Source organism: Mastigoproctus giganteus, chromosome 4, assembly GCF_048544385.1.
Source record: "Mastigoproctus giganteus isolate SK-2022 chromosome 4, ASM4854438v1, whole genome shotgun sequence".
NCBI classification, from domain to species: domain Eukaryota; kingdom Metazoa; phylum Arthropoda; class Arachnida; order Uropygi; family Thelyphonidae; genus Mastigoproctus; species Mastigoproctus giganteus.
In genome coordinates, this window is record NC_143578.1 from 4043321 (window position 1) to 4097364 (window position 54044).

Consider the following 54044-nt stretch of genomic DNA (forward strand, 5'->3'; position numbering starts at 1 on the left):
GCAGCCTCACTCAACTGGAAAACTATCTCAAACTTTTTGGTCTGAAGATCAATCCAGACAAGTCCGCGTGCATGGTCTTCTCATTAAAGCCAAAACCAACAATGATTCAGCCTATGCATGAAGGAAAAATCGTCAAAACCGTCAATAGCAAAGCATCGTGACCTCGGGGTGATCTTCGACTCAAAGTTACGGGTCAACCACCATCTTGAACATCCACGCCAGCAATTGAGTAGAAATTGCTGTATGGCGAAACAGCACCTTCTCTAAGTCAAGGACCAAGCACTACCAAGAGCTAAATCCAGACTGCCATTTTCTAACGCATCATGTACAGAGATTAAATTTGGGGTTCTTGCGACCAAAACCACACTAAAGCTATATGTAGCCGAGATTTGGTTACTGAAATGGGCTACTGGTTTGCTTACTGACTGGGGAAGTCTTAGTAATTTCCACAGCAGCGAACGACAGCGATGGCCACGGCTCTCGGGCTGGAACGATTGACAGTGAAGATGGAAGGGAGACGCCTAACTTTCACTGTAAAAATGCTCACGGAAAAGAAATATTTTTTTAGCATTACCATTAGTAGAGGCATATGATGCAAGAAAGCAAGCTTATACAGCATCAGACAAAAAAAAAAAAACCTTCTCATTTCACCCATCCACTCGCTCCAAATGTTTGTCTAATTCTGACTTGAATTTATTTAAGCTATCAACTTCTACAACGACAGATGGAAGTTTTTTCAGCAATCACCCACCCGCTGGCTAAAGGCAAACTTCGACATATTTACCCTACAACTGCCTTTCCTTAATTTGAATTTATGCCCTCTCAGGCGATTTATGCTCCTGCATCCCTGCTAGAAACATACCTGTATATCATTGACAAGACACTATGGGCTAGTCTTGGAAACCATCTGCACTGCTCAGAAAACCTCATATTCGGCGCAAGAGGAAAAATCCCATCAGCATTGAGCATGCTCAAACCATTCAAGGCCTTATACACCTCAATCAGATTACCTCACAGGTGCCTATCGCCGGACACTGTAATTTGCAAAATTTAAGCCTTTTTTCGTAAGAGTAACACTTTCATCCTTTCACTAATCTTGTTTCCCTTCTCTGTACTCGTTCCAGCAGCCCTACATCCTTCTTAAAATGAGGCTTCCAGACCTGTATACAGTACTCGAGGTGCCGACCGAGCTAGCCAAGTGGGTAAAGTGCCTGCCTGGCAACGCAAAGGTCGTGGGTTCGAATCCCGCTTCGGGCTTGGATCAAAGTACTGCAAAAACCTTGGGAGGTGCATTATGGCCACAGAAGCCAATACGCCAACAACTACCAAAAAAAAAAAAAAAGTACTCGAGGTGTGGCCCGACTACTGCCTTATACAAGGGGCTCACCTCTGGTGAGTATGGGCTTGGCAAACCCAGGGTCCTGAGCTGGATATCACCATTCTTTTCTTTCTTGCTTTCTTAGTGATTCCCTTTTCTCTCTCTCTCTCTCTCTCTCTCTCTCTCTCTCTCTCTCTCTCTCTCTCTCTCTCTCTCTCTCTCTCTCTCAGGGTAGGATAACTTGGGAATTTTTTTTTGCTGGTGCAGCATAAGCCTCAGGTTTCCTTGTTATCCATGGTGCTTCATAATATTAATAATAATACAATGCCATTTATTCTATCAAGAGAATTTGTTTACAATAAATGAACTTGTTAAGAAAAGTAAAATTTCTTGACAAAAAGTTGTAATTGTTCATTTACAACAAGGATAAGTTGTTCGTAACAACTTATCCTTGTCTTCCCTGTTTTTCCCAACAGTCTTGCAAGTCTCTTATAGAACATGTGCAATTTATATGACGCGTTTTAAAACCCGGAACAACGTTGATGACATTTTTATGAATTCTCTTTCTCTCTAATCATAACAATCCCTATTTCCCCCTGAGTCCAGGTTTCAATAAAATTTGACTCTAGCAAATAGGGAATGCTGGGAATGTAGGGATAACGCGAATTTTTTTTTATTTTATTTCAATCCACTCAATTCGATACTGATAGAGGTGAGGTGTACGCCATTTAAACCGGTCGTTATTCCAAGTTAAAGGAGCAAAATGAGATTTGGTGATTATCCCGCTGAATATAATCCTAAAGTTCATGGCCCGTATGATCCTGCTAGGTATTATGGGAAAGGTAAAGATTTTATTGTTCTACAAATGTTTAAATCAAATTAACGGCTTGAGACTGCGAATCCCAAATATTGATTAATGTAATTGTTTTGGCTTTATATAAAAACGAAGATGGTGATGAACCTTAAATAGCATTCGGAAAAAAAAAATCGGCATCCTGTTAGTTATTTACTCTGTTAACCACACCAAAACGGTGGCAAAAAATATAGTTTGTGATTCAAACGATCGGTCTAATAGTTAATCGCCGTGTTTTCGTGAAGATTCTCTTCACCAGTAAAGTTTAACAGTTCTTATAAAAGTAGACATGGCATCAGAAGCTTCTGATGAGGCTATATCTTCAAATCAGAATTGCGATAGTGATCTTCCAAATGACCCCGCAGCAGACAGTGAGGCTGGAGATATAGAGAAGCTTGAAGCACCATCTTCAGAAATACCCTGTCCTGAAGAAACTGATACTGGCGACAAAAGTGACATAGATTCAGGAGAAAACGTTGAAGTTCTGCCTGCAAATGAAAAACAAAATGAAGCTGTTGAAGATAGTGAGAGAGAAGCTCAAGCATCAGATGCACTTGATAGAAATTCTCTTCTTGAACAATTTTGTAAACTTTTGCAAGAACGGAAAGAATTGAAGAAGCAGAACAAGAGATTGAATATTAAGCTAGCATATTATTTCAAAAGTAGAAAGTTAGATGTTGTGCAACAAGAGAAAGGCAGCCCTGAAATAGAACAGCAGTATCTGGCCTCTTTAGATAAACTGGAATGCATAACAGAAAATTTTAAAGAAGAAGATAACAACTATAAGAAGAAGGTGGAAAAATTTAATACTATTCATGAACAAAAGGAGAAGGAAATTAGAGAAAAGACGCAAAACTTAATGAGGTTCAAACAAGCAGTAGCGTTAAAATCTGTAAATAGTCAGACTGGGGAACAAATGAATACTGAACGAGTGGATGAATATTTAAGAAAAGAATTAAATGTAGATCAACTTTTAAGAGAAGTAAGACTTGAAAGTTTAAAGCATTATAACAGTCTTTTGAAAACAGGTGCCCTATTAAAGACAATGGATGCAATGCCAGAAGGTTTAAATGTTGTCGAATTTGAGCAGTTAGGAATGGAAAATCAAACCATCTATATAAAAATTGAAAGCAGAAATGAAGATATGAGCAAACTTCACGTGAAATATGAGGAAACTCTCAATATAATGAGTCATGTAAAAGAAGCACTGAGCCATTTTGAAAATGAGAAACACGAAACAGTAAGAATCTTAAAAGGTAGTGAGGAAGATGTGAAATCAAAGCAAGATCAGTTATTTGTACTCAAGATAAAGCAGGAAGCAAATAAAGCTGAAAGGCATGAATTAAAGCAAAAATGTGCCCTTTTAAAAAATGAAGATATAATGCAAAACTATGAGAAAACAAAGATCACACACAAACATTTAAAAGAAAGACTCAAGGAAATGAAATGCAGATACTATAAAACATTTATTCCTCCTAATATTGCAGAGAAAGTGATTGATATCAAAGATCAATGACATAAATGTGTAACCAGGTGTATTCAGTTAGAATGCATACTGTGTAACTAAAATGTAATAATAAATAAATATAAAGGATTGCAAATTTATGCTTATGAATGTAGGAATAAATTTTTAAATAAGAAAATACCAAAATTATATTTTTCTCTATTCCTGAACTGTTGATAGGAATTTTAAATTGAATTTGTTCTGTTTTAAGCATGTAATATTGTATATGATTTGACTAAAATCCTAATTATCTATGGGGACCACAAAATGTAGTAACCAAAAATTTTCTTGGTATTTTGCACTTGAAATAAATAGTACATGAGCAGAATTACATTGTCATTTACGTTGTCAAAATGCGTGCCATTACAAAGATGATTGTTTCTGATATTGCATTCACCATGAGAGTATAATGGGCTTGCCACTTGTTTGGAGAGGTCTAGATTAAAATCCCATTGAAGAATGAAGCAGTTCTTAAAAATAATCATAGTTAGCCAAGCTCATAGAGAGAGAGAGAGAGAGAGAGAATGAGAATGAATGAAGTTTACTCCAAGGTATTTAGCCTGCATGACATAGAAATTATCGTGTGATCAGAGTTGTACCTATATGATATACATAGTAAATATCATGTTTTCTCTTAGTTGAGACAGACCTTTGCATGTCCAGGTACAGTAATATTTTATCCATATGCCTTTCAGGTTTTTCTTTAAGTATACTACAGCACAAATATTTGTTAATCCTGATTCTTAGCATTCACCTGATATAAGATACTCCCCCCCCCATTTATTTATTAATTTTTAGTTATTGGTATTACATTTTTGTATTTTTAGATATATCTTTTTTTATTCCTTAATGTGTCTTAAGTTAATGTTAGTTCAGGATACTTTTACTGGATGATTGGTCATGACTTGATGTATAGGCCTCTTTCTCTTAATTATAGACTGCCAGTCTATTCCAAGCTAGACACAAATGGCAAAACTACAAATTCTATCTCCCACAAAATTCAAGATTATCCCTCACCCCGAATGTTCTTTAACACCTATGCCAAACCAAGTGTTTGTCTCTCTCCCACAATGGTGAAGTGTTTGGTTTTAAGATAATGGTAGTTTCATTGCTGATAGACACTGATTCTTTCCTAGAAAAACTTCACTTTTGTTACTTTGATTTATTATGCTATGGATGATAAATAAATGGATATTCATTCATGTTTTGTAAAATATAAATTCACAATAAAGATAATATTATTGCTAGAAGATACCTGTTACAGCAATTTGCTAATTTTGTTTTTAAGTGCATGGCATAATTATTTTTTTCTGATGATAGGTCCCTGCTATGGGGGGGGGGGATTAGTCTCCATATGTCAGATAGTAGTAGTGGTAGTAATGGCAAATGATGCAAGAAAGCAAGCGTATATAGCATCAGTAAAAAAAACAAAAAAAAACCAACAACTGTTTGTACCCTCCAAGAATTTGTGTATTCAGCCCATCCATATCCACAACACCAGATGGAAGCCTGTCCCAACAATCAACTGCATGCTGACTAAAGGCAAACTTCCACACATCTATACTGCAACTCTCCTTACTCAACTTGAATTTATGTCCCCTCATGTGTTTAGTCTCAGCAAGAGGAAGAATACTATTAACATCCTTGTCTCAGACAGTTTTTAAATTCTGTACAGTGGAATTAACTGATGATGTTACCAACAGCAAATTCTAAGTGGGAAGCATTCAAGGAATTAATCATGGAAGCTACTAAAAATTTCATACTTATTAAGAAATATTGTTCAAGGTTTAGGCCTAAATGGTTGTCAAATGAACTAATGAGGGTTGTTGCAGAGAAGAAAAATGCATGGGGTGCATATAAATTACCAGGTAACACAGAAGCCTATGGCAGATATAAGCTAGTCTGTAATCAAGTCACAAAGGAGGTTAGGCAGTTTAGAGAAATCTTTGACAAAGGATGCTAAGAAAAGCAGCAAGGATTTCTTTACTTATATAAACTCTAAAAGGAAAAGGATGAATATGATTGGTCCACTTGACATCGATAGTTTGACTGTTGATGATCCTGCTCAGAAAGCACACAAACTCAATGAGTATTTTGCATCTACATTCACACATGAGTAGTTAAGGTTTGAAAATGCCAGAAGTTTATCGAATTTAGCAGGGTGTTAATGATTTTGTAATAACTGAGAGTAAAGTGGAGGTGAAATTGTTGAAGTTAAACATAAGAAAGGCACCTGTGGTGGGTGGGATTTATCCAGTTATATTAAAGGAGCAGCAAAGCAACTAAGCAAACCCTTAGCCATAATTATGAGAGCATCCTTGGACTCAGGGGAGGATTCCATGGACTGGAGATGTGCAAATGTATCCCCAATTCACAAAGGGGGATCGAAGGGTGACATGAGTAATTACAGTCCAGTTAGTTTAACTTTTGTTCCAGGTAAAATAATGGAGTAACTGGTTAAAGATGCATTGCAGAATCATCTAGACAAGACTGATAAGGGAAAGTCTTGTCGGACAAATTTGATTGGATATTATGATGTGGTTACAAAGGAACTGGATGCAAAAAATAATTTTGATATCATATACTTGGTTTTCAGGAAAGCTTTTGACACTGCCGCGCATGGAAGACTACTGTACAAATTGGAGCAGAATGGTATTAAGGGTAAGTTGCTACAAGGGATAAAAGAATGGTTGAGTGGGAGAAGACAGAGGGTGATAATCAATGAGGGCTGCTCTTCGTGGACTAATGTTATTAGTGGAGTCCCACAGGGTCCCACAGTGTTGTTTTGTATATTTATCAATGATACTGATGAAGGTATATCAGGCTTAGTGTCGAAGTTTGCAGATGATACAAAGGTTGGCAGGGTTGTTAATGACAGTAATGCCACTGTTTTCTACTGCAACAGGATCTAGAAAATTTCGGCAGATGGGCTGAGAAGTGGCAACTGAAGTTCAACATTGACAAATGCAAAGTACTGCATATGGGTAGAAATAACCCCAGAGAAACGTACCAACTGTGTGGTATACACTTAAGGTGGTAGAAAATGAAAAAGACCTGGGAGTATTTGTTCAGTCGGATATGAAGTTTTCTAAGTAATGCAGACAGGCTGCCAGGGCAAGTCATAGGGTTTTGTCAATGATGTACGGGAATTTTGCTAGGGAAAAGGAGGTGATTTTATATGTTAGGTGGGTCGGAAAACTGCTAGCTTGGGGGGGAGACAAAGACGAATAGATTAACAATAGCCACTGGCAGAGGTGAAAGAGATTCTTGCACTGCTTCTATTGGAATGAGCAGAAGCCTGAAAAACAAGATGCAGGATATTTCAGAGACTGCTGGGAGTCATTGCAGTACAAGTAAACACATGGGTTGTGTTAGGGTAGCTAAGAATAGAAATAGGTGTATGTATACTTGCGTGTACACCAATGCTAGGAGTTTAGTAAATAAATTTGATGAATTTCAGTTATTGCTCAAAACATCAAAGGCAGATATTGTTGGGGTATCAGACACGTGGTGTCACACAGATATAAGGAATGCAGAACTGGAATTTGGGGAGTACAACGTCTACAGAAAGGATAGACTGGATAGGAAGGGAGGAGGGGTTATGCTATTAGTTAAGAAATACATAAAATCCAAGGAAGTGAAGCCAGTCAACATCGCTGGACAGTGCAGTGTCGAGTCAGTTTGGTGTGACATAAGCATTGGGAGATCAAAATTGAGAGTAGGAGTGTGCTATAGGCCTAATGACTCTGATGAGTATAATAAGAAACTGTACAAGGAAATAGAGTGGGCCAGTAAATCAGAGTCTTATAATGGGAGATTTTAATTTCCCAAATATTGATTGGAATTTGGTGGCTGATCACTCACACACTAGCAAGGCTTTTGTGGATTTATTGGATGATTGTTTTCTACATCAGCATGTTCGGGAGACAACTAGAGGGAGGAATAATCTTGATGTGATTATCAGCAGTGATTCTTCATGCATTAAGAATCTGCAGATAAATGACCCACTAGGTGGCAGTGATCGCAGTGTGCTGAAGTGGGATTTACTCAAAGAGGTAACTACCATTAGGGGTAAAGGGAAGGGTTATTGCTTTCGTAAAGGCGACTACGATGGACTGAGACAGTATTTAAATTCTATACAGTGGGACCAACTGATGATGCCAACAACAGCAAATGCAAAATGGGAAGTATTCAAAGAACTTATCTTGGAAGCTACTAGGCTTTACATACCAACTAAGAAATATTGTTCAAGGTTTAGGCCTGAGTGGATGTCAGATGATCTGATGAGGCATATGGCAGAGAAGAAACATGCATGGAATGCATACAAATTAACACATGACACAGAAGCCTATGATAGATACAAGTTGATCGGTAACCAAGTTACAAAGGAGCTTAGGCAGGCAAAGGCAGATTATGAGAAATCTTTGGCAAGGGATGCAAAGAAAAACAGCAAAGAGTTCTTTACTTATGTAAACTCTAGAAGGAAGGGGTTGAATCAGATTGGACCACTTGATATCAATAGGTCAACTGTTTATGATCCTGCTCAGGTAGCTAACAAACTAAATGAATATTTTGCATCGACATTCACACATGAGGAGTTATTTACCGAGGGGAAAGCCAGAGGTGTATTCAACTCTAGTAGTAAGCTAGAGAATCTTGTTTCAAGATTCTCAAGCTTACTACTAGCCTCATTTCAAGAAGGATGTAGAGCTGTTGGAACGAGTACAGAGAAGGGCAACAAGATTAGTGAATGGAACAAAGGGGTGCTCTTACGAAGAAAGGCTTAAGTTTTGCAAATTACAGTGTCTGGAGACTAGGCACCAGCGAGGTGATCTGATAGAGGTGTATAAAGCCTTGAATGGTTTGAGCATGCTCAATGCTGATGGGATTCTTCCTCTCGCTCAGAATAAGCACTTGAGAGGGCATAAATTCAAATTGAGGAAAGACAGATGTAGGATAGACGTGTGGAAATTTGCCTTTAGCCAGCGGGTGGTTGGTTGGTGGAACAGATTTCCATCCCTTGTCGTGGAAGTTGATAGCCTAAATAAGTTTAAGGCTCAGCCGGACAGGTATTTTGAACGAACAGAGGGGTGAAGTGGAAGTGTTTTTTTTTTTTTTTTTTTTTTTGGCTGATGCTGCATAAGCTTGCTTTCTTGCATCAAATGCCTCTACTAATGCTAATGCCTCTGTATAAGGCAATGGTCAGGCCATGCCTTGAGTACTGCGCACAGGTCTGCAGGCCTCATTTTAGGAAGGATGTAGATTTACTTGAGCGTGTACAGAGAAGGGCAACAAGATTGGTGAGGGGAATGAAACGATCCTCTTACCAAGAGAGGCTTAAGTTCAAATTGCAGCGGCTGGAGACTAAGCACCTGCGAGGTGATCTGATTGAGGTGTATAAGGCCTTGGATGGGTTGAGCACACTGAATTCCGAATGGATTCTTCCACTTGTTCAGATTACAAACCTAAGGGAGCATAAATTCAAATTGAGGAAAGACGGATGTAGAATAGATGTGCGGAAATTTGCCTTTAGCCAGCGGGTGGTTAATTGCTGGAAAAAACTTCAATCTGTCGTTGTGGAAGTTGATAGGTTAAATAAATTTAAGGAGAAACTGGACAAAGATTTAGAGGGAATTTTTTTGCGGATTTTTTTTTTTTTTTTTTTTTTGCTGATGCTGCATAAGCTCATACACTTGCTTTCTGTTATATCACATGATACCATCACCTCCACTACTACTACTATCTTGATACACTTAAATAGAAAGGGTGCAAGAATATTTGATCCCACCTAACACTGCCTTGATGCTATCAAGGCAGTGTTAGGTGGATCGGAAAACTGCTAGATTGGGGGAATTCACTGACTAAAATATTAACTTTAGCCTAAACTGGAATTCACAAACTAAAAGATTAATGCAGGCAGAGGCAAAAGTGATTCTTGCACTGCTTCTGTTTTAATGAGCAGCAGCCTGGAGAGCAAGTTACTGTGGACTTCAAGAGCTGCTGGGAGGCATCACGGAACAAGTAAATACATGGGCTCTGTTAGGGTAATTAAGAGTAAGAACAAGTGCATGTATACTTGCATGTACTGTACACTAATGCTAAAAGTATAGTAAATAAATTTGAAGTACTGATCAAGACATCAAACGCAGATATTGTTGGGATATCAGAGGCATGGTGTCACACAGATATAAGCAATGCAGAATTAGAATTTGGAGAGTACAATGTGTACAGAAAGGAGAGACAGGATAGGAAGGGAGGAGGGGTTATGCTGTTAGTTAAGAAACATAAAATCAAAGAAGTGCATCTATTTGGCATGAGTGGACAGTGCAATGTTGAGTCTGTTTGGTGTAAACACTGGGAAAGGAAAAATGAGAGTAGGAATATGTTATAGGCCTAATGACTCTGATGAGTACAATGAACAGTTGTGCAGAGAAATAGAATGGGCCAGTAAATCAGAATGTCTTGTAATGGGGGATTTTAACTTTCCGGATATTGATTGCAACTTGTGTATTTGGTCACTCGCATGCTAGCAAGACTTGTGGATTTATTGGAGGATTGTTTTCTACAGCAACATGTTCGAGAGGCAACCAGAGGAAGTAATACCTTTGATGTGATTATCAGCAGTGATTATTCATGCCTTAAGGATTTGCATATAAAGGAACCACTAGGTGACAGTGATCACATTGTAGTGATGTGGGATTTACTTAAAGATGTAACTACTGTCAATGGTAAAGGGAAGGGTTTTTGTTTTCGTAAAGGTGACTACAGTTGTCTCAGACAGTTTTTATTTACACAAGTGGGATCAACTGATGATGTTACCAACAGTGAATTCTAAACGGAAAGCCTTCAGGAACTTAATTGTGGAAGCTACTAGGCTTTTCATACACTGAAGAAATATTGTTCAAGGTTCAGGCCTAAATGGATGTCGGATGAATGAATGAAGCTCGTGGAAGAAAAGAAAAATGCATGGGATGCATATAAATTATCAGGTGACACAGAAGCCTATGACAGATATAAGCTAGTCTGTAATTAAGTCACAAAGGAGGTAAGGCAGATTATGATAAATCTTTGCCAAAGGACACAAAGAAAACCAGCAAAGAGTTCTTTACTTGTGTAAACTCTGGAAGGAACGGGATGAATTAGATTGGTCCACTTAATGTAGATGGTTCAACTGTTGATGATCCTGCTCAAGTAGCTGATAAACTGAATGAGTATTTTGCATCTACATTCACACATGAAGAGTTATTCAAGGAGAGAAATGCCAGAAGCATTTCTCTTTATCAAACTAACAGGGAGATAAGTGATTTTGTAATAACTGAGAGCAAAGTTGAGGAGAAATTGTTTAAGTTAAACATAAAAAAGGCACCTGGGACAGGTGGAATCTCTTCAGTTATAATGAAGGAGGCAGCAAGGGAAGTAAGCAAACCCTTAGCCATAATTATGAGAGCATCCTTGGAGTCATGGACTGGAGATATGGTAATGTATCCCCAATTCACAAAGGGGTTTCAAAGGGTGACACAAATAATTATAGACCTGTTAGTTTAACTTCTGTTCTGAGGAAAATAATGGAGTCATTATTACCCAGGATTACCCAGACAAGACAGCAGTAATAGTTCAAACACAGCAATGGTTTGTAAAGGGGAAGTCTTGTCTGACCAATTTGATTGGGTACTATGATCACAAAGGAACTGGATGCAAAAAATAATTTTGATATCATATACTTGGATTTTGGGAAAACTTTTGATACTGTTGCACATGGAAGACTGCTGTACAAATTGGAGAGGTATAGCATTAAGGGTAAGTTGCTACAATGGATAAAGGGATGATTGAGTGGGAGATGGCAGAGAGTGGTAATAAATGGACACCACTCTACATGGACTAATGTTATTAGCGGAGTCCCCCAGGGTTCATTACTGGCCCCATTGTTGTTTTGTGTATTTATTAATGATATTAGTATTAGTAATGGCTGCATGGTGCAAGAAAGCCTATGGCTTATGCTGCACCAGCCAAAAAAAAAAAAAAAAAGAACAAAACAATGATAAAAATAAATAAATAATAATAATTAATAAAAAAAAAGGAAAGTAAACCTATCATCATATGCGCTTCCCTGATCCGAAGGTACTATCCAGATGACCTTTTGAATTTCCCCAAACTGTCAGCCTCTATCACCCATGAAGGCAACTTATTCCAGTAATTTATAACTCGCTGGCTAAAATAAAACTTCCTGCAGTCCAATCTAAACATTTTCCCCCCGTAACTTGAATTTATGTCCCCTAGTTCTAGCATCATTTATAATCATGAAAATTTCGTCCTTATTCATTTTACTGATGCCTCTCAGAGCCTTAAACACCTCAATCAAATCTCCTCTAAGGAGTCTAGTTTCCAAACTCTGCAACCCACATATTCGAAGTCTTTCTTCGTAAGGACGCCCTTTTGCCGATCTCACCAGCGATCAGGCGAGTTATCTACCTTTGCACCCTTTCAAGGAGCTCAATGTCTTTCTTTAGGTGCGGTCTCCATACCTGAACACAGTATTCCAAGTGTGCTCTAACAAAAGCCTTATATGATGGAATTATCACGTCCCTATCTCTACTTGCAAAAGTTCGATAGATCATCGATAGGACACCATGGGCCTTCCTTGCAACCTGTTTACAATGCTCAGAGAATTTCATGTCTGACCGTATCGTAACACCCAAGTCCCTTTCCTCCAGTACTGGGTTTAGTTGAACTCCACCAAGTGAATAAGTTATTTTGGGATTACTGCTTCCTAGGTGTAATACCTTACACTTTGTTGGATTAAAGCATAGCTGCCATTTTTCTGACCATTCATGAAGTCTATCTAGGTCTCTATGAAGAAGCTCAGCTTGACAGTGATCATTAACCATTCTACCAATTTTAACATCATCTGCAAATTTATACATCACGCCCTCTATCCCATCGTCGATGTTGTTTATGAAAATTAAAAATAACAGTGGTCCTAATACTGATTCTTGGGGAACCCCACTTCTTACATCAACCCAATCTGAGGAATAGCCAATCACAATCACAATCCTCTGCCTCCTGCAGTGAAGCCATCCTGCTATCCATCTAAGGATTTTTCCAGTGATTCCAACCTGTTCCAGCTTATAAAGCAACCGCTCATGCGGGACTGAGTCAAAAGCTTTGTTGAAATCTAAATAAACAATGTCGAAATTATTCCTTAAATCCAGCTCGTGAGTGACCCTTTCGAAATAGCAAACCAGATTTGTTAAACATGATTTTCCCTTTACAAAACCATGCTGAGTATCCTTGAGAATTTCGATTCGATCCAAATGATCCCGAATTCCACCCTTGATCATTGCCTCCATGATTTTCCCTACCACTGAAGTCAGGCTGACAGGTCGATAATTTCCCACTTCACTTTTAGAGCCACCCTTATGTATCGGAGATACATTGGCACTTTTCCAATCCAAGGAAATCTCCCCAGCGTCTAGTGATGCTCGCATAATTAGCCTCAATGGTTCAATGCACTCACTGGCCACCTCCCTTAAGATTATGGGGTATATTCCATCAACTCCAGGAGCCTTATTGACCTGTAGGCTCGAAAGTGTTTTCATTAAATAATCTGGCGAAATTTCAATATCATTAATTACATCTTTTTCAACTTTGCTCCCACAATTTCCCATTGCTCCAAAAGGTTTTTTCATTTGTAAATATCGATGCAAAATAACTGTTGAGTTCATCTGCAACAGCAGCTGCCTTTCCCTTACTTAAATATATGATCTGGTTTGACCTGCTCTTCTTGGCATTTATATATGTGAAGAATTCTTATCCCTCCCCCCCTCTTTGCTCTGCTTGCTAGTGATTTCTCATAAACTGCCTTTGCCTGTCGAACCTTTTCTGTGGCTCTATTACAGATCACCTTGTAGCTGTTATAGGTCAGTACTTTTTATTGCTCTTAACCTTTCCATGCCACCTTTTCTGCTCAAGTAATGTGGCAACTTCACTATTCATCCAACTTGGAACCCTCCTCACGGAGAATTTTTTTTAATGGTATATACGCATTCAAGGCATCTGTGATTAATGTTTTAAAAGCATACCACAGTTCAAATGTGTTCATTCTCTGCAAGATATCTACCCAGTTAATAGAGGCCATGTAGTACCTTAAGGCATCGTAATTTCCTTTTCTGAAATTAAAACCCATTCCTTTGCCTTTTACTGCTGCTACCTCTCTCATCATCATCCATCGTAGAACTCCGTGATCACTTCCTGCTACTGGTTCCTCTACTGTCAGCCTTGTTATGTCATCTGATTCATGGGTGATGATGAGGTCTAGGATATTCTTTTCTCTAGTACTTTACCTGACATGTTGATACAAATAACAGTCATCTAGTTGATTTAAAAATTTTGTTCCCCGTGTTGAGTTTCCTTCCCATTTTCTCCAATCAATTAGAGGCAAATTGAAATCACCCATAATAAGACATTGATGCTTACTTGCCCATTCCATTTGAATGTAGAGGCTTTTGTCATAATCTTCACAATCACCTGGTCTGTAGATTACTCCTACTCGCATTATACCTTTGTTTCCAACTATCTCACACCATACAGATTCTATACTAGCATGTGAAACGTCTGAATCTGGGAAAGCTATCGTTGCACTCAGGCTGCTTCTGATAAGAAGCATTACCCCACCACCCCTTCTATCTACCCTGTCCTTCCTAAATGCATTATACAAGCCGGACTGAAACTCATCATCCCCAATTTCCGGGTGGCACCACGTCTCCGTAAGCCCTATTATGTCCGCATTACTTGTTTTAACCAGCAGGTCGAATTCGCTCATTTTATTGACGACACTTCTAACATTACTGTATAAACAATTAAGACTTGCTGTTTTTGAATATTTAACAACCCTTGAAGTTTTTTAGGCTCTCTTCCCTGGCATTAGCTACCTGCTCATGTAAAACGTTTCTGCCCCCGGAACATGTAGATAATACCTCCAGTTGGGGTAACAGATAAGAACTCTTAAGGTATGGATGAAAGTATATCTCATATGGATGCAGGTATATCAGGTAAATGTCCAAGTTTGCAGATGATACAAAGGTTGGCAGGATTGTTAATGACAGTAAAGACAGTATGCTACTGCAACAGGTTCAAGAAAAGTTAGGCAGATGGGCTGAGAAGTGGCATCTGAAGTTTAACATTGACAAATGCAAAGTACTCCATATGGGTAGCAGTAACCATATGGAGAAATGTACCAAGTGTGTGGTATTAGTAACCATAAGAGAAATGTACCAAGTGTGTGGTATTACACTCTGGGGGTAATTGCGCAGTCAGATATGAAATTCTCGGAGCAGTGCAGATGGGCTGCCAGAACAGGTCATGGAGTTCTGTCAATGATATATAGGAATTTTGCCAGCAGAGACAAGGAAGTGATTATCCCTTTGTATAAGGCAATGGTCAGGTCACAGGTCTGGAGGCCTCATTTTAGGAAGGATGTAGAGTTGCTAGAATGAGTATAAGGGCAACAAGATTGGTGAGAGGAACAAAGTGGTGCACTTATGAGGAAAGGCTTAAGTCCTGCAAGTTGCAGCATCTGGAGACTAGGCAACTGTGAGGTGATCTGATCTGATCAAGGTGTATAATGAATGGTTTGAGCAGGCTCGATGCTGACAGGATGCTTCCACTTGCTCAGACTAAGAACTTTGAGGGGCATGGATTGAGGAAAGACAGTTGTAGAATAGATGTGCGGAAGTTTGCCTTTAGCTATTAGGTAGTTGATTGCTGGAACGACTTCCATCTGTTGTTGTGGAAGTTGATAGCTTAAAAAAAATTTTTTTTTTTTTTTTTTTTGGCTAATGCTGTATAAGCTTGCTTTCTTGCATCATATGCCTCAACTAATGCTAACATTCAGTTCTCAATCCAGTCAAGGCTTTAAATGTCTCAAGCTGACCAGGCTAGCCAAGTGGGTAAAGTACCTTCCCGGCAACCCAAAGGTCGTGGGTTCGCGGGTTCGATTCCCGCCTCGTGCTTGGACCAAAGTACTGCAAAAACCTTGGGAGGTGCAATATGGCTACAGAAGCCCGTGCGCCAACAACTACCAAATCAAAAAAAAAAAAAAAAAAAAAAATGTCTCAATTGGATCTCCTCACAGGAGCCTGGTCTCAAGACGCTGCAATTTGCAGAACTGAAGCCTTTCTAGGTACGTGCACCCTTTTGTTCCCTTCACCAATCTGGTGGCCCTTCTCTGCACCTGTTCCAGCAGATCTACATCACTTTCTAAAGTGAGGTCTCCAAACCTGTATACAATACTCAAGATGTGGCCTTATACAAAGGGATAATCACCCTGCCTTATCCCTGCTAGCAAAGTTTCTGTATATCATTGAAAAACCCCATGAGCTATCCGGGCAGCTCATGAAATGAACACAGATGCATGAGTATTGGGGAGGGACACAGGTTGTAACATCTTGTTAAATATTACTAGAAAATGTTGAATGGTTTCCCCTCACAGAAACTCATTTCTCATACATCAAACACACAAACTGGACCTCAAGTTCATGTAATTTACAATCAGTACATTAATCCTTCATGGCTATAGTTGCAATACAAATACATTTTTTTTTTTTTTTTTGTCACTACATCCCTGTGCTAGGAGTTGATATTTGGCATGCCTGGTACAATTTTCGAATTGGTATATCAGGCTTAATGTCCAAGGTTGCAGATGATATAAAGGTTGGCAGGGCTGTTAATGACAGTACGCTATGGCAACAGAATCTGGAAATGTTGAGCTGAGAGGTGGCAACTGAAGTTTAACTTTTACAAATGCAAAGTACTGCATATATGTAGCAGTAGTCCCAGAGTAACGTACAAAGTTTGCAGTACTACACTCAGGGAAGTGGAAAATGCAAGAGACCTGGGAGTAATTGTGAAGTCAGATATGAAGTTTTTTGACAGTGCAGACAGGCTGCAAGAGTTATTCATTTGTCAATAATATACAGGAATTTTCCTATCAGGGATAAGGAGGTGGTTATCCCCTTTATAAGGCAGTGGTCAGGCACACCTTTAGTACTGTATACAGGTCTGGAGGCCTCATTTTAGGACAGATGTAGAGCTGCTGAATTGAGTACAGAGGAAGGCAACGAGATTGGTGAGTGGAACAAAGGGTTTTTTTTTTTTTTTATTGAAGCTGATTGAAAATCAGCATACTGCAAATTGAGTGTCTGGAGACTAGGCACCTGTGAGGTGATCTGAATGAGTTGTATAAGGCCTTATACACCTCATTCAGCTTGCTCAATGCCTAGGGGACTCTTCCTCTTGCTCAGATTATGCAACTGAGGGGCATAAATTCAAACTGAGGAAGAAAGTTGTAGTAGAATAGATGTACGGAAAATTGCCTTTAGCCAGTGTGGTTGATTGCTGGATCAAGCTTCCATCTGTTGTGAAAGTTGACTGCTTAAATAAATTCAAGGCAGAACTGGACAGACTTTTGGAGTGAATGGATGGGTTAAATGGGGAAAGGTGCTTTTTTTGGTTGATGATCTTGCTTTCTTGCATCATGCCTGTACTAATGCTAATAGTAATGTGTGGTGGGCGGGGACTTGGAACACTGCCAAGTTTAAATTATTGCTTATTAAATGTTAATTATATGTGTTAATGGTTATTTTTTGTTCAATTTGTAGTAGATACTCCTTTTTCTGAAGTAAAATTAGCAGAGCTTGGAAGCTGGATTGGCCGCCGAAACAAAAGCCCACGGGCAATGATTGCTGCTGTAAGCAGAGGTCAGTATAATATATGACTTGTGCACATTATTTTTAAATATGTTTTCCCTTTTGGAGATATTTTGTGGCATTATTATGGTAAGATTGTTTCCTCCATTACAGTAGATTATAATTGAATCATTGCTAAAATATCATGTATATGATACTATGAGATGCGTGATAATGTGTCATGATGAGCTCTATGAATTTTTTTTTGCCAAGTCTCACAGTGTATATATATATAGCATTATAATACTATGCCTTTATTGTAACCAAATTAGTTTTGCCATTATAGTTATGTATAAAAATGATGGTTTTGCCATACTTATACATTGACTATACAGCAAACATGGCAAACTTGTTTTCTATTGGCCGAATAAAGAATTTTGCATTATGTCGAGGGCTGCATGTTTTCAACATTTAAAAAATAATTAAAATAAGACATTTTTTAGGATTATTTAAAATACATAGTATTTTCTAATACTCCATATTACAGTGCACTTTCGGAATAACAGCGCCTTCGGAGATTCACAATGCCGCTATTTCGATTTTTCCGTTATCCATCACCATCTACCATCACCCTCGGTGAGTGGTCAGAGAGAAAACTGGATAACTAATTACAAAAAACAGTTGGCACACCATAAGATGAAAGCTTGTTTAGAAGACCTTTATGCCAAACACGATCGAAAGCCTTTGAGATGTCAAGAGCAACTGCTTGTGTTTCACCAAACTTTTCCATTTAATTTGTCCATAAATGGGTAACAGAATATCACCAGTGGATCGACACTGACAGAATCCATACTGGCGATCAGTGATCAGACCAAAGGTTTCTAGGTAGTTTAAGAGTTGGTGGTTAATTGATTTCTCCATTACTTTAGAAAGAGTAGAAGTAATTGCAATGGGACGATAATTGAATTGGAGGGATTTGTCACCCCTTTTAGGAACTGGCTGGGTATGAGCAAATTTCCAAACAGAAGGAAAAACATCTTTGGAATAAGAAAATGAAAAAAGGCGGCAAAGAACAGGACTAAGTTCAAAAGCACAGGTTTCGAGAACAGATGGTTAATACCATCAGGACCTGGAGCTTTCTTAGCATCAAGATTTGTCAAAATCCTTCTGACATCCTTTTGACAGAAGACCACAGAAAGCATTAAATGGAGCATGTTGGGAATGGTGGGAGGTGTTTTACCAAGATCATTAATACATGAGTTGGAAGAAAAATGGGATGCTAGTAGGTCAGCTTTATCCTTGGCTGAAGTGACAATAGAACCATCTGGTTTTGACAGAGTTGAGAACAGAATTGAGCAAAAGTTGTGGCCAATAGCTTTAGCAAAAGACTAGAATGCTAGGCTACCGTTATTGCAAGAAGCAAGTTTACTACTCTTAGCCTGTTCAAAATCTAGTTTGTACTGATTAATAACTGCTTTACAATTGTTGCAAGCTTTGGTGTAGGCAGAAAATGAAACTGAAGATGAAAATGAAACTGGCAGTAAGCTAGATGATTTTGTAATAACTGAGGAAAGTGGAGGAGAAATTGTTGAAGATAATCATAAGAAAAGCACCTGGGGTGGATTGGATCCATCCAGTTATATTAAAGAAGGCAGCAAAGGAAGTAAGCAAACCGTTAGCCATAATTATGAGAGCTTCCTTCGACTCAGGGGAGGTACTCATGGACTGGAGATGTGCAAATGTGACCCCAATTCACAAAGGAGGATCAAAGGGCGACACAAGTAATAACTCATCAACACTTTGATATCATATATTTGGATCTTAGAACGGCTTTTGATACTGTTGCACATGGAAGACTGCTGCACAAATTGGAGCAGTGTGGCATTGGATGTAAATTACTGCTATGGATAAGGGATGGTTGAGTGGGAGAAGACAGAGAGTGGTAATCAATGGACACTGCTCTTTGTGGACTAATGTTATTAGTGAAGTCCCTCAGTGTTGGGTCCATTGTTGTTTTCTGAACAGGAATACCTCGCATAACGTGGTTTCAAATAGCACAGGTTTCACAATAGCACGGTTTACAAATTGAAAAAAAAATTAACTGCGTTATGCACCAATACATCTGATATGAATGTATATATTATAATGCCAGCATGTAGGCCAATGCATAATGGTTGGGGCGCCTCCGTAGCCAGGTGGGAAGGAGCAGCAGTGCGTAGCACACGCTTCTTGATTAGACCGAGGTTCGAGCCCGTCACCACCAAATATGAAGGACGCGGAAAGGTCAGGGAATGACCACCGCATATCCCGGAGCAATATGGCCTTAGTTGCTAATGCTCCTAAAAACCAAATAACAACAATAACAACAACAGCATAATGGTTCAGAGTTACGCTGACTGTTGTAGCAACTTCCATTATATACGGACTCTGCTAGTATTCCTACATTAGTAAACACTCTAGATTCAGAGCTGGTGAGGTCGTTGATTGTAAGTTGTACAAATATTTTTCGCTGTGTATTTTTATTAAAGATTATTTTTTAAAAACATTACACCTTTATACACAAATATGAGTAGGAAGAAGAAATGTAATGGTGCTGAGTGTTCTAAACATAAATGGTTGGCACTAGATGATAAACTAGAAATTATAAAACAATATGAGAACTGTGCATCATATGCTAAGATAGCACAGGATGAGAATATGATCAGTACAAACACTTCTAAAGAATAAAGATAAAATAAAAGAACATGGAATAGCAACAGCATCTTATATGTCAGAATTATTTTGTTAAAAATAGTAGCTCTGAAATGTATAATATGGAACGTTAATGTTATGGATTGAAGACTGTAACCAGAAAAGAATTCTGTTAAGTCAGATGACGATTCAAGCTAAAGCAAGCAGCCTCTATTCACTACTAACAAAAGAAAAATGGCAAGGAAGAAGAAAGTTTTTGTGTAAGCCGTGGTTGGTTTTACAGGTTTAAAAAACGTATGGGGCTCCACAATGTTCGACTTAGTGGTGAGAGTGCCAGTGCTGACGATGAAGCAGCTGCAAGATTTCATGATGATCTAAAAACACTGATTGAAGATAATGGTTACAAGGATGATCAAATTTTCAACACGGATGAAACGGGATTATTTTGGAAGAAGATGCCATCATGCACTTATTTGGCAGAAAAAGAATTGACCCAACTAGGATATAAAGCCGCCAAAGATCGATTAACCGTTTTACTAGGTGCAAATACATCTAGTGACTTTAAATTAAAGCCTATGCTGATGATATATAAATCAGAAAATCCAAGGGCTATATAAACCTTTTCAAAAAATACTCTTCCTGTTATATGACGGTCAAACAGGAAAGCCTGAGCAATGAAACAGCTCTTTGAAGATTGGCTTGTAAATTATTTTTGCCCTGCTGTTAAATGCTATTGCAAAGACAATAATATGGACTGTAAAATTCTGTTACTATTAGACAATGCGCCAGGTCATCCTACTTATCTTACGGACCTGAACAAAAATGTCAATGTTATTTTTCTGCCACCGAATACAACTTCTTTGTTACAACAAATGGATCAGGGTGTTATTGCCACATTTAAGGCTTTTTATATGAGATGTACCTTTGGATAAGCATTACTGTAACAATGGAAGAAAATGCCATATCTTTATGTGTTTGTTTGTTATTTGGATTTTAGGAGCATTAGCAACTAAGGCCATATTGCTCCGGGATATGCAGTGGTCATTCCCTGACCTTTCCACATCCTCCGTATTTGGTGGTGACGGGCTGGAACCCCGATCTAATTAAGAAGCGTGTGCTACGCACTGCTGCTCCTTCCCACCTGGCTACGGAAGCGGCATCTTTATGTGAATTTTGGAAACTTTACAATATCCAAAATGCTATTGAATACATATGTGAATCATGGCTTGAAGTAACTGCGAACAACATGTGAGCTGTTTGGAAAAATCTTTTGCCGAATTGCACCAATGTTAATTATACCAGTTTCGAATCTCAAATCAAAACAGTTTCTGAAAACGTGCAGCTTGAGAAAGATCATCTTGGATTTGAAACCTTGGATTGGGACAGTGTGCATCAATGCATTGACTCTCATTCCGATGACCTTGCTGATGAAACACTTGTGGAAATGGAGCAGCAACGCTTATATGAAGAAGAAGAAAATTTTACATCCACGAAAGAATTCACAATTGATGAATTGTCAACGTTGATTGCTAAAGTATATGAAGTTTGTGAATTGGTAATGACAGCAGATCCAAACATCGAATGAGGTATGAAAGTAAGGCAGGCGTTGCAAAATGACATTCGATGTTATAAAGAAATGTATGCAGATAAAAAGAAGAAGAAGAAAAAAAAAAACTGTGCAAACTAAGCTGATCAGTTATTCTTCAAAATAAAAGTACAGTACGTACTTCACATATTCTTTTGGTATGTACATACTGCAATAAAAATCATTTGTACTCTACTTACTAGTATTTTTCATTTTTATCTTTTTAGTTTCTTTTTTTTTGCAAGAACTTTGTGTGCATCAATTTATAGTAAACAAACACCTTTATATTTTTGCAACTCGACCCATATAATGAAATTGTCGGAACACATTACATTAAAATGCATACTAATAATACTTCGATCAGCACGTTTTTTTTTTTTGGCATGAATTAACCGCGCTATGAGAGGTATTCCTGTATTTATAAATGGTATTGATGGTGGTATATCTGGGTTAATGTCCAAGTTTGCAGATAATACGAAGGTTGGCAGAGTTGTTAATGACACTAATGACAGTATGCTGCTTCACCAGGATCTAGAAAAGTTGAGCAGATGGGCTGAGAGGTGGGGCACCTCCGTAGCCAGGTGGAAGGAGCAGCAGTGCGTAGCACACGCTTCTTGATTAGACCGGGGTTCGAGCCCATCACCACCAAATACGGAGGATGCGGGAAGGTCAGGGAATGACCACAGCATATCCCGGAGCAATATGGCCTTAGTTGCTAATGCTCCTAAACAACAAACAAACAACTGAGAGGTGGCAAATGAAGTTTAAAATTGACAAATGTACTACATATGGGAAGCAGTAACCCCAGAGTAACGTATCAACTCTGTGGTACTATACTGACAGTGGTAGAGAATGAAAAGGACTTGGGGGTAAAGAATAACAATAAATATATATTCAGTAAAAATATTTAATTATAGATAACTACATTGACTTGGAGGTAATTATGCAGGCAGATATGAAGTTTTCTGAGCAGTGCAGATGGTCTGCAAGAGTAGCTCATGGTGTCTTGTCAATGATATACAGGAATTTTTCTAGCGGGGATAAGGAAGTGATTATCCCCTTGTATAAGGTCATGGTTAGGCCTTATACATGCTTGAGCATTGTAAACAGGTCTGGAGGCCTCATTTTAAGAAGGATGTAGAGCTGTTGGAACGAGTACAGAGAAGGGCAACGAGATTAGTGAATGGAACAAAGGGTTGCTCTTACGAAGAAAGGCTTAAGTTTTGCAGATTAGAGTGTTTGGAGACTAGGAACCTGCGAGGTGATTTGATTGAGGTGTATAAAGTCTTGAATGGTTTGAGCATACTCAGTGCTGATGGGATTCTTCCTCTTGCTCAGAATAATCACCTGAGAGGGCATAAATTCAAATTGAGGAAAGACAGTTGTAGGATAGATGTGCGGAAATTTGCCTTTAGCCAGCGAGTAATTGATTGGTGGAACAGAATTCTATCTTTTGTTGTGGAAGTTGATAGCCTTAAATAAATTTAAGGCTGAGCTGGACAGGTATTTGGAACAAATGGAGGGATGAAATTAGAGCTTTTGTTTTTTTTTATTTTGGCTGATACTGCATAAGCTTGCTTTCTTGCATCGTGTGCTTCTACCAATGCTAATGCCTTGAATGGTTTGAGCAAGCTCAGTGCTGTTGAGATTCTTCCTCTTGCTCAGATTGTGAATGGAACAAAGGGAAGTGATTGGAATGTGCACTTGTGGTAGCATAAACTGAAATTGAGGAAAGACAGTTGTCGAATAGATGTGCGGAAATTTGCCTTTAGATAGTGGGTGGTTGATTGCTGGAACAAACTTCTAGCAGTCGTTGTGGAAGTTGATAGCTTTAATAAATTCAAGGAAGAAGTGGACAAACGTTTGGAGCGAATGGATGGGTGAAATTTTATTTTATTTTTTTTTTTTTTGGTTGATGCTGAATAAGCTTGCTTTGTTGCATCATATGCCTCTACTAATACTAATAGGATCTAGAAAAGTTGGGCAGATGGGATGAGAGGGTGCAACTGAACTTTAACATCGACAAATACAAAATACTGCATATATGTAGCAGTAACTACAGATCAACGTACCAATTGTGCAGTATACACTCAGGGTAGTGGGGAATGAAAAAGACCTGGGGTAATTGTGTAGTCAGATATAAAGGTTTCTAAGCAGTGCAGACAGGCTGACTGAGCAGGTCATTGGGTCTTGTCATTGGTATACAGAAACTTTGCTAGCAGGGATAATGATGTGATTATCCCCTTGTATATGGCAATTGTCAGGCCACACCTTGAATACTTCATATAGGTCTGGAAGCCTCATTTTAGGAAAGATTTAGAGCTGCTGGAACAAGTATAGAGAAGGGCAGTGGAATTGGTGAGTTGAACAATGGGTGTGCTCTTACCAAGAAAGGCTTAATTTCTCCAAATTTCAGCATCTGGAGATTAGGCACATGCAAGGTGATCTAATTGAGGTGTATACGGTTTGAATGGTTTGAGCAAGCTTAATGCTAATGGGATTCTTACTCAGATTATTCATTTGAGAGGGCATAAATTGAAATCGAGGAAAGATAGTTGCAGAATAGATGTGCGAAAATTTGCCTTTAGCCAGCAGGTGGTTGATTACTGGAACAAGCGTCCATCTGTCATTGTGGAAGTCGAGCTTTGATTTTAGTAGGCTTCTCTGTCTCTGACTATTTCTCAGTTCAGTTAGAACACAAGGAGATCAAAGCTAACTTGTGGACCCAGTATCATCCTGAGATATTTGTAGGTGCCTCCCTCCCTGTGTCATGTCTTCAATCTGTTCAACAGTATTCAGCTGGTAGTTTTGTTCGGCTGATTGTCCTGGATGCAGTCAATTGGTCTTGCATTTGTCTAGGCCAAATTGCATCCTAATGTCAGTACTGAACTCTTCAGTGATCCAGAGTAGCTGTTAAAGTAAATTCTCGGTTGCACCATTGAGTTTGATGCCATTCGTGTACATCAGCTGAGAGAGGGTGTGCAAGTTCTTTCTGTTAGGATATATCCATACTTGCTGTTGTTGAGCATGATGGACAGTAGGTTGAGTGCTAGACAGAACAGTAGTGGGCTCATGGCATCTCCCTGGAAGATTCCTCTTCTGACGGGGATTGATCTGGTCATAATGTTCTTGACCTTGACGGTGATTCTCCATTTTGCCATGATTGCTTCTAGGAAGTGTGTCAGGGTTTAGTTGACTTTGTAAATTTTCAGTGTCTCTGTCAGCCACCTATGGGACACAGAGTTGAAATCTTTGCGGTAGTCAATGTAGGCCGTGTACAGGCTGCGGTGTTTCTTGTAGGCTTGCTCCATTACAGTGTCAGTGGTCAATTGCTTCTTGCATTCTTTGCAAATCTGCTTACATTCCATCTGCTACTCAGCTATGATGACATGGCCCTCCAGGTGGTCTATTGTCTTCTTAGTTATGCAGCTGGTCAGGATCTTGTATATTGTTGGGATACTGGTGATTGGTCTGTACTAAGCTGGGTTTGTGGTATCTTTGTCCTTAGCTTTCAAGTTGGTGATTACTTGAGTCAGAGACTCTGAAATTGTGCCAGAGTGCCTTAATATGTGGGTGAACTGCTCCGGTATATGCCTCTGGGTGCAGCGGAACTTCTTGTAGCAGTAGTTGTGGATGTTATCTATGCCAGGGGTTTACTAGCTGTGGAACTTCGTGATTAACTATTACACTTCTTCCTCCCGAATCTTTCATTCTAGGTTCTTCAAGTGGCACATCCATTATGGCTAACTTTTCTGCTCCACTGATTGCCTCAGGGCTCCTCCAGTGCCTCTGGTTAGTGGGGAGGGCGATCCATTGCCTTCCTTCTCCAGTTTTCCTGTAATGGCAAAGTCTGTTGTTGAGTGCCGGGAGGAGTTTCTGCTTGAGTTGCCAAGGTATTCTTCCATCCTCTGATTATAGGTCTCATGCTGTGGATGTTGTCTTTCTTGAGGAGGGTCTTCACTTTGCTGATCAACTTCTTACTTCTCTTACTACTTTGGTAATTCTGGGTTAGTTGACCTGTTTTCACTCTTATATTTTCTATCTTCTGCTGTAGCCTTCTTTCCTAGGCTGGTGGTACCTTGTATTTTCATTTTGTTTTGTGTTGGCCTCTGGTTTCTCTTCCATTCATCCTGGTGGCTGCTACAGCAGGACAGTAAATGACTGTGTGTATGGTGTTACTTCATTGTTGTTGAGATAATCTGGTATTATTTGCTGATTGAGGTAGTCTGTGACTTACCACGGGATTCTTTTGGGTCTCTGCTGGTATTGTGTTGGTCTTTGTGAGGTCCATACCATCTAATTCTGCCAGAACCTTCTTCCGCTCTTCTTTTCTGGATATTGCAACCTCATCTGTTTCTACTTTGGCTGCTCTGGGTTGTAGTTCTTGTCCTTGGTGTTCCTCCTCCAGTTCTGATTTGGTTGTATTCATATACTTTATTCTTTGTAGTTGGTTGCTCACATCCTGCCTGACTTTTTTCCAAGATTGCAGGTTCGTCTAGGAGTCATTTAATTATTATTATATAGGTTGTTCAAGTATAACAGGCAGTTTGGACTATGCACAGAATAAATGAATGACCATATCTGCAGACCTGCTGGACATATATATCCAAACATTCAGTAATTCAATTTTAGGGTGGAGAGAAGTGAACATTTATTGCTATGTGGTAGCCATTTCCAGGTGCTGACAATCTTTAAAATTAAACAATATCTTAAGATTGAAATATCAATTTTTTACATGTGTATCTCTGTTTTAAAAGTACACTAATTTTAGCATTATTATAATTTTATTTCAAAATTTTAAATTATTTAAAATTTTGAAGTAAGCTTAAACTAAATCAGATAGGTAATTAATGAGATTTCTGGCATTGCTATTTGGAAAATTATATAATTATATTATATAATATTTTCATTTCTATGTACCATAATCAACCGAAATATTCTGTGGGATTGACCATTACTGATCCATGATATAAGCAGTTCAAGGACAACAATCTGTTTGGAACCTGCCATGTTGAGGTCACTCACATAGTACCATTAATTCATTAATTAATGAAGAAGGTCAGGTGGATGAGCCAGTGAAGGGCAATCATTGTTTAATATCATATGAAAGATCACTCAAGTTTAATATATGCATTGGTTAGTGTCCATCATCAGAAATGATTTCGTTATTAAAACGAGTATGCCATTGGGAGCATTTCCTGGATCAGAACATCAGGTAATCAATTGTGGTACCAAACAAGAGACCAAATGCAAGTCAACAGTGGAAGTGGCCCTGATTGGTATTTCGAACGAACAGAGGGGTGAAGTGAAAGTGGGGTTTTTTTTTTTTTTTTTTTTTTTTTGGCTGATGCTGCATAAGCTTGCTTTCTTGCATCATATGCCTATGCTAATGCTAATCAACCACCACCACTAAAAAAAGATTCCATGCAGACAACTATCAATAACCTGCAAATGAAAGTATCAGACCTCTTCAGATCAAAACTTTTCAGGGTGGAAGCTTACTATTTCACTTTAGTGAGACTGTGATGGGTGCCGTCATAATCTTTTATATACGTGTGAATTCTTTCATATTTATATACCCAATGTACATGGAATGGCAACAGGGTAGATGGGTCGATTTAAAAAAGCAGGGCATATTTGGATATTGACACATGCACTTGTTGTGGTCCTGTCATTGATATCAAGGTCATAGAAAATGTTGGTGGAGGTGGAGGAGAATTCTGAGTTTGAGAATCCTTGCGCAAAGTCTTGGACCACTGGTATTAGGAAGTCATTAACAGTAATAACCTCTAAAAACATTTTGATGAAAATAAAACTATTTTATATATTGAACCAATTTTGAATGTCATTTAAATTATATAATTAATTGAAATATAAATGGATGAAAGAATAGTTCAAACTTGTTTCTCCCTCAGCATATTGGCGTTGGCAACATAAGTTCATGCATGCTAAATATGCTGGTATGGCTGGATATTTCCAATTGCTTGCAGGCAGCATAGCACTGTTTTATTTCCTCAGTTATCCGAGAATATGTAAGTATTCTACTTTATAATTTTGTTATGCTTCATAATGTAGGAAATTTTACTTGTGTAGTACTAGTAAGGTCAAACGATGCAAGGAAGTTGATGTTCTGCTTCAACCAAAAAAATTAAAAATAAACTAATAATAATAATAACATCCTCCTCCAGCAGACTTGCCCTTCTTGAACCTCAATAGCTTTTCTAGCAAACACTTATTAAAAATTATTATATCACTTATTTTGCAGTAATCTGACTCCCCAAAGAGATTCAGGTTAGCCTTCAATTGTAAATATCATTGAAAATTATCTGTAAATTCATCTGCCATTTCCGCTGAGCTTTCTATAGCCCTTCCACTACAACCAATTAAGGAACTCATACATGCATACTTGCTAGTGTATTCAATCATACTTGCCAGCATGTTCAATCATACCTAAAAAAGTTTTTGTCACACTCCTCAGAGTTATTTGGTCCATAATTACTGCAGTCATCATTGGGGTATGCTACTCAACATTCACAACCTTGCTCAGAATATTCTTGCCACCTTGAGGCAGTTTCTGACAAGAAGCATAACTCTCCCACCCTTCCATCCCTCTCTTTTTCTTCTGGACACACAATACTTGCTAAAATGAAATTCTTCATCTTATATCTCTGGGTGGCACCATGTCTCAATAAACCCAACTTTTTTGGCTAAAGAGTTACTATAATGGATATACGTCCCTTATAGTAACTCTTTAGTGTTTTTACATGTGGTCCTAGATTTTTAGTGGATTTTACTTCTGTTTAGGGTTACTTCCATCGCCACTTAGAGAGGGTGCAAGTATGTATGTATGTAATTTTGTCCCATGCAATTGTCCTGAATCAATCATCTGCCAGCTTCTCTGAACTCTTAATGGGGTCCTCATTAGCAAAAAAACCCTTTCTCTATTAAGTGAATAGTGTCTTTACAAAATAAAATAGCGCCTCCGTAGCCAGGTGGGTAGGAGTGGCAGTGTGTAGCACCATGCTTCTTAATTAGACCGGGGTTCGAGACCGTAACCACCAAATATGGAGGATGCGGAAAGGTCAGGGAATGACCACCACATATCCCCGGAGCAATATGGCCTTAGTTGCTAATGCTCCTAAAAACCAAATAACAAACAACAAAATAAAATACATTATACAAGCTATTACTGGAAATAGATAGATAGGCATGACTGGCTGAGTGGTAAATACACAGTAAAAAGTTATGCATGCTACATGTTCAAATCCATGTGATAGTACAAAAATTACTCTTGTATGCTCCTTATACATCTTCAGGTTCAATATGACTGTTCAAGAGTAAAAACAGAATTTATTTTGTTATAATTACTAGACAAGTATTTATATAAAACAGGGGTGTTCAACTGTATTTTTTATTGGTGAGCTATATTGGCAATTATGTGGGGTTTTGTGGAACAGATCAATTATTTCATAACTGCTAAAGAAACAATGGCTGGTCGTCTGCTGTCTTTTGCTGAGCTCTGCTTATAAATATATATAATAGAGCATCTATAATTCAAACTAATTGAAACCAGGGGAAGTTCGGGCTTCCGATTTGTTCGGATTTTCGAACTTATCAAAAATACTGTTCTGGAGACTGAAAAAAAGTTTTAAGTTTAGAAATAAAAACATTGGTTTCAAAATCTGAGGGACAACATCATTTTTTTGTTAAAATCTAGTGGCTTTTCATACAACAAAAGTCCAGATATAGGTTCTCCTAAACTTCGTCTCTGTGTGAACCACAAATAAATGGCATCTTCAAGGGATGGGTTATTAGCTGTCCTCATAGTGGTTTTTTTTTTTTTTTTTTTTTTTTTTTTGCACCATCTGAATCAAGTTTCGATGAGAACTTTATAAAACTTTTTCCTTGTTGTTTTTAATCTGTTATGGTTGACTTTCCAACCTCGTAAAATTTTGCTATCAAAGGCCGCTTTGAAAGTCTGTTTAAAATCTCAATCTTCAATTCAATTGTTAAAAATTTCTGCTTCCTTTTAAAAGACGAAGGAAACTACAGTATGGTAAAATAAAACTGTGTAAAAACTCTGTTCAGAATCTTCTCCATATCTCACTTGCACATATTGTGTTAATTGCAATTTCTGCATGCCGTGTTTTTTGTTATTGATTGACACATCTTTTTTTTAATGTTTTTGGTTTTACCACCTCAAAAAAAATGTCAGTGAACAGAAATATCAGATTACACAAAGTGTTATTTTTATATATATAGTACTGTATATATATTAATTAAGCTATGTATGTAAGCGTACATAGTGCAGACCAAAGGATACCAAATTTATTTTTATTTTGCTAACCTGTGGATAATATTTTTCCAATTTTCATGTATCATTTAATTTTGTTGAAAAAAAATGATGTAAATTTGTGCTTTATACAGTGTACTTCATTTTTATAGCCTGTGGATAATATTCCTCCAATTTTTGCTTATTAGAATTGCTATTTAATATAATCAAAATTCAGTACACAAATGTGATCAAAATAGCCGGCACTTACTGTAATTATTTTGTGGCACCGGCATAAATAAAATAAATGCTGGCTCATTCGGATTATTGACATTCATATTTTCGATGCTCTACTGCAGCATTTCCCAAACTGTGTTCCATGAGATGTGAACAAGTGTTCTGTGAAAAATCGTAATTAACAATTAAAAAAAATAAAATAAAAAGTGCTCGCTCTGGTGAGTATGGGCTTGGCACACCCAGGGTCCTGAGCTGGATATTATCATTCTTCTCTTTCCTTCTGACTCTTCTCTCTCTCTCTCTCTCTCTCTCTCTCTCTCTCTCTCTCTCTCTCTCTCTCTCTCTCTCTCTCTCTCTCTCTCTCTCTCTCCTTTTGCATTTTTGTACCATTATAATTTTTAACTTTTTTTTTTTTTTTGGTTATTAATATACTGGCATAGACTAATAATCAGATAGAACACGGAACACTTTATTTTGGCAGGCTTTTTCCTAGAGAAGTATGCATAGAGGTAATGACATCTAAGAAAAAGTAGCAATGTAGTCATCTAATATGCCATTCATATGCTATTTAGCCTGGAGTACACAGGTTGAAGGAGAGGAGGAAGCAAATATCATAACAAAACTCTCTTCCTTGTATAATTTTTTTTTATAATTATCAGTATTTTGAAATATTATTAAGATAAATGACCATGGATTTGTGGTTGAAAAAAGGAACCTTAAAACGAGAAGCAAATACTTCTAGTACTTATGTAAACTCTAGAAGGAAGGGGATGAATCAGATTGGTCCACTTGATATTGATGGGTCAACTGTTGATGATCCTGCTCAGGTAGCTAACAAACAAAATGAATATTTTGCATCGACATTCACATATGAGGAGTTATTCAGCGAGGGGAATGCCAGAGGTGTATTCAACTCTAGCAGTAAGCTACAGAATCTTGAAATAACTGGGAGTAAAGTGGAGGAGAAACTGTTGAAGATAAACACAAGAAAGGCACCCGGGGTGGATGGGATCTATCCAGTTATATTAAAGGAGGCAGCAAAGGAAATAAGCAAACCCTTAGCCATAATTATGAGAGCTTCCTTGGACTCAGGGGAGGTACCCATAGACTGGAAATGTGCAAATGTGACCCCAGTTCACAAAGGAGGATCAAAGGCTGACACAAGTAATTATAGACCTGTGAGCTTAACTTCTGTTCCAGGAAAATTAATGGAGGCACTGGTTAAAGAAGCACTGCAGGATCATTTAGACAAGACTTCAGTTATAACTCGGACACAGCATGGTTTTGTTAAGGGGAAGTCTTGCCTGACCAATTTGATTGGATACTATGATACAGTCACAAAAGAACTGGATGCAGGGAATAGATTTGATATTATATACTTGGATCTTAGAAAGGCTTTTGATACTGTTGCACATGGAAGACTGCTACACAAATTGGAGCAGTGTGACATTGGAGGCAAATTGCTGCTGTGGATAAAGGGGTGGTTGAGGGGGAGAAGACAGAGAGTGGTAATCAATGGACACTGCTCATTGTGGACTAATGTTATTAGTGAAGTCCCTCAGGGCTCAGTGTTGGGTCCATTATTGTTTTCTGTATTTATAAATGATATTGATGATGGTATATCAAGCTTAATGTCCAAGTTTGCAGACGATACAAAGGTTGGCAGGGTTGACAAGGACACTACTGACACTCTGCTGCTGCAACAGGATCTGGAAAGGTTGAGCAGATGGGCTGAGAGGTGGCAAATGAAGTTTAACATTGACAAATGTAAAGTACTACACATGGGAAACAGCAACCCCAGAGCAACGTATCAACTCTGTGGTACTACACTGACAGTGGTAGAGAATGAAAGGGACTTGGGGGTGGTTGTGCAGGCAGATATGAAGTTCTCTGAGCAGTGCAGACGGGCTGCAAGAGTAGCTCATGGAGTATTGTCAGTGATATACAGGCATTTTTCCAGCAGGGATAAGGAGGTGATTATTCCCTTGTATAAGGCAATGGTCAGGCCACACCTAGAGTACTGTATACAGGTCTGGAGGCCACATTTCAAGAAGGATGTAGAGCTGCTGGAACGAGTACAAAGAAGGGCAACAAGATTAGTGAATGGAACAAAGATGTGCTCTTACGAAGAAAGGCTTAAGTTTTGCAAATTACAGTGTCTGGAGACTAGGCACCAGCGAGGTGATCTGATAGAGGTGTATAAAGCCTTGAATGGTTTGAGCAGCTCAATGCTGATGGGATTTTTCCTCTAGCTCAGAATAATCACCTGAGAGGGCATAAATTCAAATTGAGGAAAGACAGATGTAGGATAGACGTGCGGAAATTTGCCTTTAGCCAGTGGGTGGTTGGTTGGTGGAACCGACTTCCATCCCTTGTAGTGGAGGTTGATAGCCTAAATAAGTTTAAGGCTCAGCTGGACAGGTATTTTGAATGAACAGAGGGGTGAAGTGGAAGTGGGTTTTTTTTTTTTTTTGGCTGATGATGCATAAGTTTGCTTTCTTGCATCAAGTGCCTCTACTAATGCTAATGCTAGTATTGTAACTGGGGTCGATGAAAATGAACACTATATTGTCACACTTCAAAGTGAGGATGAACAATTTCAGCCTTTTGTTCCCCAAAAATTCAAAATGAAAAAACATGAACCAACTAATAAAAGACCAAAATGCAAGTATGATGACAGTTATTTGAATTTTGGCTTTACAAATGCTGGAAATAAAGGTACTTGTGATCCACAGTGTGTTGTATGTAATAAAATATTAACAAACAGTTCTTTGGCTCCCGCTAAACTTGTGTTCCGTAAATATGTGTGTTCTGCAAATATATTGTGAGATGAAAAGTGTTCCATGACTAAAAAAAGTTTGGGAAACGCTGCTCTATTGTAATTATAATTGTTGACATACAAATGGTCTCCAAGAAAATATAGATCAAATAAGATTTTGCAGAGGATTCCAACCTTTATGTTAATGTTCTATCATATTTAATGTCATTTTCATGTGCCCAAACATGATGCGATAATTAAAAAATGTTTTTTATTCTGCCCTCTTTTTGCAATTCTTTTCCCTTCCTTTCCATCACAGATATTGTTAGTTGTTTTTCTTCACAGCATAGCCATGCACAGTTTTCCTTACACTCTGTTATTAGAGAAAGGGTCTTTTTGTCATTCCAGAATCATAAACAAATTAAAATTAAACTATTCTTTCTTATATAGTTGGTTGCAGATATTCAAGCATAGCTCAGATCTGATGTATCAAGTGAAGGCTCTAAAACATTTTTTTCTTATTTATTTCTTGAAAGATTTTGATATAAAAATGTTATTATGAAGTGATTTTGAAGTCGTTATTAAGCAAGTACTTATTGACCATTTTCTCAAATCTTCTAACTGAAATTGCTCTAAATAAATAAAATATATAAAATTCACTTTATTTATTGTAATTTTTTTCTGGCTTAATTGTACAACTGAAATCTAAGTAATTGAGTAAATAAATTTGATCTTTTAAGTTTCTTGTTTCTTTTGTACATTTGAGAGATTTTTATTATTAGGTAAAATAAAAAAAATTAAGTTACAAATAAGATTATAAATGATTGTAATAAAACCTTCCCCAAAGTACAGTTAAATTTGAAGAATATTGAAATTTTTTTAAAATTTTCTTTCACAGCTCAACACAGAGTTGTTAAGCACCACTGGTGAAGAGATGGAATATTAAAAAATAATTTAGTATCATATTTGCAGTTCTGAAGGTAGAGGCCATGTATTAGGTTTATAGTGCAGCCCAAAGGATACCAAATGTAAAGATTGAACATACTTTAATAAAATGTATTAAGAGCACTGCTGTTTCATTCAATATTCAAGTAATTCCATATTTACTGGAATAACTTCCTTCCTCCCACACACCATAATGCATATATAAAATTCAGAACATTCAGTGCTATGATTAGCATTGTATCAACTCTCTAAATATTTGCTTAAATGTTATCATTTATAGATTGAAATTATTAATCTCCTTTACATAATTCAATTAATTCTTCCCACCTGCTACACAACTGGTCAATGTGGTTTTGGTAACATAAAATAAAAATTTTTAAAATTAATTGATAACCTAGGGACAGATTTTATGGCATTTCAGTTGTAAAAAAATGAAAACGCTGAATTTTCATAACATAAGAAAATAAACATTGCTTATTATATGTAAAAACAGGGGGGTAGAGGAGATTACTCAATTACATATCATTTGAACCTGTTATAACAGGTTTGTGCATGATAATCATGCATTTGTGTGTTTGTTTGTTTGTTTTTTATGAAAACCAAAAACAGGAGAGGTATTAGAACCTATAGCACTTAGTACTGTGCTTGGGTTTGAGGTTGAGAAGATATTTGTTGACATTAGACTTGAACTTCTGCAGACTGTATTTTTCAGGAAAGACAGACATATGAAGGAAGATTGTTCCAGAAAACGGCAGTTGAATGAATAAACAATTAAGATGAAAAGTTCGTTCTGTGAATTTGAAGTTGGGACAGTAATTGGATGTTGCCTGGTGGTGGTACATGTTTGGATTGTTTTGAAAGAGAGCCGGAATTCTAGAGGCCAATTCAGAAGAACAGTGCCCATGAAAGTATCTGTAGAAAAGGCATCTTATTTGTTAACAGGACACGGCTCACTTAGGGCCAAATTATATGAGAGAGGGTTGGAGACAGATCCTTTCTGTACATGTGGCGAGCAGGAGACTTGGATGCATGTAATTTTTTTATGTCGGGAGTATGAAGACCAAAGGCGGATTTTGATGGCACATATTCCTGACTTATCATTTGATACAGTGCATTTGCTTATTGCAAATTGTGACTGTTTTAATTTATTTCAGGAGTTTTCAGCTGCTGTTTTTGCAAGAAGAACTGTTCTCAGAGCCTTTCTTCAGAGGCAAACCTAGTGTCTTAATTGTCTTCATGGAGTTTCACTATTTGTTTCTACATCTGGCTGGGGTGCTGGACCTGATTCATGGTGTTGGGTCAGGTGCTCTGGTTGGTTGTCTTTTGTGCTGCGATCATGAATACTCCATTCTGGATTCTGCCGTGCTGGATCAGATTCATTGCGTCGGGTCTGGTGGTCTAAAGCGTCTATTATCCATGGCGTACAGTTGGAGATTGCTGGATAGTATCGTTATTGGTTTTGGAGGTTCCAGTGCATGTGAAACAGCAGCTGAGGAAATATTCAGTTGAACTGTGATTTTTGAAGTTTATAGTTGTGCCATCCAGACTATTGAATATTATTGTGTTTTATTATACGTTTTTTTTTTTTCCTGCTGGCTCCCTGGTATGGGCAACCGGGGAGCGGGATTGCTGGCACTCACTGGTATTGCACTACCTCCAGTGGGTGCGGGATTTCAAGTGCGAATTGCGCTACAGTAAAATCAGACTCGGGTAATTTAACATACTTTTTAAGGACTGCTTTGTAAAGACTATATATTCCCAAGTTCTCAAGGTAGATTTGGGCTTATGCCTGGGAGCTAGCCTGAATAAGAACACACTTGCACACACACACACGAGAGTTTAATGTTTGTCAGAGCATATAATTATATGTAAATATATCTTGTATATAAATCATGTATATACTTTTATGTACATAATGTTGAGACTATATTGTGTGTAATTAATAAATGAAAAAAAAAAAAATGTAGAAAAGGCATGCAGCATGTATGTCTATGAGACAGAGATACCACCCATTTTGTGATTTGTACAGAGTGAACAGCCGTTTAGAAGATAAGTAATGGCGAGAGCGAAAGAGAAAACCAAGTTTTTTAGAATCAGAGGAAGCAATATTTGTAACGTACTTATGCCAAGAGAGATTAGAAGTTAGGGTAATCCCCAAAAGAGAGATATCAACTTGCCTAGAAATCGGAATGTCACCAAAGATAAGCATAGGAGCAGAAGAATCCTTTTTGCAGATATAAGGCAAGACAGTTTTAGAAGGATTGAAATCAACTAAGTTGTCTTTGCCCCACTGGAGAATTACCTGGAGATCGGCATTTAAGGAATTGCTAGCGGATATTCGAGAAGTTGAAGCTGATTGAGCAGGGCAAGGTTTCTCAAAATGGAAAGTTGAATGCAATGTGCTATAATCAGCAAAACTATGGATAGGATTTCCAGTCAATGGAAGAAGGTCTTTAATATACAAGAGAAAAAGAGTGGGGGAAAGAACTAAACTTTGAGGAACCACCAGCATTAGACTGGATAACCAATTACAAAAAACAGTTGACAAGCCATAAGATGGAAACTTGTTTAGAAGGCCTTATGCCAAACATGATTGAAAGCCTTTGAGATGTCAAGAGCAACTGCTTGTGTTTCACGAAACTTTTCCACTTAATTTGTCCATAAATGGGTAACATAAGCCAGAATATCACCATTGGATCGAAACTGACAGAATCCATACTGGCAATCGTTGATCAGACAGAAAGTTTCTAGGTAGTTCAAGAGTTGACGGTTAATTGATTTCTCTATTACTTTAGAAAGAGTAGAAGTAATTGCAATAGGACCATAATTGGATGGGAGGGATTTGTCACCCTTTTTAGAAACTGGCTGGATATGAGCAAATTTCCAAACAGAAGGAAAAACACCTTTATAATAAAGTGAAAAAGGTGGCAAAGAAGAGGAGTAAGTTCAGGTGGAGCTTAGCATCGAAATTCGTCAAAATCCTTACATCCTTTTGACAGAAGACCACAGGAGGCATTGAATGGAGCGTGTTGGGACTGGTGGGAGATGTTTTACCAAGATTATTAATACATGAGTTGGAAGAAAAAGGGGATGCTAGTTGCTCAGCCTTATCCTTGGCTGAAGTGATAACAGAACCATCTGGTTTTGACAGGGGTGGGCAAAAGTTGTGGCCAATAGCTTTGGCAAGAGACCAGAAAGCTTGGCTACCATAGGGCAAGAAGCAAGTTTTTTACTTCTAGCCTGTTCAAAATCTAGTTTGGACTGATTAATAACTGCTATTTAGAATTGTTGCGAACTTTGGCATAGGTAGAAAATGAAACAAGCCAATTACGATAAGAAATGTTCTCTTGAACAGCACATTTATTGGAAAACCAAGGTTTAGATAAAGGATGAGATTTTAAAGTGGAATAAGGGATTCCATTGCTACAAGAATAATTTCTTTGACACGATCTGAGCAAACGTTGACATCAGAAGCTTTGAAACATAATCCGACCAAGGAAAACAGAAATCCCGCACATCATCCCATTTTGCTTTCTTGTAATGTCAAACAATACAAGGTTGGGAATAGGCATGAGATAAAGGCTCCATTGGAGAAGAGACAATCACCAAGTTGTGATCTGAGGTACCTAAAGGACCACTCACTTCCAACGTGTACTTTTAAACAGTTTGTGAGAAAAATATCAAGCGTGTTGGGTGTACAGATTATCCGATAATCTTGTAGGTAAATGAACAATCTGTGCAAGGTCATTGGTAATTGCAAAAGCCTCAGCATCTTGATCTGCTGGGTCGGTGACTAGAAAACAGTCCAGCTGGAGTTGTGAACCTTAAAATCAACCAACCAAGGAAAATTATCTCACTGTTAGAAAAGTTGGACTAAGAAAGTCAAGTTGCAAAGAGACGAAGTCAAAGAGCTTCAAGTGATTAGTGGAGTTGGGAGAACGGCAGAGACAACAGATGAATTTGAGACAAGGTAGACAGATTTTAAGCCAGAGAAGATAGAAAAAAGTGGATTCCAAATTACCAAGTCTCTGACATGGAATATCGGAACGGACATATGCACAAGTACCACCTTTGAGGCAAAAGGAATCATACAGCGGTAGTTAAATCAACTGATAGCTGAGATTCTGTCAGAAAAAGTACATGGGGTTTGGCAGACTGCAAGTAGAAATGGATATCGTTGAGATTAGATTTGAGACGTATATTTGTGAAATGAAGTAGAAAGTGTTTGGGTGGTTAGATCTTTTTGCAGATAAGCTTACTCTATTTGTTTGATAATTCGTGGTGTTTCAATATTAAAAAAGGGGGGGGGGACATGCTGTATGAAGTAATGACATTTTTGGATATGGTGTACATATGGTAAGAATATACCCAGATCCTTGACATAACGTGGCCTCGACAATGCCTCCTGCATTCACACTACTCGGACTCCCGCCAGTCACTACTGGCAGAGTAGAGGTAGCAAGATTATACACTAGCTGATCCAGAAGCCTAGAGGGTTACCAATAGGTTTGGTTCAGTGTACTAACTAGCGGCCGGCCTGTGAACGCCGTTTTAGAGTTGTACCCTCGAAATGTAAGGAAGATTGGATCTCACCACGACATTCATCATAACCTCAAAAGTCATCAATCATACTGTATGATGGAAGGGTTGACTGGAACTTAACTCTGGAGACTAAACATGGGTTCCACTACTTCAAGCCTCCAATAAGCAAAGTGGTGGTATTGCACCTGTTGATGAGAGTCATCTACCACCTAGAATTTGAACGTGTTATTAGCATTAGCATTAGTAGAGGCATTTGATGCAAGAAAGCAAGCTTATGCAGCATCAGCCAAAAAAAAAAAAAAAACCCACTTCCACTTCACCCCTCTGTTCGTTCAAAATACCTATCCAGCTGAGCCTTAAACTTATTTAGGCTATCAACCTCCACCACAAGGGATGGAAATCTGTTCCACCAACCAACCACCCGCTGGCTAAAAGCAAATTTCCGCACGTCTATCCTACATCTGTCTTTCCACAATTTGAATTTATGCCCTCTCAGGTGATTTTTCTGAGCTAGAGGAAGAAACCCATCAGCATTGAGCATGCTTAAACCATTCAAGGCTTTATACACCTCTATCAGATCACCTCGCTGGTGCCTAGTCTCCAGACACTGTAATTTGCAAAACTTAAGCCTTTCTTCGTAAGAGCACCCCTTTGTTCCATTCACTAATCTTGTTGCCCTTCTCTGTACTCGTTCCAGCAGCTCTACATCCTTCTTGAAATGAGGCCTCCAGACCTGTATACAGTACTCTAGGTGTGGCCTGACCATTGCCTTATACAATGGAATAATCACCTCCTTATCCCTGCTGGAAAAATTCCTGTATATCATTGACAATACTCCATGAGCTACTCTTGCAGCCCGTCTGCACTGCTCAGAGAACTTCATATCTGCCTGCACAATCACCCCCAAGTCTCTTTCATTCTCTACCACTGTCAGTGTAGTACAACAGAGTTGATACGTTGCTCTGGGGTTGCTGTTTCCCATGTGTAGTACTTTACATTTGTCAATGTTAAACTTCATTTGCCACCTCTCAGCCCATCTGCTCAACCTTTCCAGATCCTGTTGCATAGTGTCAGTAGTGTCCTTGACAACCCTGCCAACCTTTGTATCATCTGCAAACTTGGACATTAAGCTTGATATACCATCATCAATATCATTTACAAATACAGAAAACAATAATGGACCCAACACTGAGCCCTGAGGGACTCCACTAATAACATTAGTCCACGATGAGCAGTGTCCATTGATTACCACTCTCTGTCTTCTCCCCCTCAACCACCCCTTTATCCATAGCAGCAATTTGCCTCCAATTTGTGTAGCAGTCTTCCATGTGCAACAGTATCAAAAGCCTTTCTAAGATCCAAGTATATAATATCAAAGTTATTCCCTGCATCCAGTTCTTTTGTGACTGCATCATAGTATCCAATCAAATTGGTCAGGCAAGACTTCCCCTTAACAAAACCATGCTGTGTCTGAGCTATAACTGAAGTCTTGTCTAAATGATCCTGCAGTGCTTCTTTAACCAGTGCCTCCATTAATTTTCCTGGAACAGAAGTTAAGCTCACAGGTCTATAATTACTTGTGTCAGCCTTTGATCCTCCTTTGTGAATTGGGGTCACATTTGCACATTTCCAGTCTATGAGTACCTCCCCTGAGTCCAAGGAAGCTCTCATAATTATGGCTAAGGGTTTGCTTACTTCCTTTGCTGCCTCCTTTAATATAACTGGATAGATCCCATCCACCCCGGGTGCCTTTCTTGTGTTTATCTTCAACAGTTTCTCTTCCACTTTATTCCCAGTTATTTCAAGATTCTGTAGCTTACTGCTAGAGTTGAATACACCTCTGGCATTCCCCTCGCTGAATAACTCCTCGTGTGTGAATGTCGATGCAAAATATTCATTTAGTTTGTTAGCTACCTGAGCAGGATCATCAACAGTTGACCCATCAATATCAAGTGGACCAATCTGATTCATCCCCTTCCTTCTAGAGTTTACATAAGTAAAGAACTCTTTGCTGTTTTTCTTTGCATCCCTTGCCAAGGATTTCTCGTAATCTGCCTTCGCCTGCCTAACCTCCTTTGTAACTTGGTTGCATATCAACTTGTATCTATCATAGGCTTCTGTGTCATGTGTTAATTTGTAAGTATCCCATGCATTTTTCTTCTCTGCCATATGCCTCATTAGTTCATCTGACATCCATTTTGGCCTAAACCTTGAACAATATTTCTTAGTTGGTATGTAAAGCCTAGTAGCTTCCAAGATAAGTTCTTTGAATGCTTCCCATTTTGAATTTGCTGTTGGTAACATCATCAGTTGGTCCCACTGTATAGAATTTAATTACTGTCTCAGTCCATCGTAGTCGCCTTTACGGAAGCAATAACCCTTCCCTTTACCCCTAATGGTAGTTACCTCTTTGAGTAAATCCCACTTCAGCACACTGTGATCACTGCCACCTAGTGGTTCATTTATCTGCAGATTCTTAAGGCATGAAGAATCACTGCTGATAATCAAATCAAGAGTATTACTCCCTCTAGTTGCCTCCCGAACATGCTGATGTAGAAAACAATCATCCAATAAATCCACAAAAGCCCTGCTAGTGTGTGAGTAACCAGACCCCAAATTCCAGTCAATATCTGGGAAATTAAAATCTTCCATTATAAGACTCTCTGATTTACTGGCCCACTCTATTTCCCTGTACAGTTCCTTATTATACTCATCAGAGTCATTAGGCCTATAGCACACTCCTACTCTCAATTTTGATCTCCCAATGCTTATGTCACACCAAACTGACTCAACACTGCACTGTCCAGCGATGTCGACTGGCTTCACTTCCTTGGATTTTATGTGTTTCTTAACTAATAGCATAACCCCTCCCCCCTTCCTATCCTGTCTATCCTTTCTGTAGACGTTGTACTCCCCAAATTGCAGTTCTGCATCCCTTATATCTGTGTGACACCACGTCTCTGATATCCCAACAATATCTGCCTTTGATGTTTTGAGCAATACCTCAAATTCATCAAATTTATTTACTAAACTCCTAGCATTGGTGTACACGCAAGTATACCTGCACCTGTTTCTATTCTTAGCTACCCTAACACAACCCATGTGTTTACTTGTACCGCAATGGCCCCCAGCAGTCTCTGAAATACCATGCATCTTGTTTTTCAGGCTTCTGCTCATTCTAATAGAAGCAGTGCAAGAATCTCTTTCACCTCTGCCAGTGGCTACTGTCAATCTATTGGTCTTTGTCTCCCCCCAAGCTAGCAGTTTTCCGACCCACCTAACACTGCCTCGATAGCATCAGCAAATATTCTTGCACCCTTTCTATTTAAGTGTATCCCATCCCTGTAGAAGCAATCTCTCCTGTTAACAAGTACAGTCCAGGCTGAAAAAAATTCTACCCCTTGAGCCTTGCACAATCTTTCCAGGGCCGAATTGATCGACAAGGCTGTCATCATATACTCCCTCCTATCGTGTCTGGGCAGAATTGCAGACACTTTCAAATTCAACCCTAATTCTCGGCTTTTGTTCAACAGTGACCTGTACTTGTTAAGTAATTCTGCCGGTCTCCTACTCTTAATATTATTAGTATATTATATACTATAATACTATATTATATATTATATTAGTATATTATAACAGGTTTATTCATGTTAATCATGCATTTGTGTGTTTGAGGAAAATTATGTTTTATTACGGGCTAGCCGAGTGGGTAAAGTGCCTGCCTAGCAACCCAAAGGTCGCGGGTTCGAATCAAGCTGACTGCAAAAACCTTGGGAGGTGCATTATGGCCACAGAAGCCATGCGCCAAAAAACTACAAAAAAAAAAAAAAAAAACTTTTATTATGTTTGTTTTTATTTAAATAAAATGGTTTTCAGACAATTAGTATGAAGAAACAGCACTACTGTGGCCATGTGAATTTGCTTGAAAGTTTTACTTCTATGTGTGGAACAGTGAACCAATTTCTCAGTTGTAATAGAAATGATTAAACATGTTTATTATCTCTTATTATCTCAACCACCCCTAAAGAGATTATCTGCTTATTATCTCTTTAGGGGTGGCTGAGGGGGAGAAGACAGAAAGTGGTAATCAATGGACACTGCTCGTCGTGGACTAATGTTATTAGTGGAGTCCCTCAGGGCTCAGTGTTGGGTCCATTATTGTTGTCTGTATTCATAAATGATATTGATGATGGTATATCGGGATTAATGTCGAAGTTTGCAGACGATACAAAGGTAGGCAGGGTTGCCAAGGACACTACTGACACTATGCAACAGGATCTGGAAAGGTTGAGCAGATGGGCTGAGAGGTGGCAAATGAAGTTTAACATTGACAAATGAAAAATACTACACATGGGAAACAGCAACCCCAGAGCAACGTATCAACTCCGTGGTACTACACTGACAGTGGTAGAGAATGAAAGGGACCTGGGGGTGGCTGTGCAGGCAGATATTAAGTTCTCTGAGCAGTGCAGACGGGCTGCAAGAGTAGCTCATGCTGTATTGTCAATGATATATAGGAATTTTTCTAGCAGGGATAAGGAAGTGATTATCCCCTTGTATAAAGCCATGGTTAGGCCTTATACATGCTTGAGCACTGTAAACAGGTCTGGAGGCCTCATTTTAAGAAGGATGTAGACCTGCTGGAACGAGTACAGAGAAGGGCAACAAGATTAGTGAATGGAACAAAGGGGTGCTCTTACGGAGAAAGTCTTAAGTTTTGAAAATTACAGTGTCTGGAGACTAGGCACCAGCGAGGTAATCTGATAGAGGTATATAAGGCCTTGAATGGTTTAAGCATGCTCAATGCTGATGGGATTCTTCCTCTAGATCAGAAAAATCACCTGAGAGGGCATAAATTCGAATTGAGGAAAGACAGATGTAGGATAGACGTGCGGAAATTTGCCTTTAGCCAGCGGGTGGTTGGTTGGTGGAGCAGACTTCCATCCCTTGTCGTGGAAGGTGATAGCCGAAATAAGTTTAAGACTCAGCTGGACAGGTATTTTGAACAACAGAGGGGTGAAGTAGAAGTGGTTTCTTTCTTTTTTTTTTTTTTTTTTTTTTTTTGGCTGATGCTGCATAAGCTTGCTTTCTTGCATAAAATGCCTCTACTAATGCTAATGCTAATGGATGCCATTTCGAAAATCAGGATAGAAGTTTGGTGCTGCATGTCTTCTGCATATCATGATCATGTTATGTTAACCTCATTGAATGGAGAAAGATGAGCATGTCAGGCTGTTACAATGGTATGGGATTAATATATATCAGCCATGAACAAGATGGTTTCTATTTCTTACAAAAATTACAGGTTTTGAGGTGCAACAAAAATAAAATAACTTCCTATTCTCAGTAAAGAAGAGGACCCAATAGAAGGTCAAAATTACATTCCACAAAAGTATCAAAGACCCACCTAATTGAACACTGAGCTTAAGGAACAAACATGTATTTAAAATCCATTAAAGAAACAGGTAGAACCATAGAGATCAAGACTGGAAGAATGGAATTCCTGTTGAAAATATATCAGTGGAAGAATTGGGGTTTCAGCAAAGCTGGAGAATGGAGGCTGTCTATCTGCCCGTTCATCTGAAATAAAATGTGAAGACCATTAGGTAATATAATTTTATTATGTAATGGAAGAAGCACAAATCCTTCAATACCTGCAGCCAGTGGCGGATTTCCGCACGAGGCGCGCGCCTGGGGCCTCAAATCTCAGTTCTCAAAAAAATAAATAAAATTGTTTCATTTTAAATGTTTACACTGATCTTTATTACCGTTACTGAATAAAACTAATTTAATATGAGAAGTTAGTACTCTTATGCGAATATCCCCACATATTATATGAAATATTTATGCGAACTAAGTGTATCTGAAGTAGAATAAATATTATCATTAATGCTAGATTTTATGTATTAATGTTAGATTTGGGAGGGATGGTAGTTGTGTCATTTTTTCATTTAAACATTAGTTAAAATATGTATGAAAGAATTGCGCAACCCAAATGATTAAAACCGCAACACCAAATCTAGAGCGCGTGCTATAGTAAAAACGTGCGTGTAGAATGCACACTGTACTGGTACCGAAAATATTTAGAGGGGGGGGGCTCAAAATTGAATTGCGCCTGGAGCCTCTCAAGTGCTAAATCCGCCACTGCCTGCAGCCCATTCTGTTGGAATGAAGGAGACTTCATTCCAAAGAATGGAGAGACTACATCACCATGTTGATTTTAAGATCATGCTCTTACTTTAATTGCAGGGAGAATAAGTAACATTAGTCTTCACTATTCGTGAATTGTTACTTATTCCAGGTAGTGCAGTACCATGACAACTCGTGAAGGTACTCACAATATGAGATACAATGAAAATTAACTACTTTGGCAGTTCACTATGAAGAAAACATGGTGCAATGGCACTAACCTGTTCACTAATGAATCTTTTAGGATAAATAAAGATTCATTAATCTATGAATAAAGTATCTATGTTGCAGTGAAGCATTCTGCAAAAAGGCATTGAGGTAAATTCTTTATTTCTATATACTAGTGAATCTTATTTGTAGTCCCATGCTTTATGCAAAATAATTACCTTAGTTTGTACTACAAAGTACTGCATTAGCTTTGACTCAGAACTCCTAAGCAATATAGTATATACTGTAGGTGTGTACATTGTATTGACTCAATTGTTCAAATGTCCCTGGAATGTGGGAAAAACAAATTTATCTATTTACTTCACACCAGAAATATAGGCAATGGATTCAGGCATTAGCGATTTCAAAAGGGAAGTCAATAAAACCATTCTATCTTGCAGAAAAACAACACAAAATAGAACAACAAATGCTCATGAGTCACCAAATGGGAACGGCATGATGAAGATGCTACAGCCGGGAATGTGTGAATAAATAGACCCAAAATTCTATGGAAGAAGATTGGAGAGCACTCTGAAGAACAGCAAAAGTATCCTGTAGATCCTCACAAAGTAGTCAACCAGAAGTTCACATAACTTCTGGTTGACTACTTTGTGAGGGAACTGATTCTAGTACAAAGGACGATAGTGGGGAGATGCATAGAATCAGATTGTGTGGAAGAGGTACAACCCACAAATGAACATCAGGGTGCTACAAAGCGATGACTTCCCAAGTACACAGCCCTTTTTTGATCTGTTGGCTGTATTAGGTGTGTGTGTGTGTGTGTGTGTGTGTGTGTGTGTGTGTGTGTGTGTGTGTGTGTGTGTGTGTGTGTGTGTGTGTGTGTGTGTGTGTGTGTGTGTGTGTGTGTGTGTGTGTGTGTGTGTGTGTGTGTGTGTGTGTGTGTATTTCTTGTGTTGTAGCTGCCGCGTTTTAGGAGCATGAGCATCTAAGGTCATATTGCTCCATGTGTATTGTCTGTTCTGTGGTCAATTTTCCGTTTGCTTTACGAAAAACCCGAGTTTCTGGGAAAGACACCATACTACCTTCCTACTACACCAACTAAATCAGCCACGTTATGAAACAAATCCACAAAAATTCCTCACATCTTCGATGGGAATCAAACTCATATCTTTTCCACCCAGTGTGGAGAGAACGGCTATTCTACCAACTGTTCTGCCCATGAGGGCATGTGTGTGTGTGTGTTAAAGGACAAGCCATTACTGCTAAGAAGCATCAGTATATTATTTCTCCTGAAGGTTTTTCCACCATCCTGTGACGGGGACTGGTAGCAAATGCATGGAGTGGTGGTTATGTCTGGCTACACTACTTGACAAATTTAACAGAACAAGTAGAAAATGTGGTGCAGCTTATGATGAAGCGGGACAAAATTTGGTGTGGTATACAATAGAATAACGATGAAATGAGGAGGCAGCAAGAAACTTCGAACAGGTATACGGGACATTTATAGCAGTTTCAAAAGAATTACCAAAAATGTCACGTTACAGAAGTCAATACAATATGCTCGAAAATATGATCACATGACAGTACAGCGTATGATCACCTCAATAAATCCCATTCTTCCAGAAGTGCAGACAGCTTGCTCACCAAGTGGCCATGGAGTTGGCTTTCAGCATGCAATGTGATGCCCTCGGTTGTCCCACATATTCGGCCGGATTTAAGTCTGGTAATCGTGCTAGATTTTGAGCTGTGTGCAGTGGCGTTTTTGTGCATGAAGAGACAATCTGGGCCAACCGCACCCCTAAAAAGTTGTACATAGGGTTTGCACCCATAAAATCATACATAGGGTTTTGAGGATCTGTTCTCGATATCTTTGTGTAGTTACAGTACCCCTATCAAAAACATGAGGGGTGTAGCTGTTGATCGTTATACCGCGCGAACATGAGAACTCCTGCACCATATGTCCCTTTCTCTGATGGAGGAATAGTACCTCATCTCTAGATAAAATTAACGTCTAGAATCTGTGGGCTAAAACAGGACTCGGAGAACAAATGTATCTAATTTGCGAGGGCTCCGAGTCATATGTTTATGGCACCAGTTTCGATGAGCTCCCAGTTTGGTGTTAATAGGATATAAACAATTCACTTTCTTGTGCAGAATCCAATTGAATTGAGCCTCAACACAGTCCGGTTGGAAATGTTTTTACTGGCTGCAGCAACATCAAGAGACAGGTGGTGACAGAACATCATAGGGTTCCACCTTGCTGTTAGAGCCATATACAGGTCTGCTCTTGTTAAGGTCTGCTCTTGTTAACCATTATGTTAACAGGTCTGCTCTTGTTAACCATTATAATAACAGCTGGCCAAGGGCTTTGCCCTTGGCCAGCTGTCATTATAATGGTTCCTGTCTCCTGAAACTGCTCCAAATGTGATGCCTCCTCCTGCCAATGCCCGGCTTCAATTCTCTGATCTTAAGAATCACCTAAACAACGATGACTTGCCATTCTGCCTAATTGGAAATGTGGGTACCACTGAGCAAGCTGAAAATTAAGAAAGAGTGATGTGGTCTTAACCCGTGTTTTATAGGCATGAATAAATTGTGTGGCTCTGTAAGGGGGTAGATTGATTTTTTGGATACTCGGAATTTGCATGCAAGGATGCCTATTATATTAAATATTCGGTTTCAGCGACACTGTTCACAATAAAATATTCAAGGAAAACATTTGTTCTGTTAATTTTGTAATAGTACTGCATACAATTATACTGTTCTGCGTATGTAGCACAGTGGTATCATCACTGGGTGGAATTCGATGATGGGAGAAATTTTAACGGGCTTTTTTTTCACTCTTTGGCTGAGTTAGTTGGTCTCAGGCGTAGATAGCAAGGTTCCCTAGCCCCCCCCCCCCAAGAAATGGGTTTTTTTTCGTCCAGAGAAACAGGCAAATTGACCAGAGAACGAACTCAATTTACACATTACATAAATGGGTATATTGAAGAAATTCTGGGTGACTTATAAAATAATTTAAATTTTGTACAATTAAACATACAGTAAACCCTCGCTAATTAAATTGGGGGGAAGAGGTCATGCTGATTAAGCGATAATCCAGATTAGTGAAACAAAAGATAGCCTTAAAAGAACAAAAACTTAGAACACAAATGAATGGAAATTTTAATAAATAACATATAGGTAGTGCTTATGAAAATAAATTTAAAAATATCAATGTAGAGCTTTTATTTAAAACCTAAAAAGGCAACACATTTATCCATCGATAGGTGGATTAATATATTGTCTTTTTATACATTTATCAGGTGGCTCTGGCATTGTACACCATCGCCACTTGATCGTTGCTGTGAATACCACTTAAATGCAGCTTCCAGCAAAAACTTCTTTTGGCTTTTTTGATGTTTGTCTAATTGATACACTGCTTTTATCACTTCCCTCAAAGGAAACATATTTATAGATTCTTTTTGTTTTTTAAGATGTGACACAGTCTATTGGCCAATACCAAATTCTTCAGCAATTTTTTTTCCAGAAGCACCGTTTTCAAGTTGTTCTATCACTTTGAGCTTATTAATGATAATTAAAGTAACGTGTTCTTTTTATTCCATTTTTCAATTCTTTACAACCCATGGTTATATAAAATATGTTAACTTATTAGCATTAGCATTAGCATTAGTAGAGGCATTTGATGCAAGAAAGCAAGCTTATGCACCATCAGCCCCAAAAAAAATAAAAAAATAATAATAAATAAATAAATAAATAAAAAATAAATAAAAAATAACCACTTCCACTTCACCCCTCTGTTCGTTCGAAATACCTGTCCAGCTGAGCCTTAAACTTATTTAGGCTATCAGCTTCCACGACAAGGGATGGAAGTCTATTCCACCCACCAACCACCCGCTGGCTAAAAGCAAATTTCCTCACTTCTATCCTACATCTGTCTTTTCTCAATTTGAGTTTATGCCTTCTCAGGTGATTATTCTGAGGAAGAGGAAGAATCCCATCAGCATTGAGCATGCTCAAACCATTCAAGGCTTTATACACCTTTATCAGATCACCTCGCTGGTGCCTAGTCTCCAGACACTGTAATTTGCAAAACTTAAGCCTTTCTTCGTAAGAGCACCCCTTTGTTCCATTCACTAATCTTGTTGCCCTTCTCTGACATATACGTACATATATAGGTATAAAGAAGTATGCAAATGAAGCGATAAGCAATAACATCCGTCCGACTCAGAGTCAACACCGATATTGAACAACACGTAATACAATGTAACGTGTGGTCCATCTCTTTCTCTCTCTCTGTGCACTCAGAGTGACTCATCTGCCTTCCTAAATCCATTGTCTTTCAAAGTACTGAACTGTGAACAGAGTTTTTCATATTTCGATCTGGTTTAACTCTAACTGGATTAGCGAAGGTTTACTGTATTGTACAAATATATTGAATTGTACAATTCTGTATGCAATTGTATTGTTATTTTTACATTTAAAACATTTACGATTTTATAAAAAAAATTAACGGAACACAACAATATTTACAACACACCACAATAAATCAAAACAACATAACTCTAAGTGAGGCGATAATATTATATGATACCAAATGAGGACTTCATAATTTATTTTCAGTGTTTATACAGTTTGTTTTCCTTTCAATTCATTATTACCATTTTTCTGCTTTCGGTATCCTTTTGTGAGCTTCTCATATTTGCCTGATTGTTGCATTTAAGTGGGGGTAACATTTTGAAAAACTTCTGTCTTGTGGCTTTTCTTGGGCCTACCTGGAGACTGATCTTAATAACATTTTGTGAAAAAAATCACTTCAGACATTCCAGCTGGGTGAATATGCCTCAGCCTTCTGGGCCTTTATCACATTGTGGCTAAGTTAGTTAGTCTCAGGTGAGGGTATCATAGTTTTTATTCCCCAAAACTGTGGTTTTTCACCCAGAAAATCAGCCACAGAACACATGCAATTTTGGCATATTATATATAGAGCAGTATGGTCTAAATTGTCGATGCCCCTAAAATCTTAGCAATGTTCTTCTAAGTGGAGGTGATGGCATTTTATTTGCCATTCTTTGCATCAAATAGGGCAAAGTCAACAAGTCGTACCTTTGGTGTGTCATCAAAATCTTGCAAGTGATAAGACAATTTTTATGATTATTTGTGTCCATGGAGCGACGTCCAAGATGGCAAACAAAATTGTCCAGATGGTAAATGGCTGGGTAGTGCTCCTGTTTAACCATATCAAGATCCAGTAGTCGAACCCTAGGTTAGTCTGAGGACTATCTCCTTACTGGCCAATTTAAGTAAGATCGATGAACTTCTCTTAGCTATAAGAATTAGTGAATTATTGGGAGCGAGTGATTTATCTCAGATAAATCAGTATGGCTTTAAGTGGGGTAAATCAGCTGAAGATTCCATTTATGACAACTAATTATTGTAACACTATTAGTGATGAATATGTTATGGCAGTGTCCGTGGACTTCAAGGGAGCATTTGATTCACTTTTGTAGGAAAGTGTGTTAAATGTGTCAAAATGAAATGTTTGCAACAACTATATAAGGTATTAAGAAGCTATTTTTCGAATAGGAAAATACCTGTAAGGGCAGGTCATTTGACTTTTGATGCGCCTATGTATTGGATTCCACAAAGTTCAGTGTTACAACCTATGTGCTGGAATGTTGTGCTGGATCAATGGCTCTCTCGGAGTCTTGAGCACTGCCCTTTAATAGGATATGTTGATGATTTAGTAATTTGTGTCCCAGGTTGATGTTGGAAAATAGAATGCAGAAAATACTGGAAAATTTAGTTGCTGGTTTCACGTTAAGTTTATTTATCAATAAAATTAAGATGATGGTTTTTAAAAGGCTCCTTTGATTATGGACGAGGATATGTTAGAATTTCACTGTTGAAAAAAGCCGTGAATTAGGGTTGAATTTGAAAGTGTCTGCAATTCTGCCCAGACACGATAGGAAGTAGTATATGATAGAGCCTTGTCGATCAATTCGGCCCTGGAAAGATTGTGCAAGGCTCAAGGGGTAGAAATTTTTTCAGCCTGGTCTGTACTTGTTAACAGGAGAGACTGCTTCTACAGGGATGGGATACACTTAAATAGAAAGGGTGCAAGAATATTTGATGATGCTATCGAGGCAGCGTTAGGTGGGTCGGAAAACTGCTGGCTTGGGGTGGATACAAGGACTAATAGATTAACAGTAGCCTCATTGGGGGTTCCACTCCGTGGCGGTTACTGCTATAAAATACACAGGGTGGTTGTAATGTCTGGTGTTACTGTCGGTCGAGGAAATCTCTGACTATCCTACAGGTGTTCAGGATTGCGACTTTCTGGAGTTCCTTGTAGGTGTTCTCTGGGAGACCTATTGCTGCTAGGCTGCTATGTAGAGTCTTTGGTTCCATACCGGTGGTTGACATGATGATTAGGATGGTTGATACTTCTTGCATATGCCACATCTTGATCTCATATCTCAGGTTCGTGTACTTCCTAATTTTTTCCTCATGGGTTTTCTGGACATTGCTAGTGTTCGGCACCGCTATGTCAATCAGGTTGGTAGCCCTTTCCATCTTGTCCACAAGGGTTATGCATATAAAGTATCAGGTGACACAGAAACCATAGGCTGCTGTGTCACCTGATACTTTATATTCATCCCATGCAATTTTCTTTTCTGCCACGAGCCTCATTAATTCATCTGACATCCATTTAGGCCTAAACCTTGAACAGTATTTTTTAGTTGGAATGAAAAGCCTAGTAACCTCCAAACGTAAGTCCCTGAAGACTTCCCATTTAGAATTCAACGTTGGTAACGTCAGCAGATGATCCCACTGTGCAGAATTTAAAAACTGTTTGAGACCTCTGTAGTCACCTTTACGAAAGCAAAAGGCCTTCCCATTAGGCTTGATGGGAGTGACATCTTTAAGTAATTCCCACATCAGTACATTGTGATCATTGTCACGCAGTGGTTCCTTTATCTGCAAATTTTTAATGCATGAATAATCACTGCTGATAATCAGATCAAGAGTATTACTACGTTTGGTTGCCTCTCGAACATGTTGCTGTAGAAAACAGTCAGCCAATAAATCCAGGAATGGAAATATTCCTTTCAGTTATTTATGATTTGGATAGAAGTGTTGTCAGAAGCCAATGCGAAGTCTAGGAAGACAATATCTAGGTATGCAAAATTCCAGTATATCATTGACAAAACCTCATGAACTGTCTGTATAGAAGCCTATGATAGATAGAAATTAGTCTGTAATCAAATCACCAAGGAGGTGAGGCTAGCTGAGGCAAACTATGAGAAGAGTCTGTCAGAGAATGCAAAGAAAAGTAGAAATGACTTCTATCCTTATTTTAAGAGTAGAAGGAAGGCGTTAACTGACATTTGACCACTTGATGTGTACAGGTTAACTGTTGATAACCCTGCTCAGGTGGCAAACAAATTGAATAGGTATTTTCGATCTACATTCACACGGGGGAATTCTTTTGGGATATAAAATTAGAGTTTACCAAACTCTAACGAAGAGCTAAATGACTTTGTTATAACTGAAGGAAAGTGAAGGAGAAATTGTTCTAGATGGACATAAAAAGGACACTGGGGTGGATGGTATTGATCCAATTATATTAAGAGAGGAAGCAAAGGAGGTAAGCAAAGCCATAATTATGAGATTAACCGTGGATTCAGTGGAGATCCCTATGGACTGCCGATGTGTAATTGTACTCCAAATTCATAAATGGAGATAAAAGGTGTGACATGAGTAATTATAGACCTGTTAGCTGTCATGGAAAATAATGGAATCACTGGTTAACGAAGTATTATAGAACCATCTGGACAGGAATGCATTTATACTGCAGTCATAGCATGGATTTGTTAAGGGGCGGTCTTGTCTAACCAATCTGATAGGTTACTATTACGCAGCGACCAAAGTACTGGATGCAAAATATAATTTTGACATCATATACTTTATTGACATCATATACTTGGATTTCAGGACAGCGTTTGATACTGTTGTGCAGAAAAGACTGCTGTACAAACTGGGGCAATGTGACATTAAAAATAAGTTATTGCTATGAATAAAGGGATGGTTAAATGGAAGAAGAAGAAGACAATCAATGGGCAATGCTCTTTGTAGACTGTTATTAGTGGAATACCCCTGGGTGTGCTGGGCTCATTGTTGTTTTCGATATTTATCAATTATATTGAATAAGGTACTGTATATCAGGCTTAATGCCTAAGTTTTCAGATGATACAGAGGTTAGCAGGGCGGTTAACGACAGTCATCAGGGTGAGGAACTTCTACAGGATCTAGGAAAATTATCAATGGCCACATAGTGCAAGGAAGCCTATGACTTATGCTGCACCAGCCAAAAAAAAAAATAATAATAAAAATAATAATAGTAAATAAATAAATAATAAGAGAAAAGGAAATAGACAACCTATGCGTTTCCCTCCTCCTGTAGGTAATTATCCAGCTGACCTTTGAATTTGTCCAATCTGTCAGCCTCTACCACCCTGCAGTTAACTTATTCCAGTAAATTATAACTCTCTAGTTATAATAAAACGTCCTGCAATCCAGTCTAAACATCCCCCCCCCCCTTTACTTGAAATTATGGCCCTTAGTTCTAAAACCATTTATAACCATGAAAATTTCGTCTTCATTCATTTTACTTTGCCTCTTAGAGCCATAGCACCTCAATCAAGTCTCAAGTCTCTAAGGTGCCTATTTTCCAAGCTCTGCGGTGCCTATATTCGAAGCCTTTCCTCATATGGACGCCCTTTTGCCGATCTCACCAGGGAATTTACACGTCTTTGGACCGTTTCAAGAAGCACAATATCTTTATTAGGTGCGGTCTCCATACTTGAACACAGTATTCCAAGTGTCGTCTAAAAATAGTCTTATATAATGGGATTATGACGTCCTTATCTCTACTGACACCTGTTTATACATCGATAGGACACCATGAGCCTTCCTTGCAACCGATCTACAATGCTCAGAGAACTTCATGTCTGACCGTATCATAACACCCAAGGCACTTTCCTCCACTATTTTCTTTAGTTCAACTCCAAGTGTATAAGTTGTTTTTTTTTTTTTTTTTTTTTTTTTTGGCGCCTCCGTCGCCAGGTGGGAAGGAGCAGCAGTGCATAGCAGATGCTTCTTGATTAGACCGGGGTTCGATTCCGTCACCACCAAATACGGAGGATGTGGAAAGGTCAGGGATTGACCACTGCATATCCTGGAGCAATATGGCCTTAGTTGCTAATGCTCCTAAAAAAAATAACAAATAAGTTATTT

The 54044-nt window shown here is 38.5% G+C and overlaps 1 protein-coding gene across 1 annotated transcript; it reads left to right on the forward strand.

The window, feature by feature from the left end:
- The first annotated feature begins 2017 nt into the window (after positions 1 to 2017).
- On the forward strand, positions 2018 to 33968 carry ATPsynF (ATP synthase, subunit F). Its single transcript, XM_090371319.1, has 4 exons — positions 2018 to 2160; positions 17331 to 17429; positions 27549 to 27665; positions 33799 to 33968. The coding sequence occupies exons 1-4, from the start codon at positions 2082 to 2084 to the stop codon at positions 33828 to 33830; spliced, it is 327 nt and encodes a 108-aa protein (XP_090227445.1). The 5' UTR covers positions 2018 to 2081; the 3' UTR covers positions 33831 to 33968.
- Positions 33969 to 54044: the final 20076 nt, after the last annotated feature.

Excerpts from the sequence above, each read along its gene's own strand:
- ATPsynF (XM_090371319.1), top strand. The coding sequence starts at position 2,082 with ATGAGATTTGGTGATTATCCCGCTGAATATAATCCTAAAGTTCATGGC. Across the intron at positions 2,161-17,330 it reads TGCTAGGTATTATGGGAAAG|TAGATACTCCTTTTTCTGAA; the intron begins GTAAAGATTTTA and ends TTCAATTTGTAG. Across the intron at positions 27,666-33,798 it reads CCTCAGTTATCCGAGAATAT|CTCAACACAGAGTTGTTAAG; the intron begins GTAAGTATTCTA and ends TTTCTTTCACAG.